The following is a 72,089-nucleotide window of genomic DNA, read 5'->3' on the forward strand; positions in this document are numbered from 1 at the left end:
TGAGAGAATTCTGATTGTATTGGTCCCTTGGCTAAAGAACTGCCCCACCTCCTTTATTTTCCTGATGACCCACATTCCTCCTTTATGGTACTCTAAAATATCATTTTTTCTAAAGTCAAGTAGGCTAGGATTTGTTTCATGTATATGAATCTTCACTCCAGTTGTGTGCCAATTAATCCTCTTTGATTTCTCCTCCTAAGGTGGGTAATTATAACACTTACCTCTCACAGTACCTGGGTGTATGGAAAACTCTTCACTCAGTGCCAGGCACATCAGGTTAGTTCAATAAACAACCACTACTAGCTATTATTCAGCCCCCAGAAAAGTCCGTTGGGAGAGTCTCCTTCTGTAGTATTTCCTCCCATCCTTCCATTATAGCCATCAGAGCATTATACTTATTTTTGTTTGTCTGTTTCTTTCAGTGGATAACAAGCATCCTGATAATAGAGATTGCCTCATTCATTTCTATACTCCATCCCCCTAGCATTCTAGTTCAACACCTGCTTAAACAGAAGAATGACTGCAAGGTGAGCATATACAAGTAGTTGGACATTGTAGCCAGAGCCGTATATACATCCTTTCATTTCCCTTAATACAACCCAGCAAGATTGGGTTATACTCCCATTCTGGAGATAGAGAAGCATAGACTCTAGAAGGTTCAATGGTATGCTAATGGTCTTGAATCCTGTGATTGGCAAGGCTGATATTTGAACTGGTGTCGGAGTTCCTAGGAAGGGAAGCTTTTCCCCTTTGCTATGCTGCTGCTCACAGCATAGGCATACGGAAAATGTTCCTTAGATGAGTCAGTAGGTAAAAAGTACTTTGATATGAAGCACCAGTCAGATATAAAGCACCACTCAGTTATAAGGGGGTATTCTGTCTGTTGTTGCAAATAATTGATGTCATGAGTGTAGGTACTTCCCATTTTACCACCCTCCTCCTTGTCCAAATATAAACTATGAACCATACAGGACAAGGGTGGAATCTAAATATTTCTCAGGCCTGCAGGCAGATCAATTAACTGATTATTTAACATAATTTTTCCCCCAAAAGTCAGTGAAATATGTGAACTGAGGCTAAAACAGCCATTTTGCTGCAGCTCCTGAGATGGCAGCCATCCCTCTGTCAGCCTTGGGGATAATAAGGAAGTTGGGGAGTGGCCCTGTCCAGCAATAGAAATGGCTTCAGAATGTGTATGAAGAGAGATATGCGCCTCCACTGTCATTGATAAAGTTTTTGTAGTTTATGACATGCATGATACTTTGAATGCATGCATGATACTTTGAATGCACTGCCACATGTCTGCTTACTGATGCCTTTGAGAATCACATTCTGTGTGTGTGTGTGTGTGTGTGTGTGTGTGTGTGTGTGTGTGTGTGTGTGTTTGGTATATACAGAAAGTCTCTGCTCCCTCCTCCACTCCAGCTAGTGTACCACAATCAAACCTTTGTGCTGTCCACCTAAACATCCAGAAATGAACTTCTGGGGCTGACTCTTAGTGTTGTGTTTGCCTCCCTAGGAAGGGATGGTGAAGTTGGCAGAACTTGTGGGTGGTGGCTTCCCTGTTACTGGAGAGAACCTCCCATCTCGCCACCCTTGATGATCTCCTTAGAGCTTAATGATCACACACACAGTGGCATCATGTCCTTAGACCCCTTTGAAAGTCTTCATCCAATAGTTTCCAGCACATTGGCCTCTTGACAAATTGATTAGCTGTGAAATGTCTTTGTGCGAATTGATTTGGGGCACATTAGTCTAACTCTGAAGCCTCCCATGGTCTTCAGGCAATGCTGTGAACAGGGTGGGGCCTCTGCACACACATGCGGGCTCCGTGGCTAAGCACACACTGATGGGCCCAGAAAGGACTGTCTACTTACTGTTTCTGACTGTCCGTAGACCTGGTAGAGCAGAAGGCCCGTGCGTCTTCTCCACTCCTCTTGTTCCTCTGGCAGCAGAGCCTCCCCACCAGTAGCGCAGTGCTCCAGGGCAGGAAACCTGAGACTAGGGGAAGGCAACGTATCAACAGAGCTTGCAGTCAGGTCTCGGATGCTCTACCCCAGGCCCAGAGTGTTAAGAGCTCACTCATAGCCTTGTCATCTGGATCATTTATCCTTTTGCTTTCTCGTGTTCTTATTTGCCTTTAGGGCAATTTACTGGAGGTCAAAGACAAGGGGAAGTCACTCATTTCCTGTTGGTTCATGTCAACTCTTCTGGCAAGGGGTGGGTGGTGCTGGTGAGGCTAATGGATTTGATTAAAGGTTTGAATCAAATGTGGAAGTTGATGTAAAGAGATGCCAAACACATATTTATCAGACACTGCCTTAACATCCTAGGTGGATGGACATTTTATAAAGGATAATGAGTGGGTGATAAGACCCCCAGAAGCATGTGAGGATAAACTCCCTTCTATGAAGAGTGGGGACACGTGAACTGAAGGAGTTTTGTATTTCTGAGCAGAAAATCCAAGTGAAGGGGTGGAAATGAATTGCTCAGGACCTCAAGGAAGACCAGGATGAATGTAGGAAAAGAGAGAAGGGGTGTAGGTAACAGCCCTGAGAGAAGGAATTTCAGACAGAGCAGAAACATTGGCTGTGAATGTTTCTAGTAGGTCCATTCGTGACATAAGTCCTCTTTCATTTTCCTCATAAAATTTTCCATAAATAAGACAAAACAGCCACAAAGTAATGATGGATTCCCTGAAAGGCATGGGGAGAAGCGATTGAGATCTGAGTACCAGCTGGCCAGGGGCTGAGCCAGGTTAGCTCTTGAGGATCAGAGAGGCAGCAGCCATCTAGTCCACCTTTTCATCCTCTTCATCCCGCCCTGGGTACATACAGAGTTGGGGGAGATGGACAAGAAGGTGGTTTTACTGAAGTGTCTTCTTCATTCTTCTGCAACTTTATTCCAAATAGATCACATGGGCAGAGTCTGATACAGTCATTAGTTATGACTTGGGGGAGTTATTGGATTTGGACAAAGATACTCATCTGAGGAATACTTCAAAAAGTTGCTTCTTCTGAACTGTGAAACACAAATGGAGTCCAACTAGCATGAGGCTTCATGAAAAAAATCAAGTTGTGTTTCAAACTTAGATTCATAAAGATAGTCATTAAATACCTTAATATTTTAAGTCTATATTTAAAACATCTTACTCTGAATTTTGGAGGAATCATCTTAATTTCAGAGTCTTTAAAAGATTAGTAAATGTCCATATGTTTCAAAGAGCAGATTCCAGTTGAGCTAAGATGAGCTCACAAACATGGGAAAATGCAAAAACAAAACTATAGTAAGAGAACACTATATATCCATCAGATGGACAGAAATTAAAAACTCTGACCAAAAAAATACTCCCAATGTTATGGAATAATGGGAATTCTACCTTGCTAGTGGGAGCATAGATTGGTTCAGCATTTTGGAAAACCGGGTGGTAGAATGTAGTGTTAGAGTGAACTAGCAATTCCTCTTCCAGGAAAATGGTACAGAAATGCATGCTTATATGCACCAGGGTACATGTAAAAGTAGTCAACCTAGCATTAGTCATCAATAACCCCAAAATAAAAACTACATAAGTGTCCATTAATGGTAGAACTGATAAAAAATATGCAATATTTTAATACAATGGGGTATTACACAGCAATGAAAATGGACTATAGCAATATATAGCAACATAGACACATCCAAAAAACAGAAGTTGAAAAAGCAAGCCAGATATTATGGAATAATGTATGATTATATGCAAAGTTCAAAGGTAAGTAAAATATAATAATTTGCTGAGAGTTACTTAGGAGGGTTTCTATAAGGGAAAATAAGGATATTAACCCCATAAAAGTCAAATATGAGTTCCTTTTGGGAAGATAGAGAGCCATGCAGGTATTTCTGGGTGGTTGGCAATGTTCTATTTTTGTAACTCATGTGAGTGGTGACATAGGTGTTTTATTTTCAACAATTTATTAGTCTATACATTTATGTGTTATGTCTTTTTCTGTATCTCTGTCCTTTCCTAAGAAAAATATTCACAAAATAATAAACCTACAATAATGCATGGCCCACTGAGCATTTCATTTGGATCTCTGAGTCCCACTTTAATTAATTAATTAGGCTGATTAATGATAGTTATCACCACCAACACTTAATTTACCACTACCACACCCACACACCCCTCAAAGAACCACAGTTAAAAAGTCAGACCAGGGGCGCCTGGGTGGCTTAGTCGGTTAAGCGTCCGACTTTCACTTAGGTCATGATCTCGCGGTTTGTGGGTTCGAGCCCCGCGTCGGGCTCTGTGCTGACTGCCAGCTCAGAGCCTGGAGCCTGTTTCAGAGTCTGTATCTCCCTCTCTCTCTGACCCTTCCCTGCTCACGCTGTCTCTCTCTCTCTCTCTCTCTCCTAGAAATAAATAAAAATATTAAAAAAAATAAATTTATAAAAAAAAAAAAAGTCAGACCACAGTACACTGGATTCCTTACATTCCTACCCAAAGATTGTTATGACCAGCTCCCACCACTTCTACCATACCTGGTAGAAATCTGCTGTAGAACCATTCGATACACAGCTGGAGCAGCAAGGCACTGGGTGATGGGGTATTTGCACAATGTCTAGAAAGTGAGGAAAGAAGAATTTTATTCTTGTAGTAAAGATTTAAAATATCAATTATTACCATTTTAATTCTGATCCCCCTTGTAGGAGAGCCCTATTCATTTGTTAGTTCTTTCAATATGCCTATATCGAGCATGGATTTTCTGTGTGACATGGATCAGGCACTGATGGGGGAAATGCAAGAAGAGTTAGACAACATCGCAACTGGGAGTGTGTATTAATACAGGAGATAAAACAGGACTCAACTGGTAAGGCAGGAACTGGGAGATTTCTCTCACAGAGTCTCATAGGAGAGACCGGAAGAAGAACTTAGCAGAGGGAAATACTCCTTCTGATTGGATGATCCAGAGGCCTCATGGAACAGGTGGCATTTATCTAGCTGGGGTATTTAACAAATGGATCTGGTCTCCACAGGCAGAGGAATAGAGGAGGTTCTTGCAGATAGAAGGGGTAAGAGGAGCAAAGTCTCCGGAGTTGAAGAAACATTGAAGTATAGTCAAAATATGGTTTATTTAGGCAGGAGAGGAACAAGAAGTAACTTTAGGAAGACTGAGGTTAGATTTAGACAGGAGAAGTTAAGAAGTAAATTCAGAAAGATTGAGGTCAGTTGGAAATCAGATAGTTTAAAATGTCTGGTATTCACCCTTGTTTTGCTAGAGGTGGGAGTCTTTCAGCTTAGGATCAGGCTGGAGATACCCTGGGAGAGCAAGGAACACTCAAGAGGGGAGAATGTGGGTTTGGGGTCTGCCTGCCTGACTTCAATCCTGTTATTTGATTCCTCTGCAATTCTGTTCCCTCGTCTGTAGAATGGGAGTATCTATAGCTTCCATACAGAACCACAGGGAGGAGTAATGGGCATATGGGGAAATCTGCCTCCTCTCTCAGTCTCTCTTTTTAAATTTTTATTTGAGAGAGAAAGAGAGAGAGAGAGAGCCTCAAGCAGCTTCTATGCTAAATTTGGAGACTCACATAGGGCTTGATCCAAGAACCCTGGGATGACCTGAGCCAAAATCAAGAGCCGGTCACTCAAGTGACTGAACCACCTAGATGTCCCTGTCCCTGTCTTTCTGAGTCGAATCAATTTCCTTCCTTCCTTCCTTCCTTCCTTCCTTCCTTCCTTCCTTCCTTCCTTCCTCCCTTTCTTTCCACTGTAATTTATATACAGTGTTATATTAGTTTCGGATTTACAATATGGTGATTCAACAATTCTACGTATGACTCATTGCTCATCGTGTTAAGTGTATTCTTAATCCCCTTCACCTATTCCACCCATCCCCCCACGTCCCCTGTGGTAACCATCAGTTTGTCTATACAGTTAAGAGTCTCCTTTGGGGTTTCTCTCTTGCTTTTTTTTGTTTCTTTTGTTTCCTAAATTCCGTATGAGCAAAATCATATGGTATTTGTCTTTCTCTGACTGATTTAGCATTATACCTTGTAGATCCATCCAAGTTGTTGAAAATGGCAAGATTTCATTATTTTTTATGGCTGAGTAATATTCCATTACACATATATGTCTATATGTATAGGTATATGCATATATGTATGCATATACCACATCTTTATCCATTCATCTGTGGACAAACACTTGATCTGCTTCCATAATTTGGCTATTGCAAATAATGCTGAAATAAAAATAGCAGTGTATATATCTTTTGGAAATAGTATTTTTGTATTATTTGTGTAGATACTCAGTAGTACAATTACTGAGTCATGTGGTAATTCTATTTTTAATTTTTTGAGGAATCTCATACTGTTTTCCATCGTGGCTGCACCAGCTTGCACTCCTGCGAAACAGCGCATTATGTTTGCTTTTTTCCCACATCGTCACCAAAGTTGTTTGTTGTCTTCTTTATTTTAGCATACTGACAGATGTGGGGTTATATCTCGTTGTGGTTTCATTTCTATTTCCCTGATGAGGAGTGATATTGAGCATCTTTTCACGTGTCTGTTGGCCATCTGGATTTCTTCTTTAGAGAAATGTCTGCTCATGTCTTGTGCTAATTTTTTTTAAGTATGTTTCACTCCCAGTACGGAGCCCAATGTGGGGCTTGAACTCACAACCCTGAGATCAAGACCTGAGCTGAGATTAAGTGTAGGACTCTGAACTGATTGAGCCACCCAGGCACCCCACAAGTAAAAAATAAATAAAAATATTTAAACTTTCAAATGCTGATCTGTGTGTATTTGTGTATGTGTGTAAATTTGTATAATTAGTAATTTAAAATAATTTAGCTTAAAATATACTGACACTTTGGAGACACCCATGTACTTAGTGGAGGGGGGAGGGGAAAGATGGATTTGGCGTTCTTTGTGCAGCTTTAAGCCTCAGGGACTGGCATGATGTGAGCAGTGAACAATGATATTGACATGAGGTGGGGAATGAGAAATGGGAAATGTCTGATGTGCTGAAGGCATCATCAGACGGACTTGGGGTAGATAAACAAAGGGGAATTTGCATTGAGGGAGACTAGACCGAAGGTACACTTTTGAGAATCTTTGACTGGATGCCCATGCTGGTGAAATGGAAGTAGAGGAGACTGTTTACAAGGAAGAAGAACGGTGAGGACAGACTGTTGGAGGACTACAGTGTTCAGCGGTAAGGAGGGTGAAGAGGATGTGTCTGCAGCAAGTGGAGAATGTTCTATAGAGAAATTTGATATTAAGGGAGGAAAGACTCGGTTGGTTCGGTGTGTACCAGGGTAAGGTGAAGGTATTTTTTAGGATGAGGAACGTTGAATATGTTAATGGACTAAGGGGGAATACAGTTAATGAAGTGGAAGAGGTTGAAAACACAGGAGAAAACATTTAAAGGATAAAAGATTAATGGAGAGGGAGAAAGTGAAAGGTTGAAAATACAGAAGAAACGTTTTAATTGATGGAAGAAAATGAGAAGGGCTCTTAACTGAAGGACAGAGTAAAGAACAGAACTTGCAGGGGCTGAGGTAGGGGAGTGGGGACTGGACTTTGAGAGGTGGAGGGGCAGGTGTACCTGTGAGATGGAAAGCAAAGGTGTGTGTGGAGATGCAAAGAGCATTTTCAGATGAATGGAAGTATAGCGAGAGGGTTCACATGGGTGCCTTGAGTTATTACCATGAGATACCTAACAATACCAGCTTCCACCACTGCTTCCTGGGTGCCTCCCTTGTGCCAACTCAGGGATAAGCACTTCACCCACTTCTCCTGTACTAACCTATTTATATTTCAACAATTTTGTGACATAGGAATTATTAAAACTTCCATTTCACAGGGGAGGACACTGAGGCTCAGAGTACAAGTAAACCACAAATAAATGTGAAACATGGAATAAGAAGCCCTATTTGTCATTTTCTAAGGGCACTGTTTTAAACAGTTTATTGAAATGAGCAACAATAATAAGAACAACACACACACACACACACACACACACACACACACACACACCAGCCACCTGGCTCTGGCAGATCCAGGATCCAGAATCCAGGAGACCTGGCTTGCTCTCATTGGTTTAATCTCTTAAAATGTTTATTCAGGGTCCCAAGCCCAGGAAGTCTGTTTCATAGGGCTGAAGGAGGGCTTGGAATATGCATTTTCTTCAAGGTTTCATCTAACGTGATTCTCATACAGTAACTAACTCAGTGCTCCACACTTTGAGAAACCCTGAACCAGGGTTATATTATGCTAATAAGACTTTTTGCTAAATAAAATATTTCTCAGCAGGTCCAGTTTTTGAGTTTGAAACATGAGTGTCTTCTAGGAGTTTGTTGGTACTGGAAGGTTTATCTTCTTACCTGTAGAATGACCTTAGGGTCAAACTGAGACAGATGATGGATGAAGAGTGTAGACCCTGCTGTCCATGGTTCAAACAGGCACCCCACGGAAGCCATAATCCAGCCTGGGTCCGAAAAGCACCAGAGGACATCAGATGTCTTCAGTTGCATTAATTGCCTGCTAACTCCAAAACAAAGTGGCCTCAGCTAGGTGATCATGAGAGGATATGATCGATTGAGGGCTAGGGACTCTGACTTTCAGGGCAGACCCACCTCTCATTCTCAGTGCATGTGGTTTGAGTGGGATCCAGACACACTCCCACCCCAGGTCCCTAAAACATGCCAAATCCTATTTTCTGGTCATGTGTGATTTCAACTGGTTTAGTTATAATGATCCTTAAGGCTGGGAATTGACTCTGTTACTTATACATTCCTAGGAAATGCTGGCAGCCATTTGGGGTTAACAAGGGATAAGCCTTTCTGAGAAGTGCATCAAAACACAGCAGATGGAGAGTTGAAAACCTGACCCAGAGACTCTAGCTATGTCTGAAGCCAAACCCTGGATGCCTCCCTCATGATCAAAAAATTCCTTTTTTCACTCTTAGGCCTAAAGAGGGTTAGATTTGGCTTTCTGTCATTTGTGATGGAGAAAGATAAAGAGAAAGAGAGAGAGGGATGGAGGGAGAGAGAGAGAGAACACTAGTTAATATCACATTTGGTAAAGGACTGGAAACAATTATCCACTAGGGCATTAAACGAAAAGCAGGGTGGGAAAGGTTTCTCATTTCTCTATCCTATCTAACTGTTCCTGGGGGACGTCTGTGTGTAACTCCTTGAGAAAACACAATCCTCCTATTAGCAGACTAAGGCTCTGAGGAGTTTTTCTATTAGCAGGGAAGGGCTTGGATAAACAATTCACCCTCCCTCACCTTAGGATTGTGGCTCACCCACAGAATATTACTAGCTAGGAAGACCTGTCTTCTCAGCTTCACACCCAACTACCCACTGAACATCTCTTCTGCAGTGTCCCTCAGGCACCTCGAACCGATCCTAATCTCTCCTGACTCCCTTCATCTTGCAGCCACAGTAATCTTCTAAAAACACAAATCTGATTAGGGCTTTCCCTAGCTGAAATACATCCCTTTGCTCCAAAATCTCCTCGTCATTTTCTAAGACTCTAAACTGTATACCAAGGCCACTAGATCCTGGGCCCTGCTCACTGGTTCCCAACTCCTTCCATATGCCCCTTATCACATAGGCTGAGCACGAGATATCCCAAAGTCTCTGTAGTTTATAATGCCAATTTTAATATCTTTGTGCCTCTGCTCTTGTCATTCAGACTGCACAGAAAGCCCTTGCCTTCTTTCCACCCCCATTCTTCCAGGGTTTTGCTAGTCAACTGCTATCATTGCATAACGCTGCATCTGCACATAATGCTGCACTGTCAACAAAAAAAAAAGTCTTCTCTGACCTCTGGTCTGGTTAATAAGTTAGAAAATATATGGAACTTCTTCTGGTCTGAATATTTTTATCTGGAGTATGGACAGAGAGAAGAAGAGGCTCGGTTTAAAATGGATTAAATGATTAACCCAAGGCTACAGCTTAAGCCTCTATGACTGATTTTCTAGATTAGGGGCAGTGGCATGTTGTTGCTTGGTTCCATTACCCTTTTTCCCAAGAGCTCATGACTAAGTAACTCCACGTTTCATTTGTTCATAATTGGGAAATGGAAAGGACCGGTCACTTCAGGTGACATTGTTAAAACATTCTGTCTTTTGCCACCAAACCCTGAGTCAATTGACAGGGACACAATGGCTTGTCATTTTTGTGGTTTGCTGAATGCTTGCGGTCTCCACCCACACTTCTTACACACCTCTTATAAAGGTGCTCAGGCAGGACCTAAATGGGCCTCCTTGGTCTCCAGAGGCCTCTGTTAGCAAACCATTAGGATTCCCAGTGTCTACCTGTCAAGACTCTCAGGAGTCTGAACCAATGAGCCCAGACAGAAGAAACAGGGTGAGTCAATTCTACGTACAGCTCTTTTCCCAACCCACATGTGTGCTCACACACATGCACACACACATGCACATACCACCCCAGGCGTGTGGCCCAGCATCTAAGTCAATGCCTTCTTTCCTACCATGAAAGCAAAGAGGATCGCAAGGCAAGTCCATGACTATGTTTTGCCATCTTGGGAAGGCCTGTTGTCCCACTGGTGAAGAAGATGGCCATTGGGTCCAGCGTCTTTGACTTAATACAGGTGTGATCTGGGGATGCTGATCTGCAAAGGGATTCAGTACAAAAGGAGAGAAGTCATATTTCCTTCTTTTGGATCCCTGGGGATCCAGTGTGAGGGGCTGGAGTCAGAAAAATAGAGCTTTACAACACTGGAGGAAAAAACAGTTCTTCTAATATTAGAAATCAAAAGGAATTTGTGAGAGACTTGGATAAGTAGACTAACATTTCCTCATTTAAAGCAGGGGGAAAATGCAGTACTTGGGAATGAATGGGCTTCTCCTGCCCTTCCTTAGAAAACACATTCATCAGATCAGAAACTCACTTAATCAGGGATCGGAAGTCCAGCCACCCTTGACGGCTATGGTCAGACACCAGGAGCTTTGTTTTCAGAGCAGGACACTCTGAAACTAGAGAGTCCACCTCTGCGGCAAAGGTATCTATGGTCACAATGCCTTTGGCTTTAGACATTTGTAACCGGTAGAGAATGTCCTTGGCCTTCATCTGAGTGGTTCCTGGGATGAAGATTATACCTGGGGATAAAAAAGGAACTTTTGGGTTTCAGGCCTGGCTTATCTGCATAGAAATCTGCTAGCTTCTCACTGTACAAAGTATGATCCATGGGCCAGTACCATCAGCACCACCCAGGACACAAAAATCTCATACCCCATCCCAATCCTACTGAACCAGAATTTGCACTTTAAGAAGCTCTCCAAGGGTTTCCTATGCACACTAAAATTTCAAAAGCCTGGCCTAACCTCTTCTATGCTAGATGGATCAAAGCAGTAGACAGGTGTATCCTGCTTTACATGAGATCTGGAACTATGAACGTAAGTAGGACAGTATTTTTGACACTAGGATTACCTGTATCCCTGCCTCCATTTTTCTCCTCTCACTTCCTCCACTTTCAGACAGTTGTGTCAACTTGAATCTCCTCTCTTTTCTTCACTCTTCACATCCAAATTTAAGTACATTATCTTCTTAACTTTTCTACATTCCCTTCCATCTTCCATCTCCAAGAGTTCAAGTATTTGTGTGCCCCTATTGGGTTCTAATCTCTCCACCAGATGCCTTGTCCTGAACCTTGCTACTACCCATCTTCCATACTTTACTTGTTCAGGTTCCACAGAACACTGACTTTCCCCCCTCCACTTTTCTACTCTTCACCAGCACCTGTGCCCTCTCTCCAGGAAAGCATCATACTATCCACCAAACACTGAAGGCACTGTCCACCTTCCACCTTTTATTCTTACAAATCTATTCCCTATTTCAATATGGCTATTCTCCACACAGGCTTCTCCTGACTCTAAGTCTTTGCATGTGCTATGCCCATTGTTGGAATTCCCTTCCTTTGCTTCTATTTTTCTTTTATTCTACCTATCCCAGAGGGCTCAGTTCATATCTTGGATTTCCCATGTGCCATCTCTTAGCTCTACAGATGACATGGCTTCTCTATACTCTCTCTGTTGTTGCTGCTAATTCCTGATTCCACATGACCTTGATGGATTAATGTAGTATTTTATTTGTGTGGAAATATATGCATTATAAAGCAATTAAAAAAAGAATTCAGGAGTCCCACACCAATTCTAAATTATATAGATAAATAGATAGGAAATTAAAAGGGGAATGGAAGTCTCTACAGAAGAATACTAATTAATAAGTGTAGAGGGAATAACATAATTAGAAAATTCTCATATAAAACCACCATAATAATATCCAATTCAATCAAGAATCATCAATGGATTTTCAAGACATAGGGAGAAAGACAGTTGGGGGACAGAATATTCACACAGTCTCATAAGTATTACAGCACAGGTTACTTACTAATTACAAAGGGAAACAGTGCCTTCTCAGGCAAAGTATTTGTCAATAATATCACCAATGATAGGAGAAACCAACTTCACGTATCTCCTGATGTAGAGCACTGAGATAGGCACGTTGTCCTTCTAGAGCTCCTACTAAAAATGGTTATCGGATTATAATCCTGAAGAATGAGTCAGCAATACAAATTTTGTAGGACCTTCTGCAAAACAACTGGCTTAGACGTTTCCAAGATGTTGTCATGCAGAAAAGCCTAGATTAACGGAGACTGACGAGACCTGACAACACAATGCAATGCATGATCCTCTATCGGATTTTGGATTTTAACAACAACAACAAAAAATGCTACAAAAGACACTGTTGGGACAATTAAAGAATTTTGGCTATTGCTATGGATGTATATTATACCAAAGTTAGACTTCTTGTGTGATAACTCTGTTCTGGTTATGTGAGGAGAATGTCATGGATCATAGCAGATGCATGCTCCAGGGTTTATGGGTGTTTATCTGGTGTTTATGGATGTCACAATGTCTGCAACTGATAGTTAAATGAGTCAGTGTGGGACGGGGGCATAATGTTAGCAATAGATGGATTTTTAAAAACAAAAAATGAGTTTGCAAGAGAAAGTGTGTGTGTGTGTGTGTGTGTGTGTGTGTGTGAATTAGAGAGTTATGACATTGTGTTTAAGGGTATATAAGTATGAAGGAGAGAGTATGAAGGAGAGAATATGAAGGAGTAAAAGAATATTGAAAGGGGTCTGTGAAAGAGAAAGGATATGAAGGATAAGAAAAAAAGTTCGGGAAATATTAATATTTCAGGACCCAGAGACTCTAGGCCAGACCTAAAGTATGTTGAGATCTCTTTGAGTTACCTGCTCGGATGCAGCCTATGACCACCAGCCACCACTCAGGCACTCGAGGCAGGATCAAGGCTAGACGGTCTCCGTGTTGCAAACCACAGGTCTGGGTGAAGACATTGGCAGCACGTTGGGATAAGTCTGTCATCTCTCCGAAGCTCCACTTCACTTCGTCCCCTTGGTTATTCACCCACCACAGAGCTGGGTTTGAACCTCTCTTTCCCTCCTGGTCAAGATCAAACACCATGTGTTACTTCCTAGGTTAGAAGAAAAGGGTACTTACTTGCCCAATCACTACCATAGTGACATGAAAATGTAGCTTAAGAACTGAGACCCATTTTTAAGGCATTTATAGAACCAAAAGAAATGGATAGGGTATGATCCAGCCAATTTCTTCTGGTCTACTGTAGCCACCTCCCTTAAAGTCACATCAAACCATGAATAGCTCCATGTCACCTGTTAAAGCCTTAATATTTCATCCCCCCATGTGTCTCTCTTAGTTTCATATGGACACTATGTTCCCCTCTGTGCCACATGTTTATCATGTATAAAATGGGTACATTTCTCATCTATGAAATGGGTACAATACTACCTAGAAAGTAGTAACGTTTAAATTAGTTATTAAAAGAGATAAAGTGTATATGATAGTGCCTGGACACATGGTAGGTAGTCAATGAAATTAGTACCATTATTGGGGCACCTGGGTGGCTCAGTCTGTTGAGTGCTCGACTTCAGCACAGGTCGTGATCTCATGGTTCATAAGTTCGAGCCCTGCATTGGGCTCACTGCTGTCAGCATAGAAGGATGGCTGCTATAGATCCTCTGCTTCCCTCTCTCTGTGCCCCTCACCCACTTGATCTCTCTGTCTCTGTCTCTGTCTGTCTCTCTCACTGTTGTCTCTCGATCTCTCTCACAAATGAACATTAAAATAAATTACTATCCTTATTATTCTCGTTACAACAAAACAAAAGACTAATTTAATTCCTGAATATTTGGGGAATTTATTTTTAAAATTAAGGTACATCTGGAGGCAAAATAAGCAAGAAGGCAGACCTGGAAGCTCCAAGGTAATCAGCGTTTCCTCACAGAAACATCAAGTCATCAACAGACTAAAAAAGTTGTGTAGGAACTGTAGAAACAGTCAAGGAACTGCAGCAACCAATGAACGCCCAAACAATAAAAAACTCATACTCTAAATAGTAAGCAATTTTATGTTGTTTTTGCTACTTACCTTTGTCCCATCCCTTCTCTGGTGTTATGTAGTATGGTCAGAAGGAAGCCACCCAATTCTCAGCCCCTCCCTTGGAATTTGTTTCAGTATTCTGGCTTGTCTGGAGGCAGCCTGAGGGAATGATTTCTGCCTCATCTCACTCAGAGCTCAGATAGGAATGGTGACATAGTTTGAATATCAGACTGGAGGTGGCTGAAAGCAGTGGCAGATGCCACATTGAGTGGAAACTGTAGAACTGTGGCCACCGTGAAGGGAGACTACAGGCAGAGGAAGACACTAAAATATTAGAGCCCCAAGAAGAAGCAGATTTGAGACTTGTAATGAAATTAAAACATGTAAAAGCAGTATCACATACGGGAAATTTAAGGGGAAAAAAGCACATGCACAGGCCTAGGAAAGACACATGCCTGAGACCTGAAGACCTGAGAAGTCTTAAGTTTTCACAGTGGTCAGATTACTGGAGGCCTTTCTCTGCATGGAGTCAGGCTGTAATGACAGACAGAGATGGCTGCTTTTATCAAATGTCCAATGTTCAACAACAGATCACAAGGTCATGTTGCCCATTCAAAGGAATAAAACAAATCTCCATAAACTTAACCTAAAGAAACACAGGTTTCAGTTAGTAGACAGAGAAGTTAAAATGATTCTCTTAAGTATGGTGAAATTGCTAAGGAAAACAGACAAGGAGCCAAAGGAAATCAGAAAAACAGTATATGGACATACTGAGAATATCAACAAAGAGAAAGAAATTATAAAAGAGAACCAAAGAGATATTGTGGATCTGGAAAATACAATCACTGAATTGAAAACTTTACAAGAAGGACTACTTTCTTGTAGTTAGGCTGATTATGGAGTCTGAGAAGCAAAAAAAAAAAAAAAAAAAAAAACCAGTAAGGAAAGTATACAGAGCCCATGACACACAGTATAGAAAGAAGCAGACCAATATACATATTATGGGACTCCTGGAAGAAGAAGAGAGAGAAAGGAGCCATAAGCTTACTTGAAGAAATAATAGCTGAAAAAAAGCAAAACTATATTTGTACTGAATATAAACGTATATAGTAGCATTTATTTATTCATCCACTCATTCAATATATAGATGTTCAAATACAAGAGGCTCAATGAATTCCAAGTAAGAAAACCCAAAGAGAGAAGAATAAATATAGTTAAAATGTCATTACTACCAAAGCAATCTACACATTCAATGCAATCCCAATCAAAATTGCACCAGCATACTTCTCAAAACTAGAACAAATTATCCTCAAATTTGTATGGAACCACAAAAGACCCCGAATGTCCAAAGTAATATTGAAGAAGAAAACCAAAACGGGAGGTATCACCATCCCAGACATGAGCCTCTACTACAAAGCTGTCATCATCAAGACAGTATGATATTGGCACAAAAACAGACACATAGACCAATGGAATAGAATTGAGAACTCAGATTGGACCCAAAAGTATAAGGCCAACTAATCTTTGACAAAGCAGGGAAGAGTATCCAATGGAAAAAAGACAGCCTCTTTAACAGATGGTGCTGGGAGAACTGGACAGCAACGTGCAGAAGAATGAAATTAGATCATTTTCTCACACCATATAAAAAAATAAACTCAAAATGGATGAAATACCTGAATGTGAGACAGGAAACCACAAAGCCGTAGAGGACAAAGCCAGAAACAATCTCCTTGGCCTCAACCACAGCAATTTCTTACTTGACACATCCCCAAAAGCAAGGGAATCAAGAGCAAAAATGAACCATTGGGATCTTATCAAGATTAAAAGTTTCTGCACGGCAAAGGGAACAATCCATAAAAGTAATAGGCAACTGACAGAATGGGAAAAGATAGTTGCAAATGACATATCAGATAAAGGGTTAATATCCAAAATCCATAAAAAGCTCACCAAATTCCACACCTGAGAAACAAACAACCCACTGAAGAAATAGGCAGAAGGTATGAACAGACACTTCTCCAAAGAGGACGTCCAGATGGCCAACAGACACATGAAACGATGCTCAGCATCCCTCCTCATCAGGGAAATACAAATCAAAACCACACTGAGATACAACCTCAAACCAGTCAGAGTGGCTAAAATGAGCAAATCAGAGGACTCTAGATGCTGGCGTGGATGTGGAGAAATGGGCACCCCCCTACACTGTTGATGGGAATGTAAACTGATGCAGCCTCTCTAGAAAACAGTGTGGAGGTTCCTCAAAAAATTAACACTAGAACTCCCCTATGACCCAGCAATAGCACTCTTAGGAATTTACCCAAGGGAATCAGGAGTGTTGATGCATAGGAGCACATGTACCCCAATGTTCATAGCAGCACTCTCAACAATAGCCAAAAGATAGAAAGAGCTTAAGTGTCCATTAATGGACGAATGGATCAAGAAGATATGGTTTATCTGTACCATGGAATATTACATGGCAATGAGAAAAAATGAAATCTGGCCATGTGTAGCAAACGAACCTTGAGGGTGTTATGCTGAGTGAAATAAGTCAGACAGAGAAGGACAGCTACCATATGTTTGCATGTATAGGAGAGTTAGGAGGAATTTAACGGAAAATCGTGGGGGAGAATAAGGGGGGAAATGTTGGGGGAGAAGCAGGGAGGCAAACCATGAAAGACTCTTGAGTGCTGAGAACAAACTGAGGACTGATGGGTGTATGGGGAGAGGTAAAGGGGGGAGATGGGCATGGAGGAGGGCACTTGTAGGAATGAGCACTGGGTGTTATATGGAAACCAACTTGACAATAAACTATTCAAAAAATATTAAAATAAAAAAAAATTACAAAAGAAAGAAAACCCAAAGAGATCCACACAGAATCACACAATCAAACGAAGAAGCCAAGGACAAAAACTTGAAAGCAGCAAAAGAAAAGTGACTCATCATACATAAGGAGTACTTACTAATATTATTAGTGGTTGGTAGGCCAGGAGACAGTAGGATTTCATATTTGAATTGATGGGTAAAAAGCTGTCAATCAAGAATTTCTACATTTCTCATTCGCTATCAAAATAGCACCAGCATTCTTCACAGAGCTACAACAAACAATTCTAAACTTTGAATGGAACTAGAAAACACCCTGAATAGCCAAAGCAATATTGAAAAAGAAAACCAAAGCTGGAGATGTCACAATCCCAGATTTAAAGATGTATTACAAAGCTGTAATCATAAAGACAGTACGGTACTGGAACAAAAACAGATACTCAGACCAAAGAAACAGAATAGAAAACCCATAAATGGACCCACAAGCATATGGTCATTAGTCTTTGACAAAGCAGGAAAGAATATTCAATGGAATAAAGACAGTCTCTTCAGCAAATGGTGCTGGGAAGACTGGGCAGTGACATGCAGAAAAATGAACTTGGACTACACTCTTTTTTTAAAAATTTAATTTAATTTAATTTTTTTTACAAATAGTTTATTGTCAAATTAGTTTCCACATAACACTCAGTGCTCATCCCCACAAGTGTCCTCCTCCATACCCATCCCCCCCTCCCCCCCACATCCATCAGTCCTCAGTTTTTGTCAGCATTCAAGAGTCTCTCATGGTTTGCCTCTCTCCCTTTCCCCCACCATTTCCCCCCTTCTTCTCCCCCTTGTTCCTCCGTCAAGTTCCTCCTAACACCATACACAAAACTAAACTCAAAATTAATGAAAGACCTAAATGTAAGACAGGAAGCCATCAAAATCCTTGAGGAGGCAAGAACCTCTTTGACCTCGGCTGCAGCAGCTTCTTACTCAACATGTCTCCAGAGGCAAGGGAAAGAAAAACAAAAATGAACTATTTGGACCTCACCAAAATAAAAAGCTTCTGCACAGCGAAGGAAACAATTAGCAAAACTAAAAGGCACCAGATAGAATGGGAGAAGACATATGCAAACGACATATCAAATAAAGGGGTAGTATCCAAAATCTATAGAGAACTTATCAAACTCAATCCCAAAATACGAATAATCCACTGAAGAAATGGAAAAAGGACATGTATAGACACTTCTCCAAAGAAGACATCCAGATGGCCAACTGACACATGAAAAAGTGTTCAACATCACTCACCATCAGGGAAATACAAATAAAAACCACAATGAGATACCACCTCACACCTGTCAGAATAGATAGGCAAACATTAACAACTCAGGCAACTACAGATGTGGGTGGGGATGTAGAGAAAGATCTCTTTTGTACTGCTGGTGGGAATGCAAACTGGTGTAACCACTCTGGAAAATAGTATAGAAGTTCCACAAAAAATCAAATATAGAAGTACACTATGACCCAGGAGTTGCACTATTAGGTATTTAACAAAGAGAGACAGGTATGCTGTTTCAGAGGGGCACATGCACCCCAATGTTTATAGCAGTGCTATCAACAATAGCCAAAGTATGGAAAGAGCCCAAATGTCCATCGATGGATGAATGGATAAAGAAATGTGGTGTATATATACAACGGGGTATTACTCAGCATTCAAAAAGAATGAAATTGTGCCATTTGCAACTACATGGATAGAACTAGAGGGTATTATGCTAAGTGAAATTAGTCAGTCAGACAAAGACAAATATCATATGAATTCACTCATATGAGGACTTTAAGGTACAAAGGAACATAAGGGAAAGGAAGCAAAATAATATAATAACAGGGAAGGGGACAAAACATAAGAGACTTAAACATACAGAACAAACAAAGAGTTGTTGGAGGGGTTGTGGGAGGGTGCTAAATAGGTAAGGGGAATTAAGGAGTCTGTTCCTGAAATCATTGTTGCACTCTATGCTAACTTAGATGTACATTAAAAAATAATTTAATTAATTACTTGAAAAAAAGAAATTCTATAGTTGGCAAAATTGTCATTTGAAATGAGGGAGAAATTAGGTTATTCTCAGATAAACAAAAATTGAGGGAAGTCGTTACAGTTAAACTTTCTCTATAAGAAATATTAAGAAAGGGCTGCCTGGGTCGCTCAAGTGGTTAAGCATCTGATTTCAGCTCCAGTCATGGAACTTACATTCTAGTGACACAGACCCTACATGTGTATTAGAATTATAAAAAATATACCCTTTTTGTGAATATCAAGAAGGATTCCTTTATGGGATGCTGGGACAAAAGTCTAATAGTTTGAAAGGAACTTAAAGACCCTTTTGAACTGCACAGGTCCTTAGACTGTTATTAATTTCTTACATTAAATTACAGAATTAAACCAGGAGCCACAAAAGACAAAGTCTCTGACTCAGAGAAATCTCAGCAGATCTGACTGTTTAATGTTAAGGAACTTGGAAATTTTGGCGGCACATAAACTAATCTATTTGGGCAAATATGGGACAAAGAGCCAGGGAATGTGGGGAAATGGCATCCATTGGTGGTTGTTTTTTTAAGCTTTGTGATTAATTGTGGGGAATAAGCTTGGGAATTCCCTGAGCCTGTGCTGACGGGGTAACAAAGCATAAAGAATTAGAAGGCTATAGGATGTACACATCCAAGTTTGGGTAAACAGGATTAGGAAAATAAGATTAGGTAAATTGGGGGGAAAAGGCCCCAGAATAGGTAAAGTGGGACAAAGGCCCCAGGATAGCACAAAGGTATAGCAATAGGGACTCTCAGGATGAAAACATCCATGATGAGTTAACAAGATTAGGTATTCAGGGCGTAAGCGCCTCCCAACTTAATACTATATCAGAAAGCTGCTTTCATAGGGAGGAAGGAACAAAGTGGTAAATGAGTAAATAGGGCTATAGACTGCTCTGGGATGAAGTTGCCCAAAGTGGAGTCAATTAACAAAAGAAAGGTGCCTTGTTGACTCTGAGGTAGCATGCTCTGTCTTTCTTGTCCCCTAGACCAGTTTAGGTAAACAGAGGTGGGGCCTCACGTCTGCCTTCAAAACCCCCTTTCCCTCATTCCCATGAGTTAATGTTCACGATTTCATTGTCTCTTTTTGCACACCCATCACCACATTTGTCAGCCTTCTGATTCTAATAAAAATGGAACAAGGACCCTTATTCGGGACTCTTGTCTTCTCCTGGACATTAGCCTCTCTTGCATTTTTAATCCTGCAACCTACTCTCTTGCTGGACAAGAAAGAACTCCAGACCCAGAGTCAACGACAATTAATATCTATTTGACTATGTTTATTGAGCAATGTTTAATATAAAATTGGATCAAGGGTTGGTAGGAAGAAATTGTTTGTCATGATTTTTGCCAAAACAAATAAAATGTAAGGTCTCTGACACTGTACTCACCTATCCTAGGACATGAAATGGGGAATCACACAATCTATAGAGGAAAAATGAAGTGTTGCACATTTTGGTTACTTTCCTATCTCCATTATCTAGAATAGTAATTGGCACATGTTAGGGGCTCACTAAGCTTTAGATGAATGAAAGAATGGATGGATGGATATAGTATCAGAGAGACAGAATGAATGAATTTGGACAGAATGCAACCTCTCATGAACAGATTTGGGAGGAGCTCTAGGAATCAATTGAAGCTGTGTATACTATGTTAGGAGCCTAGAGTCACAAAGGGTTTAATTTCTAAGAAAAGTCAGGGGTTACTAACCGGTGGCCTCTATTACACCTGTGGACATAAGTTGTCGGCTTACCAACTACTTTCTTTTGTTTTATAACCAATTCTTTGCTGGGGCACTGGGTGGCTCAGTTGTTTGAGCGTCCAACTTTGACTCAGGTCATGATCTCACTGTTCATGAGTTCAAGGCCTACGTTGGGCTTGCTGTTTTCAGTAGAGACCCCACTTGGGATCTTCTGCCACCCCACCCGCCCTTCCCCTGTCCATGCTTTCTCAAAAATAAACATAAAAATCTAAATATGATTGTTTTATAACCAATTATTTGCCACCACCACACACACTCATGCATACACACATAAACACACATACACACTGTCAGAAGATTTCACATAAAAGTATTAGCTTTCTAACTTATATTTTATTAAAAAATGTATTAAAATGTGAGTTAAAATAAATTCTATCACTCTATTATGGTTTGGGCGGCATTGCTGCTCAGGCCATGCATCAGTTCTTGGATGGTACTTGTTAAGTTGTACAGGGAGGTCCAGGAAGCCAGAGTGGACTACAGTGGACCCTCTAGAGGGTCTTTCATAGGAACAATGTCAAACCCTGTGGGGCTTGTAAGGCAGGTTTCAACATTTTATTCCATCAGTGTTTACTGAGCATCAGCTAGGTGACAGGCCCCATGTATCACCAGAGAGACACTGATCATGATCAAGGCAATTAGCAAAGTGGAAACATACAGGTGAGAAGTGTTGGGAGAATAAATATATTGGCATGACGATGCTAGGGGTGGGGAGAATTTGGAGATATGAAGAAATGGGAAAGGATCAACAATGATGATATAAAACACAACAAAGATCGGCACCCCTGGGGTCATACTTACTTGGGGGTTGTCTCCACGGGTTGATGTTTGAACTAACTATGAGGGTTATAAATTGGGGGAAAGTGATGGCATCACTTCTTGCTCTCTACCTCTTCCCTCTCCAGCCCATCTTATGATTTAAAAGTTCTTTAACTAGATTACTGGTCAGGGCAGTGATGAAAGTCAGTTTAGAGTCTGAAGGAAGAGATGTTTGGTATCATCAAATTGTGAGGCCACGTGAAATAATGTATTGCAGAATCAGATAGTCTGGACCCAAATCCTGTCCTTTCCCTTCTGAGGTATGTGCTGGTTTCTGTGTGTTATTTAAACCCTTGGCACCTCAGTTCCATCTTCTAGAAAGTGGGGATAATGGAAATGTTCATCTAATCATAGTAATAAATGCAAAGTGTATTTTAAAAAGTGCATATTAAAAAATGCCCTCCCTTGGCATTATTATGGAAATTCAGAGAAAGGACAAAGAAGGTGATGGAGAGAAGCCCCCACTTTAGTTAAATACTAACATATAAATGCAGGCTCATGGGAAATTTAAAAACTATATTAACTCTCTGGCTGTGTCGCAGGTAAATTCTGTCCACAGACAGTGTTGGGTGAGTTTTCCCCACTGTGGACATCACCAGCTGGGACTTAGTAGCTGGGGCACCATGAACTGTCTACTCAACTCCTAATGTCCCTGTTGCACCTTTCTTGATCTGTCTCTTGAAGAGAAATAAACTGAGCACTTGGGTAGACACGTGTAACCTCTAGAGGCCATGGGGGCAATTTTCTCTGGACATACCCTAAAGCTACACTCAAGTACGTAGTTGAATGGAAGGAACCCAGCTGCACATTCCATCCTCACAGAATGACAGATGACATGACCTAGCTATGTGTCAGATGCTCATGTGTACAATCAAGTGATCTGTCCCTTCCCTCTGAGTGTAGCCTGAAGTTAAGCCCAAGCGTAATGATACAAATTCCAGTTAGGCTCATGGTCTCATGAGTTAAAGGTAAGAAATCCAACAAAGGTTGGGGCACCTGGGTGGCTCTGTTGGTTGAGCGCATGACTTCGGCTCAGGTCATGATCTCACAGTTTGTGGGTTCGAGCCCCGTGTCAGGCTCTGTGCTGACAGCTAGCTCAGAGTCTGGAGCCTGTTTGAGATTCTGTATGTCCCTCTCTCTCTCTGACCATCCCCTGTTCATGCTGGCTCTTTCTCTCTCAGAAATAAATTTAAAAAAACATTTAAAAAATTAAAAAAAAGTATTCCAACTAAGGTCAACTTGTCGAACTTGTCATTAGAAACTTTGGTCACAATTATATGACTGTGTACCAGATATTTTCACCTGCTATCTTGTCTCTGAGATTATCACCATTTCATAGATAAAACCACTGAGGCTCAGAGGACTGAGAAAGTGACTAGGCTGAGAATTGAACCCCCAGATGTAAGGTTTTCCTGCAACACTGCTAAGCTGAGCCAGAAGCCATTATTGTCTCTCTGCCCTTCAGTCTACTAAGATCATGATAAGGTCAGTAAGGCCAATCCTGTTCTCACCTCCCATCATGAGTGCGTCCTTACCTGCTCCCTTTGAGTCCAATAGTCCAGGACATCACTTGCAAAGTTAAATTCCTCAGGTCTATCATGGTCATTCCATCTTGGGGCTCCTGCTCTTGATAAAGACCGGCAGCAAAGGTACCAAGGGGCAGGGTGAACGCCATTGTAGGATTGGCGGATGCCCCAGAGGACTTGGAGCCTCATCAGCCTCTGCATGGTGGTGCAGGTGTCAAGAAGCAGGCACAGAATTCTCAGGTCACCACCTGCCTTGGGAAGAGATGGTCACTAGATTGGTCATGGAATAGTAATTTCCTCCATAAAATGAAGGCGATAGCTTTGTTAGAGTAATAGCTTTGTTTTAGTTCACCAGAATATGGAAGACAAAAGACCCATCAGCATCTCCATTCCCCCTCTTGTTAATACCTTCTCTTGGATTCCATGAGCCAATAATTTTTCCTGCCTGAGATTGGTTTCCTGTCACTTGAGACTATAAGGATATTGACAAATATACAGCACCATACTCAGGACCGATGAGGGTAATATCACAACACCTGCACTAGCCGACTGAGCTCTGGCCAGGCAGGGCAGGAATCTTTCCCAGGACAACATTCCAGGCAGCTATCACCAACCCATCAGAGATGACCCATGAAATGAAACTGTTTGCCACTCCAAATCCCAACAAAGACCCCTTACATGGGAGCAGAAAGTTCACTTGTTATTATTGATGATTGTGAAAATTGGCTTAAGCTAGAACTATCTATCCATGAGAATGCTGACTGAAGGAAACCATTTCACAAACAGCTTTGCTATCTAAGCACTTTGTGTCTATAAACAATAGTCTCTTCCCCCTTGGTTTCAGCAATCAGATAATACCTGCATGATGAAAGTCCACAGAATATATCAATAAAACCCAGCTCAATTTACTTTCAGGCACTTTAGACAAATAATAATCTAACTCCAATTTTGATGCTGCCCCTAGAACCCTAGTAGGGGAGGCATGGCTAAATGCACGATTGAATCACTGTCTTCAGAAAAGAGGATACTGAAAAAGTTCATCCCCTAAAGTTTGCTTGTCTGCATGGATCCTTGGGCCACATGAACTAAATAAAGTATGTCCCATTTGTTTTTAGCTCCTGTCAATCAACAGTACCATCTTTTGTTTTATCAGAGCACTTTTGGGCTAGAAAGACCCTAAGGGAATGGCTGGCCCAGACTGGCCCTTAGACATACTCCTGTTGTCTCTCGGTTTTGTAGGAAAATATTAAAAGTTTTTTTTTTAACTTTATTCATTCATTCATTCATTCGTTCATTCATTCAAGAGAGTGTGGGGAAGAGAATGAATTAGCTTGAGTGGGGAAGGAGCAGAGAGAGAGAGAGAGAGAGTGGGAGAATTCCAAGCAGGCTCCTCACTATCAGCACAGAACCCGACCCCAACGTGGGGCTTGAACTCACAAGCTGTGAGATCATGTCCAGAGCTGAAAACAAGAGCTAGCTGCTTAAAGTGACAAAGCTTCCCTGGAGGGAAACTTTAAATGCTCAACATTTAAACCTTGGGAGGTTTCATTTAAAAGTCTTGAAGGTTTCTCTTGAAAATTTAGGAGGTCTGGCAATACTGGGTCTTTATTTCAAACTGGCACCACCTGACTGAAGCTGAAAATTGTATTCTTCACTTAAATGGAATGCTCTCCAATTTGACACGGTTTCCACTATGCCTTATTTTATTACACCTGCTTACTTCTCCACTTACTGTACCTGTCAAGCCTCTGTGCATTTGGGGCTTAAAATTGTTCATTTACGGGGTTTTGAGGCAAGATGGTGGTGAAGTAAGGGGCTCCATACATTTTGCTCGCCCCCATCTCTCAAACAGAGAAGGCCTGAATCCATAGGACACTGAACCACAGGAGTCTGGGAGGAAAAGAGACAGTGTCCACTAAGAAGACAGGCTCATAGGTGCATGATTGAGAACTGGGGAAGATAAAAACGGGCTGGGACCTGAAGAGAAGGAGGGGAGGGAACCCCCTTAGCAGGGAGCCTCGGTGAGTCGAGGGGAAGAGAAAGAGCCACTGAAACTTCTCATAGAACTGTCCCTAGAGAAGAGAAAAACCTCAGCTTGGGATGGAGAGGGTCTTAACATCCCATCCCTAACTGCAGGGTGTTCTCAGAGTGACCCTATTGCTAGCTGTGGAGCTGACTTTGGGCTAGGTGCCCCAGTCCCAGATGGCACCAGGAGAAACTACTCTGCTGCTTTACTGGCTGGATCCCCAGCTAGGAGGCAGCCCAGCCTGCAGGATTACATTTCAGGTAGTATCAATAAAGCACGCAGACTAAGAACTGAAAACAAGGTAGAGTTGGGACATAGAACATGGCCCACACTGGTTATGCCCGTGATACAGGGAGATCAGACCCAAAAGAGTGATTTGCAACAGCTGGTTCGAGCAGAAACTGGATGTCACCATATTTCTCCCTACAACCACCAAGGCAGGACCTTAGGGAGTGGCCCATGGGAACGCAGTGGAGTCCAGACCTGCCTACACCAAACCATGCCTATCCCTGCTAGAGAGCTGGCTTTTTTCCCCCCTGGAGCCCAGGACAAGACCAACATGGATGCACTGCCATGATTAATTCTAGATCAATTCTTTCTATTCAGATATATTTTCCCTTGTCTCATTCTTATCACTCCCCTCTGCTGGGCTGGGCACTCTGGTCATTGGTTTGCTTAAACTGCCACATTTAATCCTATCTCTAGATGTATATTTTACACCTCCACAATTACCTTCCTATTTTTCTCTCTCTGGAGTAATCAGGACTATATAGTTTCTTTGGGTAAGATTATCTTAGTTTCTTTCTCCTTGCTTCCTACCATATTCTCCTCTTTCTCTTTCTGAATTAAGAACCTTAGTCCTCTGCCTGGTCATAGTCATAATTCCCTTTCTCCCCTACGCTGTCATTTCTCTCTTTGTATATGCTCTTTCGTTAACACTGGGTACACCCTGCTCTTTATTTGTAGCTGGGAATTCTGGTTTTATGCTTTTAGACTGTCCTTTGGGTTTTGGGTTTTTCTGTTTCATTTTCTTTTTCCTTTTCGGTTTGCTTGTTTGTTGGATTTGCCTGTGCCTTTGCATGCTTTTGTCCCCTGTGTGTTTGTCTGTCTGTTTTCCTTTCCAGGACTACCGCAAAAAATAAGCCAAAGTACACATAGTGGAGAGTCCCAAGTACCGCTGTGAGTAAGGAAACAAAATAACCAAAGTTTCAACAAAAGAGACCAAGAGACACCATTCAGAGAACACTTCCTGAAGAGACAGGCCCTGGACAGTCGATGAACCTTCTTTAATATAGCTGTACTCACAGGTGCAGAAACATAACAAACTTTTAAAATTAACAGGAGACAGAAAGCTTGCCAAAAAGACGAAATGGAAGAACTCTCCTCTAAAGAAATTCCAGGAAGAAGTGAAGCTAAAGAACTGCTCAAAACAGATATAAGCAACATAACTGAACAAGAATTTAGAACAATAGTCATAAAGTTAATCGCTGGGCTTGAAAAAGGCATGGAAGACATCAGAGAAGCTACTGCTACAAAGACTATGGAGTGTAACAATAGTTGTGATGAATTAAAATATGCTATAAATGAGGTGCATAATAAAATGGAGGCGTCCAATGCACGGATTCAAGAGGCAGGGAGGAGAATCGGTAAATGAGAAGACACAATTATAGAAAAAGAGGAAGCTAGGGGCGCCTGGGTGGCTTAGTCGGTTAAGCGTCCGACTTTCGCTTAGGTCATGATCTTGCTGTTCGTGGGTTCAAGCCCCGCTTTGGGCTCTGTGCTGACTGCCAGATCAGAGCCTGGAGCCTGTTTCAGTCTGTGACTCCCTCTCTCTGGCCCTCCCCTGCTCACGCTGTCTCTCTCTCTCTCTCTCCTAGAAATAAATAAAACATTAAAAAATTAAAAAAAAAAAAGAAAAAAGAAAAAGGAAGCTGAAAAAAAGAGAGATAAACTGATCCAGGAACATGAAAGGAGAATCCAAGAAGTGAATGATGCAATCAAATGAAACAATATTCCTGTCATAGAATTTCCAGAAGAGGAAGAGAGAGGGAAAGGCACTGAAGGAGTACTTGAACAAATCATAGCAGCAAACTTCCCCAATCTGGGGAAGGAAACAGACATTGAAATTCAAGAGGCACAGAGAACTCCCCTCAGACGTAACTTGAATCGATCTTCTGCAGGACATATCATAGTGAAACTGGAAAAATGTAAGGACAAAGAGAGAATTTTGAAAGCAGCCAGAGATAAAAGGGCCCTAACATACAAAGGGAGAGCTATCAGAGTGGTGACAGACCTATCTACTGAAACCTGGCAGGCCAGAAGGAATGGCAGGAAATCTTCAATGTGATGAACAGAGAAAATATGCAGTCAAGAATCCTCTATCCAGCAAGCCTGTCATTCAGAATAGAAGGAGAGATAGAAGTCTTCCCAAATGAACAAAAATTGAAACAATTCGTCACCACTAAACCAGCCCTACAAGAAATCCTAGGGGGCTCTATGAGGGAAATGTTGCATGGAACACAAAGTACCAGAGACATCACTATAAGCATGAATCCTACAAAGAACAAAATGACTCTAAACCCGTATTTTTCAATAATAACACTGAATGTGAATGGACTGAATGTTCCAAAGAAAAGACATAGGATAGCAGAATGGATTTAAAAAAACCCAAAATGATCTATTTGCTGTCTACAAGAGATCGTTTTAGACCTGAGGACACCTTCAGATTGAAAGTAAGGAGATGGAGAAATATCTGTCATGCTACTGGAAGTCAAAAGAAAGCTGGAGTAGCCATACTCATATATCAGACAAACCAGACTTTAAAGTAAAGGCAGTAACAAGGGATGAGGAAGGGCATTATATATTAATTCTAGGGTCTATCCATCAGAAAGAGCTCACAATTAAAAATGTCTACGCACTGAATTCAGCAGCACTCAAATACATAAAACAATCACAAACACAAACAATCTTAAGGATAAGAATGTGCTAATAGCAGGAGACTTTAATACTCCACTTACAGCAATGGATAGATCAACTAGACAGAAAACCACTAAAGAAACAATGGACCTGAATAACACATTGGACCAGATGGTTTGAAGGATGTATTTAGAACTATACATCCTGAGGAGATGGAACTCATGGATCAATTTGTGGTTTAGCTATACAATGGAATACTACATGGCATTGAGAAAGAATAAAATCTGGCCATTTGTAGCAACGTGGATGGAAGTCAAGGGTGTTATGCTGAGTGAAATAAGTCAGACAGAGAAGGACAGATACCATATGTTTTCACTTAAAAGTGGATCAGGAGAAACTTAACAGACCACCATGGGGGAGGAGAAGGGGGAAAATAGTTGGGGAAAGGGAGGAAGGCAAATAATGACAGACTCTTGAATACAGAGAACAAACAGGGCTGATGGGGGTGGGGGAGAGGGGAAGGAGAGTGATGGGCATGTAATAGGGCGCTTGTGGGGATGAGCACTGGGTGTTATATGGAAACCAACTTGACAATAAACAATGAAAGAAAAAAAATGATAAAGGTTTAGCATCAAAAATCTATAAAGAACTTATCAAACTCAACACAGAAGAAACAAATAATCTAGTGAAAAAATGGGCTAAATATGAATAGGCACTTCTCCAAAGAAGACATCCAGACGGCCAACTGACTCATGAAAAAATGTGCAACATCACTCATCATCAAGGAAATAGAAATCAAAATCACCATGAGATACCACCTCACACCTGTCAGAATGGCTCACATTAACCACTCAGGCAACAGCAGATGTTGGCATGGATGCAGAGAAAGAGAATCTCTTTTGCACTGCTGGTGGCCATGCAAACTGGTACAGCCACTCTTGAAAACAAATGGAGGTCCCTCAAAAAATTAAAAATAGAACTACCGTATGACCAAGTAATTGCACTACTAGGTATTTATCCAAGGGATACAAATGTGCTGTTTCGAGGCGCTATACACATGTACCCTAATGTGTATAGCAGCACTATCAACAATAGCCAAAGTGTGGAAAAAGCCCAAATGTGTATCAATGGATGAATGGATAAAGAAGATTTGGTATATATATATGTACATATACATACATAGGTACATATATACACACATATATACAACATATATATGTATACAATACAATGTAGTATTATACATTAAATATATACACAATGGAGTATGTATATATACACACTATATATAAATATTATATATGTATAATATATATATACACACATACAATGGAGTATTATTCGACAGTCAAAAAGATTGAAATCTTGCCATTTGCAACTATGTGGATGGAACTAGGGGGTTTATATCCTAAGCGAAATTAGTCAGAGGAAAAAAAAATATCATATGACCTCACTTATATGATGACTTTAAGATATAAAACAGATGAACATAAGAGAAGAGAAGCAAAAATAATATAAAAACAGGGAGAAGGAAAAATATAAGACCTAAATATAGAGAAGAAATAGAGCGTTCCTGGAGGGGTTGTGAGAGAGGTGATGGACTAAATGGGTAAAGGGTATTAAGGAATCTATTACTGAAACCATTGTTGTACTATATACTAACTTGGATGTGAATCTAAAAAATGAATTATAAAAATGTTGATTTAGGCCCACATCTACAAGTGGACAGGGATTTCTCCAAGGGTGCAACACAAGTGTAGTGGCAGAGATGGTTCTAGAAGCCTGCCATCCCTGTTCTTTCATCCAACACATACCTGCCTCCACAAACATGAACTGATTCAGACCAGAATACCAGACTCATTTGTGGTTTTTATGCACAGGTATATAAATGGCCTCAAGAACTTCCTTAAAATACTCCAGGTCAGCGCAAACAACCCCTGAATAAGTGGCTGAAGACAAAAACACAAGGGAGAGAAATGATGAGGAAATTAGTTAAGCCTTTATTAGGGGCTGGATTGCATCCCCTCAAAATTCATATTTTGAAGTTCTAAACCGCCAGTACCTCAGAATGTGACTCTGTTTGGAGATAGAATCTTTACAGAGGTGATTAAGTTAAAATGAGGCCATTAGATGGACCCAAATCCAATATGACTGGTGTCCTTACAAGAAGAGGAGGTTAGGACACAGACCCGAGTAGGGGGGAAATGACATGCACATGTGATAAAAGGTATCCACAAGCCAAGGACTGAGGCCTCAGAAGAAACCAACACTGCTGACAGCTTCATCTCATGCTTCTCACCTCCAGAACTATGAGAAAAGACATTTCTGTGTTGGAGCCCCTACAGTCTGTGGTACTTTGTTGTGGTATTTCGTAGCAAACGGATACACCTCTTGTAATCAAATAAGAAATGACTTTGGCATCACCATAGAAATAAGGGGGGGAGAGGGGACAGGCAAGGAGAGGGGCACTTGTGGGGATGAACACTGGGTGTTATATGGAAACCAACTTGACAATAAACTATTTGAAAAAAAAAAAAGAAATGTGTTTGCAATTCTAATTAATCTCCACATGGGAAGACCAAACACAGTGCCCAGCTGAGGACTGTGGTAGCTGAGAGTGTGTCCTTAAGAGTCAAACATCATAACTTCACATTCCAGCACGTTCACTCATCACCTAGGTAACTGGGCAATTTTCTTAACCTCTGTCTAAAGTATGGAAATACTGGCAGCACCTGTTTCCTACAGGTGTGGGGATAAATGATGACATCCCACCGAAAGCAGTTAGGCAGGACTCAGTGCAGATGAGAGCTCCAGAAACAGGAGCTTATTATTAGCTGTCACTCTCTCTGGGGGAAACTCACTTGCTTAATCTTTGGAATTAGAGTCTAAAGAGAAGGAACACGAATAAATTAATGAAACACCTTTTGAAGTGCTTTCAAGTATATTTTGAAGTCACTATGCAGTTGTGGCTTTGAGACGTGGCTAAGCTCACCATATTTGCCCACGTACACAGTGCCTTGAAGAGTTCAAACAACAGAACTGATTTCACAAGGCTGTGGACTAAAAAAGCTATTTTATAAGGCAACACAGTGTGGCACTAGGGACTTGGGGTTACAGAGCCAAGTTTAATTATAACTCATACCAGCTGAGTACCCTTGGCCACTGTTTTTATGTCTCTGGAAATAAGAGCACACTAGTGGGGCACCTGGGAGCCTCAGTCAGTTGAGGGCTGGACTTCAGCTCACGTCAGAACTTCAAGGTTCATGAGTTTGAGACTCACATCGGGTTCTGCTGTCAGACCGCTTCACATCCTCTGTCCCTCTCTCTCTCTGCCCCTCCCCCACTTACACTCTCTCAAAAATAAACATTAAAAAATAATAAAAATAAACTTTTAAGAGCACACTAGTAGTATCTACCATGGGGCTTCCTGCAAGGATTGGTGAGATAATCTGTATAAATTATGTTGCCAGCATTGTGTCTAATATACAATAAGGGCTTGATAAATATTGACGTGCTCTCTAAATCCCAGCAAATTCTGAAGTCAACTCCCTCAATTAGCTACTAAAAATATTTTTTAATGAAAAACATTCCCTTTATATAATATGAACTAACTTCTGCAGAGTGGAGTTTTCTTTCAAGGGTTCGCTTTCTGGGTCATTATTACTTCCCTCTGTACCCTCCTCCACAGCGCATCACATTCAGAGCTGCCTAAGATGAAACAGATCACCCTCTATGCTGGCTACTGCACTTGGCATATCACATGTAAATTCCCCTTTCTCCTTTTCATTCCATATCACCATTCATCTCTTGCAATTAAGGTAATGAAGTGCCAAAAGAGTTAAGAGCCTTGCCCAAAGTCAGCCAACCTATAAGTGACACAGTCAGAACTTGAAATTGGGTGGATACACACACACACACACACACACACACACACACCCTCACAAAGAAGCTGTCACTCACCTGTCTTACCTGGTATACTCTAGGCAAGAACTGGGCTTGGTCTTGGTTGGGTAGAGAAATGGGAACTTGGCATATTCAGTTCTCTCTGATCAGAAAAGTCCCCAGAACTATATACACAAAAGAACTTCCCACCCCTTGGGGCGGAGAATTTGGCAAGAGTTGGATGGTTTAGAAGTAGGAGGAGGTGATCAGAAAGAAAAGGGCAAAACACAGTCACAGACCTTTATGGAGAGATAATCAGTTGGATAAACAAACTATACAACATCATCCCAGTTCTTGTGGGATGATGACCTGTGGTGTAATAAATAAATAAAGTCAAATGGAGAACTCTCACTAGTTCTCTGTGGCTAACCTGCTCTCTTTCCCAGAACGTGTACCTCCAACGTTCACATTTAAGTGACAGCAAAGTGGCAGTGTAGGCTCAGAATTAAAGCCTGTGCTCTGGAAGCAGAAAGGTCTGAGTTAAAGTCTCCAATCTGCCACCTACCATCTACCTCTTTGACTTTCACTGACCTCCTTTATCTACCCTTGTTTCCTTATGTGCAAAATGGGAATGATAATAAGGACACCTGTCTCTTCTGGTTGTCTTGCCTTTGTTCCCATTGTTAGGATTAGATGGAATAATTTATGAAGAGCATGTAGCACAGGGCTTGGCATAATCAATGGTGGCTGCTCTTATTAATTTGGGATTTGGAGAGAAATAGTTTGGCGTACTAGCAAAATGCAGGGACTTTAGAATCCCAAGGCCTTGAGCTTAAATGCTGGCTCAATCACTTACAAAATGGAGAAGTCATTTGTGTCTTCTAACCCTTGATGTTCTCATCTGGAAAACAGGCGTGGGGTTGTTGACCACATTTGTCCTTCGAAAGGACTGCACCTGGAAAAGTTTGTACAGCGATTGGCTCAGGCATGTAGATGCCTGGGTTGATGTTGATGCTGCACTGAATAAACCCAGACTGCTGCATAACGTGGCTTGTACTGTTAGTTTTCAACTAGAGACATTTTTGTGGTGTTGTAGGGGGATGGGGGTCTCCAGGACACTGACCCAACACTCCCAGACCTTTTTCCCTCCCACTCTCCTATGAACCAAGGACAAAAGTACCTCTGCTTGAAATCACCACAAAGATTGCTGGAGACGCCCAGAATATCCCTGCCAGGGCTGACGGGCAAGCCTGGCTTCTGAAAGGTGAGTTGTCCTCCTGGCCGATTCACTCATGATGAATTTTCAGCTCCAGACAGGCTCTTTTAGGGACAAGAGTGAATGAGGAGGCTGTGATAGTTGACTGGGAAGAGATTAATGATTAAACAGCCAAAGGATCAAAGCATAAAAGACCTTGATATTCAAGTAGAAGATGCAGTCACTTTTGGGAAGATGGTGGGGACACGAGGAAAAGTCCACAATACACACTGTGGCTGTCAGTGGATCTCCTGTATGGAACTGCAACACTGGCGTTGTGGTCAAGAAGACCGACTCTGGGGCCAGGCAGCCTGGGGTTTGGTCCTGCTTTTACCCGTTACCGGCTCTGTGACATTGAGCAGCTTTCCTATCCCCTTGTGCCTTAGTTTGCTCATCTGTAACAATGGGTCTAAGGTACAGAGAGTGGATTTCTCTGAAGATTCCATGCACACTTCTCTTCTCATTTTGAAGCCTCTCTTACAGTCAGAATAAGGCCACTGAATTCCAGGTCTTGGACAATGAACACTAGGCAGACACTAGTCACGTCTGGTCTAGGGAGTTCTCTATATTCTTTCCCCCTGACTCAGGAGTCCTGGAAACTCTGTGTGGAGACAGTAACATCAAAATATGGCTGAGACGCTATCAGCCTCTCTGATAACAACCATGACTGCATCAAAAAGCTGGATCTTCGTTTCTATAAATACCCTTGCTTTTCTGAGCAAACCCCACCTTCCTGCTCAGTCCTCTCCTCTATCCCTCCTTCTGTGGCTGAGTGGCTCTGGTGGCCGCCTGCAGGGTAATTGAAGGTAACTAAAATTAAGGAAGAGGTTACTTCTGATCTGAGTTCTCAGAGCCAGTTTGTGGTGCCCAGGCTGAGAGCGCCTTTGATTGCTGAGATAGCATTTATTCTCTTGGCGCCCACTCTGCCCCTCACACTGCAAGTCTTCTGTTGGTTTGCATGAATGCCTCCAGGGGCCTCCAGGGGCCTCCAGGGGCCTCATCTCCACAGGTCTCTACTGCACCCGTGTGGAGATATTGGAGTACAACCGGTTCTCGATGAGTCCTCTGCAGTCAGGAAACCAAACTCGCACCGGTACCTTCAACTCTGAAGGTTGGCTCCTTTCTGGTAACCATCAGTTAGTTCTCGATAGTTAAAGAGTCCCTTTCTTGTTGGGGGGGGGGTAATGGGTGAAATAGATGATGGAGATTAAGGAGGTCCCTTGTTGTGAGGAGAACCTGTTGTAAATAAATGATGAATTGCTTTATCATACATCTGCAACTAATATTACAATGCATATTAACTAACTGGAATATTAATTTAAAAACTCAAGAACATTCTTTTCTTGTTGCCATGTGGTATTCCATTGTATAGATGAACCACATCTTCTTGATCCATTCGTCTGTTGATGGACACTTAGAGTCTTTCCATGTTTTGGCTATTGTTGAGAGTGCTGCTATGAACATTGGGCCATGTGTAGCAACATGGATGGAACTTGAGGGTGTTATGCTGAGCGAAATAAGTCAGGCAGAGAAGGACAGCTACCATATATTTGCACGTATAGGAGGATTAGGAGGAACATAATGGAGGACCATGGGGGAGAAGAAGGGGGTAAATAATAGGGGAGAGGGAGGGAGGCAAACCATGAGAGACTTGAATGCTGAGAACTGAGGACTGATAGGTGTGGGGGGGAGGGGAAGGGGTGATTGGCATGGAGGACTGCACTTATGGGGATGAGTAATGGGTGTTATATGGAAACCAACTTGACAGTAAACTACTGAAAAGAAAAGAAAAACTTAAGAACATATTCTTTAACCAGAAAAAAAAAATTGGCTCCTTTCTCAACCGATCCTTGGCAAGCTACTTCCTTTTAGGTAGGTGACACTACTTGCCTTTTCTTTTAAGTTTTCATTTTGGTCTCATCCCTGTCTTCTTCCCTGTGATCCTGCCCCATTCTTACGGTTTCTCAGTCTTAATCAGCCGTATATTGCCTTCCTTTCTTCTTTCTTTACTTCTTTGTTTTTTTCCTTCCTTCCTTCCATTTTATTTATTCCTTCTTGTTTACTATAAACCATGCACTATTACCTCTATTCTTATTTATTCAACATTCTTCTTTACATCAATTCCCTTTAAAAATTAAATAAAGAGAGGCGCCTAGGTGGCTCAGTTGGTTAAGCGTCCCACTTCGGCTCGGGTCATGATCTCACGGTTCATTGGTTCGAGCCCCATGTCGGGCCCTGTGCTGCCAGCTCAGAGACTGGAGCCTGTTTTGGATCCTGTGTCTCCATCTCTCTCTGACCCTCCCCTGTTCACGCTGCCTCTCTCTCAGAAATAAATAAAACATTTAAAAAATTAAATGGGAACCAAAAAAACCCCATAGTAATCCATATGAAACTCTGTATCACTACTATAATTAAGGGATTATTTAGTTGTCACAAGCAGGAAAGTAAAAATGAATTCAATGCAGGAAAAACTTGTTACTGTTATTAAACCCCATTTCCGACACAGTTCCCTGCCAAATATTTGAGACCAGTCTTGTTCTGTTTTTGTCAATAAAGGGAAATTATGATCAGTTATTTATTGCTATGATAATATTACATAATAAACAGTGGAGCACATTTATTTAACACACTTTTATTGCTCTCTCTAGTCTCACACCATTGGATAGCAAAAGCACCCAAAAATCAAGCCAAACCGTGTAAACACTTTTAAAATTACTGTTTGTGTCTTTTCTTTTAATGTTCTATTGGCCAAGGCAAGCCACAGGAACAATCTCAACCTAATTACACAGAGAACTATGTCCTTCCTGAATAGGGCATGTGGCGGTAGGGGGTGAATATACAGTGAATATTTGCTGAATAATAAATCTACCGTACTACAAAGTAGTAGACAACAGAGAAGTAGCAACCTGGGGTTTTCTCTTTTTTAAATTAATTAATTAATTAATTAATTAATTAATCAATCTTCCTATGTCTTTTATTTTTTCATTTTTATTTTTTTTTTATTCTCAAGGTAGTTAATCTACAGTGTACTCTTGGCTTTAGGAGTAGAACCCAATGCTTCGTCACTTACATATAACACCCAGTGCTCATCCCAACAAGTGCCCTTCTTAAATCCCATTACCCACTGCCCCCACCCCATCAACCCTCAGGTTGTTCTCTGTATTTAAAAGTCTCTGGAATTAGCCTCCCTCTCTGTTTTTCTTATTTTTCCTTCTCTTCCCCTATCATTATCTGTTAAGTTTCTCAAATTCCACATATGAGTGAAATTATATGATGTCTTCTTCTGACTGACTTGCTTTACTTAGCATAAAACCCTCCAGTTCCATCCACGTTATTGCAAATAGCAAGAGTTCATTCTTTTTCATCACCAAGTAGTGTTCCATTGTATATGTACCCCACATCTTCTTTATCCATTTATTAGCTGATGGACATTTGAGCTCTTTCCATAATTTGGCTATTGCGGATAGTGCTGCTATAAACATTGGGGTGCATGTGCCGCTTCAAATCAGCATTTTTGCATCCTTTGGATAAATTCCTAGTAGCAGAATTGCCGGGTCATAGAGCAGGTTGATTTTTAGTTTTTTGAGGAACCTCCACAGGTTTCCAGAGCAGCTGCACCTGTTTGGCAACAGGGTTCACTTTTCTCCACATCCTCACCAGCATCTGTTGCTTCCTGAGTTGTTAATTTTAGCCATTTTGACTAGCATAAGGTGGTATCTCATTGTGGTTTTATTTATATTTCCCTGATGATGAGCGATGTTGACCATCTTTTCGTGTGTCTCAGAAACTGAGACCCTCGAATTGACTTAGTTGAAGATAAACGGAAAGTGAGCTGACTCTGGTTCTGGCCAAAAACAGGATTCCTTTAGTAAGGAACAAGGTGGTGTAGAGGTGATTTTGTGGAAGGCCACTGAGTGGGTGTATTGGTCCCCTGCTAAACAAAACACGATACACTGGGTCGTTTAGACAACACACATTTATATTCTCACAATTCTGGAGGCTGAAGTCCAGATCATAGTGCTGGAAGGATTGGCTTCCTCTTGGCTTGCAGATGGCCACTCTCTTGCTATCTTTTCACATGGTCGTCTGTCTATGTGTGCACCTCTGGTATCTTTCTGTGTGTTCTTCTCTGCTCTTCTTTTGAAGATACCAAACGTTAGATGAAGGCCCTCTCTAATGTCTTCCTTTTAACTTAATTGCATCTTTAATTTTTTTTTATTAAAATGGGAGATATAAGGAGTAAGAGAGAGACAGAGACAGAGAGAATGAGCCAGGGAGAAGGGCAGATGGAGAGAAAGAGAATCTTAAGTAGGCTCCATGCTCAGCACAGAGTTTCATGCATGGCTCAATCCCAAGGGCCTGGGATTGTCACCTGAGCTGAAATCAGGAGTCAGACGTAACTAACTGAGCCGACTAGGCACCCCTTAATTGTCCCTTTAAATGCCTTATCTCCAAATACACTCACATCCTGAAATACTGGGGTTTAGGGCTTCAGCATACCAAATTTGGGGGACAGAATTCAGCCCATAACAGTGGAGAAAAGTGATGTTGGCCACACCTGTTCAAGTCCCTCTCTCATCCAAAAGTTACTTCCTGGATTCTGTATATTTTCTTCTGTTCCTTCATTTTCCAATTGTTTATTGAATAGAGTGACTACATTAGCTGTTTCCATCTTTTCTGTCACTGATAACCTAAAGCTCATTTTTTCTCCCCTTAATCACTCATGGAAACTGTTTCGGTTTTGTTTGTTTGTTTTCCGGAAACATGTTTTCTAATGTTCTTGCTTCCAAATGCAACAGGTTCTTTTCAGTTCTGACGCATGGCCATTCTCGGTGATGTCAATAAACTCTTCAATTGCTCTTTTCTTTATGTTATCACATCCTGTCTTTTCTGAGGCTTCTTTCTCAATATTTTCCACAGGATCCCTTTTCTATTTCTTCTCCTTAGATATTCTTGTCCTCCAAGAACCCATCCTTAGCAAATAGCTCTTCTCATTCCTTATGAACTTTCCATCTCACTCTTTCTTTCTCTGTCTGGAAAATTTCCTAAAACGCATTTAAAATCATGACTTTCCCCCTGAGTTAAAACTTAGTTATTCACTTGATTACCCAATATATACCAACCTCAGTATGACCTATATTAACATGACCACAACTGAATTCAATGTCCCCACCTCCAAACCTGTTCCTCTCAGAAAGTGTTAACAATCAACGATCCAGTATAACTATTCAAACACCTAGACATCATCCTTAAATGCCTCTTCTCTTAACCTCACTTGCCTTATCTCATCACAAAGTCACCAAGTTCTAAGAAGAAATTCTTCTGAGAACTTCTCAAATTTGAGGTGGTGGGTTAGCTCGGTTGGAAGTGTGCAGCACTTGATTTTGGGGTTGGGAATTCAAGTCCCATATTGGGTATAGATATTATTTAATAAATATTAAAAAAATATCTTCTCAAATTTGTCTTTAATACATTCACCTCTCAGATACCAAGGTAATTATTTAGACTTGCATTGTTGACTGAATTCATTATCCTCCAAACCCTTTAACATGTGTTAAAATCACCACTCCTTCTATCATTTCAAAACTTGAAGCTGAAATAATATTGAGTGCACATTCTCCAGGCTCAATTCCTCCTTCTAAGTACAAATAATGGTATCAATCATGAGATATCTTATGTCACAATCATATACACAAATTGGTTAGTTTGGGAATCACCTATAGCTAATGATTGCCCAGGGAAATTATACACATCCCATTCTGGGCCACTGCGATGTGGCAATCATTACTTCTTCATTCTTGGGTTTACTGGGCTATTGTACAGGCTTTTACTAGATAAGGACACGAAGGATGAGGTTATCTAGCTTTATCTCATCTTGAAAAAGACCTTATTTTGTGATTTTATTCTAATCAGAGGAAGCCAATCTTTGTGAAAAGGCTTGGATAAATATTCTATATATATAAATATTATAAATATATAAATATTATATATATATTATGATTACTTTTGCAAGCAATTGTTGATTACAATAACAAAACAGAGAAAGGGGTGGAGTGAAGGGAGGAGAGGCAGGTTATTTAATTTGGGTAGGTCAGACACTTCCCCTAAATATAGGGATTCCCATCACCAAACATTCCTGAGCCTAGAGAAGGTAAGGAGATCCTGGGCTGGGCACTGAGGAAGGGGCTCTGAAAAAAAAAAAAAAAAAGACAAAGAGAGTAGTGAAAGTGTCAAAATCTGCCAGATTTTAAATTTTTGGAAGCTGTCAATTAAATGATACTCTCTTAAGGTGGATAAATCCAGATTATAAAAGACAAAGTTTGGCTATCTGATGAACAGACTGTGCTTCTCCACTGCTGTCTTTCACTGAAAGACACCATAAACTTTGATGTCTTTCAGTGGATTGCAGGATATCACAGTACGTACCCATAGGAGTGGGTATTTAAATATGACTGCAAGAGAAGTGCTTTGTCAGGGATTGGAAGAGAAGGCAACTGAAACAAAAGGGTACATAAGCGTTGTAGACACGTTTGAACCTGCTGCTGTCATTACCAGCTATGTGGCTTTGGGGAATGTCACTTCATCTCTCGAAGACTTTGTTTTGTCCTCTGTAAAATGGGAAAAATAATAGTACCTGAATCAGGGGTTCTTGGGTGGCTCAGTCCGATGAGCGTTTGACTCTTGGTTTCAGCTGAGATCACGATCTCACGGGTTCATGGGTTTGAGTCCTGCATCAGGTTCTGTGCTGGCATTGCGGACTCTGCTTGGAATTCTCTATCTGCCCCTTCCTCATTTGCGTTGTCTCTGTTCCTTCCAAAATAAATAAATAAATAATATTTAACAACAACAACAACAAAAATAGTACCTGAATCAAAGGTGACTATAAGCTTCAAGTGGGAAGTAATATATGTATTTGCTTGGTAGAGTGCCTGACACTTGGCAAGTGCTTGATAAGTGAGTGAATTTCTAACTACTGCTGTTGCTGTTATTACTAAGTGTTCTTAAGGAGAAGTATCTATACTCTTGAGATCCTTTGCTTTCTTCTCCAATTCACTTGAAACTGCTATGAACATTCATCCTGCAGCCCTGGGTTGGAAATAAAGCTACCCAGAAGCTCTAGGAACTGAGTCCGTAGTTCATCATTCAACAATGCCACTCTCCCCCTCCCTTACTATCTCTAAAGAGAGTCCCCATGGTCTTGATTTTAAAATGATTTTATTACTTGATGCTAGAAAGAGTTGATATTACCACAAACATAAGCCATGAGGAAAGGACACTTTTTTGAGGTACCTACACTGTTCTCATACCTTTGTTCTGAGGACTATATATGCCGCAGGGTATATAAAATGCCTAGGACAGTCTGGATAAATAAATCGAGTTTCCCTCCTTCTGGTGATGATTGCCCTGAGGTTTGGGTGACTTGGGGAGGCCTCCAATGTCCCAAACACGTGCACATGTCTCTCTGTATAAAGCCCTGTCCAGGGGTGAGACAGAGTGTCCTGGCCTTTCATTTTCTTGCTAAGATCCAGGATTCAGCTGGACTCTGCCGCTGCCTGTTTATCTGTCTATCTGTGAGAGTATTTCTAGTGTCTCTCCCTTGTCCCTTTCCTCTACTCTTCCAGTCTTCCATCATTTTTTTACCAGTCTCTCTTACTATTTTTATCAAGCTTTTTTATTTCCTTCCTCCCTTCCTTTTCAACTCACTTCCTTCCTCCCTTTGTCCTTTCCTTTTCTTTCTCTTTCTTTCCCTCCAATTCTTTTTCCTCCCTTCCACACTCCTCCCTCCCTCCCTTTATTTCTCAATTGCTTTATTTTGCTGATCTATTTCTCTTTTATATTTCTTTTTGTCTCTGTTCCCCCTCTCCTTTCCTCTCTTCCATTCCCTCACTTTATTCTTTCAATATCTAACATGAGATTTTATGCTAATAGCCAGGGAATGTCAAAAATCAGATGTCTTGTCATAAGGAATCTCATATCCCCAGAAGAAGGCAGAAAGCCCAATGAGAAATGGAAGTTAGAAGAAGGGCAGAGTCCAAAAGGGTGCCCTTGCTGGTCTCACTGGGTCCCATCTTGCCCAGACTTCTTCCATTTCTGTTCGTGGAGCTTCTTCTACTAGATTTTCCTGTGACAGTCCTGGGAAAGTCTGAGACAAAATCTCCCTCTTGGGAGATGGCAATCCAGCGTGGGCCATCTGTGACCCCAGTGGAGTTGGAATTTTCAGAAGGACTTCTCAGGGGAAGCTCTTGAGGCTGGAGGCTCTGAGTGAGTGAGGGCAGCCCCTAGAGAATAAGGAGCTTCAGAAAGTGATCTGGGACAAGGAGAAGAAGAGAATGACTGGAGCAGGACAGAAAGTCTACTCAATGGTGTCTGACATACTCTAGGACAGGGGAGAAGCGGCACAGCAAACACAACACTGCACAGTCCTCAGACACCTGAGCTTTGACCCCAGACTCTCGGGGCTGCAGTCTCTCCCCTAAAACCCACCGGGCTTTGGACAGGTCACTTGGCTTTTCTGAGACAGTTTCCCCAGGGAGTTACCTGGAGGATAGCAACAACTTTGTTAGGTTTTTGTGAGGAGAAAATAAAATTACACAGGCTAAGTTCTTGGCATGAGTAAACACTATAGATATCTTAGCTGTGGTTATTAACCTGGACTAGAGACTCCAGACATTTAAGAGTTAGGAAACCTGACTTTGAATTCCAGCTCAGCCATTTCTTGATGTGCCCTTGGAAGAACTATAAAATCTCTCCAATTCCATATTTCTTACCTGTAGGGGAAAAACTGTTTGCTGTGAAGGACCCTTCCATCTCTAATATTGCTGAATCCTACGATAGGGGTGGTGAAGACAGCTCACAGAGACTTTCTGTGACAAGGCTCCTTTTCTCTAGGAACTCCCTACTGTAGTCTTAATGCTAATGCTCTGCTGGAGGGAAAACAACCTTAGGTTGACTTTAGCTAGGACTCCAGTAGCCTGGGAGTCTTCTTTAGCCTATGAACTCCCAAGTGTATAACCAGTGTCTCCACAGGGTCAGGGGCAGCTCTTTCTGCTCATGGGTCCTGTCCTTACACATTAATAAAATCACCTTTTGGCACCAAATACATCTTCAATAAATATTTCCTGTCTGTCAGCTCCAAACCCCATGAACCCCACCATCACCCCAAAACCTCATTAGAAACTACAAGTGCTCATGAGGTGGGAGCTTGACTGTCATCTTGGAGGAGTAACAAGAAGGCCAGTGTGGCTGGGGCAGGGAATGGAGGAGAGGCTAGGAGGGGGGACTAGGGCCAGCTTTCTGCCCTCTGGGTCCCTTGCAGCTCGCTTTGCCCATGTCAGTTCCTTCAACCCTTCCAACAGCTCTGTGACTTCTATGACATTTTACACATGACAAAATTGAGCCTCAGAAAGGGTGAATGACATGTCCAAGGCCACACAGCTCTTTATGGACAGACATGGGATTCAAATTCCAATGTTGAGATACAGAGCTCAGTGTCCCCTCCCCCCCCCCACTACTCTTGGCCAGGGTGTGTTTTCTTTCTGGTGCTCCCTGTGACCCCCAGCCCCGCCCCTGTGCTTGGACAAGCTCCTCTCAGCAAGGGCAGGGCCTTCTTACCCAACAATGGCCATTCTTCTCCAGGGCCACCCTGGTCTCCAGAACCACAGAATGTGGAACACTGCTGCTCAGGCTGCTGTAGTCCCAGTGTGGCCAGGAAGGGGCTTCATTTCTGCCTCTGGATTTCTTTAGGACACTGGCAGCTTCCATGTCCTACTCTGTCACAAAGGGAAACCAGGAGTCTGTTCTTCAGGTCATGACTTCCGTTCTCCAAGTGCCCTGGGGTTTGCTGCCCCCACTTGGCCCCAGTGGGCCTGAGTGTAACCAGGCTTCCTGCAGGTATGGGCTTGAGTGAAATGGCAATTCTGAGGGATAGGCCCTGACCTGGCCACATTCCTTCTGCCAGGATGGTTATAATTTTAAGTGTGGTTTACTGCGGAGATGGCTACACATTAGTATCATCTAAGGGGCTTTATTTTTTTTTTAATGTTTTATTTATTTCTAGGAGAGAGAGAGAGAGACAGCGTGAGCAGGGGAGGGTCAGAGAGAGAGGGAGTCACAGACTGAAACAGGCTCCAGGCTCCGAGCTGGCAGTCAGCACAGAGCCCGACGCGGGGCTCGAACCCATGAACCGCAAGATCATGACCTAAGCGAAAGTCGGACGCTTAACCGACTAAGCCACCCAGGCACCCCTCAGGGGCTTTAAAAAAAAACTCACCTCACCCCATAGAGACCAATAAAATTAGGACCTAATATGCTTGGGTTCAAGCATCAGTAGTTTTTTGAGGTTCTCCAAGAGATTCTAATGGGCAGTCATGGTTGAGAATCACTGAAATGCACTGTGGGGTTTGTGTGAGAATTAAATTAGGTCATTTGTGGGGCACCTGGGTGGCTCAGTTCTTTGAGCGTCTGACCTCAGCTCAGTTCATGATCTCACAGAACGTGAGTCAAGCCCCACATTGGGCTCTGTGCTGACAACTCAGAACCTGGAGCCTGCTTTGGATTCTGTTTGTGTGTCTCTCTCTGCCCCTTTCCTGCTCTCTATCTCTCTCAAAGTAAATAAGCATTTAAAAAAAAACAGGTCATTTATTCATTCACTCACTAAAAACATTCACTGAATTCGAGGTCTGGACAAGGCGTTGTTCTAGGAGGTGGGGGAAACAGTGGTGAACAAAGGCACGTACAGGAAAAAGTTTAGAAACAGACATTGTGTACACTCAGTAATACTAATACAGGATTTGAAGTAAATGGGTCTGCTTAGGCCGAGAGGGCTGGAGGCAGAGGTAGGAGGGAGATAGAGTGGCCTGGGACGACACCCTCAGAGGAGCTGGTGTTTGGGACCTGAATGACCAAACGACGCTACAGATCAGATAAAGGGTGTTCCAGGCAGAGGCAAAGGTCCCAGGCCTCAGGAGAGGGAAGGAACCAGCCTGGCTGACATGCTAACATAGGAGCGGGAGAGAGCACAGAGCTGAGGTCACAGGGAACAGGATGATGGGGTTCTGAGCTGCCAGCATATTGTATGTGACGGCAGGGCCCTGGACTTTTCCATAAGACGGTGATGTGATCTAAGCTGTGTTTTAGAAGGAGATCTCTAAATTCTGTGTGAGGAATGGATGGGGAGGAAAGCAAAAAGGGTAAGTAGAGACGAGGCCACTTCTCCAGCCGGACCAGAGACAATGGTGGCTGGGACAGGGGGCTTCAGTGTCGGCACCAGTGACATTTAGTGCTCAGAGCAGAGGTGGCTGATAGCAAGGCCCTCTGCATTAGCTGTTCTTATTCTTATTTATTCCTATTCAGAAAAGTTTTCTATCATGGCACTCCTCCCTGTGTGGGGGTGGGAGGTAGAAGCTGGACCTAGGCTTGGAATTTGTGTGGCTGGGGCGGAGGGTTCCCCAGAGACACACAGAGGAGCCACCAGGATTGTCAGGCCAGAGCGGTGGGTGCAGGGAGAACCGGGGTTCCTGGGCAGGAGCAGGGGTCTGGTGGTGCTGAGGGCGCAGTGCCAGGGGTTGAGTCAGAATGCAGTCCAGAGTTTGAGGAGGAACTCTGTGATGAAGCAAGGCTGAGCTGTGGCTAGAGGGGCCATGGGAAACACAGCAAACGGTGTGGGTGGGGAAGGCGGGGGGGGGGGAGGGGAGAGAAAGAGACACAGAGAGAAGAGGAGAAAGAGAGATGGAGGGGAGAGAAAGAAAGAGACCAGACAACTTGCCCTCTCCAACTCTTTTCCTGGGAATGTATATAGTTGACTTCTTTGCTCCCTTCAGTCTGCTAAACAAAATTCAACTGAGTACATTTTAAAGATCTAATTGGGTTTATTCAATGATTCATGATTTGGTTTTGTGTGGCTCTGAGGACGGCCCTGCCGCTCTGAACTATCCCTGCACACTTTACACAGGGGCTGAGGTTAACTAACATTTTGCATCCCTTCCAGTGCCACTGCCATGTGTGGGTACTGCTACGGAGCCGGGGGCAATGCTCAAGCCATGTTCTCCATACAGAAACTGGCTGGGCAGGGAAGGAGAGGGGGAGGGAGTGATGACGTGGTGCCCTGCCACCTGTGTTGATAAGGGCTCCTGTTCCTCTCTGTGGCCCTGCGGGATAGCCATGGAGCTGCAATGGATCTCCCTGCTGCTGGTGGCCGCTTGCGTCTCCATTGTCCAGGGCTTCCCAGAGGAGGATGTCAAGGAAGCCAGCATCAACATATCCCAGCCCTTGCATATCGTGGAGGAAGGCAACCTGCTGGTGCTAACTCCTGCTGGCCTGACCCAGATGCTGAACCAGACTCGCTTCCTCATGGTGCTTTTCTGTGAGTGTCCCCTACTCCTGGGTGATGGGTGATGGGTGGGGTGAGATCTGCCTCTTTGCTCCTGGCAGCCAGAGAAGTTTTATATATTGCTAAATAGATGAGAATGCATATTATTAACATATATAAAACTAATATGGATATATTAGCATTCCCGACTTAGGATGAGAATGTTGAGGTCCAAGGATGTTAAGCAATTTGCAAGTTGCTATGTTACCACTTTAGTCGTGACTTGTATGTTGCTCCTCTGTCCCACTGAAGGTAAAAAGCTAACTTACTCTTCAGTGTCTTCATATTCTGAAATTCAACTTTCCCCTCTGTAACGTGGACAGGAGCATCCTGACCATACTGGATTTGTTGTAAAGATTAAATGAGATAATAGGTTAAGTGGCTGGAACACAACTAGAGAGCAATAAATGGTGGCAGCTATGGGCAAGTTCTTGAGCAAATATTTGCAGAACATCATCTTTATCTGCACTCTGCCTTGTCCACTTTTGTTCTTTGGACTGTTGTTCTTTACTTCAGTGCACATTTCTTCTTTTCCTTGGGGCACTGGGCACAGAATTGTGCCTTGGGAGAGGGTGGGAGGGGTGTTCATAGCAGCTTTCACATAGTACTAATGTGTGCTGGGCACTGTCCTTAGTGCCCCACTAAATGCTAAGTTAATCTTTATAACAGCGCAGCATGGTGGCATCATTTGTCTCCCTATTTTATAGCTGAGGAAACAGAAGCACAGAGAGGCCAAGCGATTTGCCCAAGGTCACACAGTTCACAAGCGGGTTGGGGTGTCTGGGTAGCTCAGTTGGTTAAGCGTCTGACTTTGGCTGAGGTCATGATATCATGGTTCGTTAGTCCGAGCCCGGTGTCAGGCTCTGTGCTGACAGCTCAGAGCCTGAAGCCTCCTTCAGGTTCTGTGTCTTTCTCTCTCTCCGTCCCTCTCCTGTTCACACTGTCTCTCTCTCTCAGAAATAATTAAAACATTAAATTTTTTTAATTAAAAAAAGCAAAACAACAACAACAACAACAACAAAACAAGCGGGGATTGCACTTGTGCTAGGCCACTTCCCACGTGCAAGGATTGGGAGGGTACAGAAAGTACATGGGAACACTGGATTCCAGAATCCTGCCTCCAGAGCCACTCCTGGGAAGTGTCCAAGGCCTGCTGCCAGGCTGTAACAGCAAAACTAGCACCCAGGGTCCCGGAGGCCAGGCAAAGCCTCGGGTTCCAGAGCTGGGCAGCGTGGTGCAGGTGCTTCCCCTTCTTGGTTTCTACCCCTTTCCATGCAGCCCCTCCCCCCTACGTTCTCTTCCCCTTCTCCTGGCTGCTGCTCTGGCATAGCCCTTTCTCCCTTCTGTCAGTTTGCCTTCTTCTGACCCTGACACCTCCCAGGCTTCCTTTTCTCTCCAGTCTGACCAGTGCATGTCTTGGGATGAAGTTCAATTTTTAGAGGTTCAAGGTCCTAGACTCAAATGCAGGGGCTCTGCCACTTTCTGGTCCGATGACCTTGAGCAGGTGACCTTGATCACTCTGAGAGCCTCTGTTTACTTGGCTGTGAAATGGGGAATTTGGCAACAGGACATAATTCCTAGGTGCTTAGCACAGTGCCTGCTGCACAATAAGAGCTTAAGAATGTTTGGGCGGCCACTTTCTATCATCATTATTAGCTTCCTCCTCTTCACAAACACGCTAATAATTTCTACCATGCACGTTGCTGTGGTGCTGAAAGAAGTCTGAAACATGCAGTCATTAGTGCCTAGTGAGCACTCACTGGGCAGAACTATTATTACTACATTCTGATTCACCCTACTTTTAGTCAACTCTGCTCAGTGCCAGGCCTTGGGTGGGCCTGATGGAACCCAGAGAAAAGAGGCCTTGGTTTCTGCTCTCAGAGACTCGGTAGTTGAAGCCAGAGATATGACAAAGCATGAGAAACTCTTTAGAATGATGTTCATGCCATTAGAATAGTCTGAAGTGTATACATTGGGTGCTCACAGAAGTGACCATTTGGACTTGTCCTCAGAAATGGTTCTTCAAGCTGCAAACCAGCTGAGCAGCCTCCTCTGGCTTAACTCCCACGTCCTTGCATCCTGGAACACACCAGGTTCTTCAGGCCAATGTAAATGCATTTTGAAGCTTAAAGGTTGGCTCGAGGTGAGAGACATCATCACTATTTCACCTCCAGTAATGGACAATCTTTAGCCAGAGCAGTGGAGTGAACACTTTGGCATCTATTGTTATTGACATCAGTATTTATCAAAGACCACATGCCAAGTACTGGTACATCCTAAAGTGGTTTTTGTTTTTTTTTTTTATAACTGACTCACCCACACTCTTTTGTCTATAAATGACAAGGTTTGGGGTGAAATACATGAATTTGGGAGCCAGGCCAGCCTGAGTGTAAAACTGAACACTGCCATCACCTTGATACGTGGCCTTAGGTACATTTCTTTGGGTCTCACCTTCTTCATCTGTGAAGGTGAAGGGACTGACTAAGTATCTCTGAAGGATCTGGCACATGGAAAATGCTCAGTAAATGAGTCCTCAGCCTCCCTTGGCCCCAAACAGACGATCGACTTTCTATCAGTTAGGACTGGGTACAGCGTCAAGGAATAAAAAAAACCTGCTAATGATGACTTAATTCCAAGATTTATCTCATATTCTCGTATGGAGACCAGGGATAGGCAGTCAATGGCTGTCCTAGCAGCCTCTCACCGTATGAAGGACACAGGCTCCTTCTGTCTTCTTGCTCCACCACCCCTGACATGTTGTAGCTTGTCACCACAAGATGGTGGTGGCACCTCTTGCGTTACATTGCACATTTTGCTAGGAAGAAAGACGACAGGCAAATAGCAAAAGGACAAAATACATGTCAGCCAAGTATGTTCCTTGGAGAAAAAACAAAACCTTTCCAGAAGCTCCTTCAATGACTTTTATTACATCTTATTGGCTGGAAGTGGGCCGTGGCTCCTCCCAGATAAGGAGTCTGAAAAGGTGAATGTTTCATGTTTCTGTCCTCAATGGTTCAGGAAGCAAAACTTGGGAATGGTTGATTCACAGTATTTGCCACAAGACCCAAGGTTGTAGGCTAATTTAAATGTGCCAAACATTTTAGTAGTTCTTTGCACATTGTGGCTCAAGTTTTAATACTAGATAAATGAAGTCCTTTAATGAAATGAATTCTAAAAACGATTGCCCACCTTTGTACCCAAACTCTTTCATTTCCTGATTTTGATTAGCTCTTTTAACCATCACTGGGTTAGGGAAAGCTAACTGCTATGACAACTCCCAAATCTAGTTTTGGAAAGGTTGCTTTCTTAAATCTTAGTCTCAGACAGGTCTGCAGAGAAGCTTTGCTCCATACAGTCATTCAAGTGCCCAGGGTCCTTCCATCTAGTGACTCATGCATTCCTCAGGGCCTAGAGTGCTCCAATGAATCCTCTACCTCCAGCAAGCAAATGGACTGAGGGACACAGGACATGCTTCTGGGCCAGGCCAACCCTGGAAATTGTTCACATTAGTGTTATTTAAAGTGTGGTCTGTGGACCAGCAATGCCAGCATCACTTAGGAGCTCATTAGAATTGCAAAGTACCAGGCCTTCCTCCAGACCTACTGAGTCAGAGTCCCAGGTGATTCACATACATATTACAGGGTGAGAAGCACGTTTAACACCACTTCTGCCTGCTTTCCAGGGGCTATTGCTCTGCAAGAGAGCCTGGGAAACAAAGGCCAGCAGTGTAAATGAAGACGAAAAGGAATCAGGGTTTGGGGAACACGTGGCATTATCTGCCTTAATCACATCATATAGAAGATTTGAAATGGCTTTTGATCAAATGCAACCTGAAACTGGGCTGGCTGAGAGGCAGTCTGGTGGTATAAGCTCTTTCAGACATTGAACCACTAGGAATAGTGGTTAGAATGCCCATCAGTGACACACCCATTCTAGATCAGAAATCATTACATATCATGTGTTGTATATGTTTTATTATCTTAACATACTATACAAACTATGTATTCCTGTTTCCATGAATCATATAATATGTGTATCATCAGTGTTCTATAACATAAACATTATTTAAATAAAACAAGAGTAAGAACTATAAGGGTAGGTAAGTGTTCACTACTACTCACTCAGTGTCGGAATAATTGTGCCATATTATGTGTTAAAAACATAAACCAATAGGGGCGCCTGGGTGGCTTAGTCGGTTAAGCATCCGACTTTCGCTTGGGTCATGATCTCGCGGTTCGTGGGTTCGAGCCCCGCGTCGGGCTCTGTGCTGACTGCCAGCTCAGAGCCTGGAGCCTGTTTCAGTCTGTGACTCCCTCTCTCTCTGACCCTCCCCTGCTCACGCTGTCTCTCTCTCTCTCCTAGAAATAAATAAAACATTAAAAAAAAACATAAACCAATGGTTACAAATAAACTTTTAATTTTATAATAGGTTTGATTTCCTGAAAAAAAAAAAAACTTCTGGAGGTAGAACTGAGAGTTTTTACATACTGAGGACCCAGTTTCTTGATTATTAATGTCATATCAGTCAGTACAGTATCACACTGTCAAAAATTGATATAACATTTTCAACTAAAGTCTAATTACTCAGATTTACAGAGGTTTTTTTAAAAATAGTTTATTGTCAGGTTGGTTTCCATATAACACCCAGTGCTTATCCCCACAAGTGTCCTCCTCCATGCCCATCACCCTCCTTCCCCTCTCCTCCACCCTATCTGCCCTCCGTTTGCTCTCGGCATTCAAGAGTCTCTGCAAGGTTTGCCTCTCTCCCCCTCCCCTACTATTTTCCCCCTTCTTCTCTCCCATGGTCCTCCATTAATTTCCTCCTAATCCTCCTATATGTGCAAACATATGGTATTTGTTCTTCTCTGCCTGACTTATTTCGCTCAGCATAACACCCTCAAGTTCCATCCATACTGCTACACGTGGCCAGATTTCATTCTTTCTCATTGCCATGTAGGATTCCAATGTATAGGTAAACCACATCTTCTTGATCCATTCGTCCGTTGATAGACACTTAGGCTCTTTCCATGATTTGGCTATTGTTGAGAGTGCTGCTATGAACATTGGGGTACATGTGCCCCTATGCAACAGCACTCCTGTATCCCTTGGGTAAATTCCTAGCAGTGCTATTGCTGGGTCATAGAGGAGTTCTGTTGTTAATTTTTTGAGGAACCTCCACACTGTTGTCCGGAGGGGCTGCACCAGTTTGCATTCCCACCAATATTGTAGGAGGGTGCCCATTTCTCCACATCCTCGCCAGCATCTAGAGTTTTCTGATTTGATTATTTTAGCCACTCTGGCTGGCTTGAGGTGGTATCTCTGTGTGGTTTTGATTAGTATTTCCCTGATGAGGAGGGATGCTGAGTATCGTTTCATGTGTCTGTTGGCCATCTGGACGTCCTCTTTGGAGAAGTGTCTGTTCATATCTGCTGCCCATTTCTTCACTGGATTGTTTGTTTTTCAGGTGTGGAGTTTGGTGAGTTCCTTATAGATTTTGGATACTAGCCCTTTATCTGATATGTCATTTGCAACTATCTTTTCCCATTACGTCAGTTGCCTGTTAGTTTTATGGATTGTTTCCTTTGCCGTGCAGAAGCTGTTAATCTTGATGAGGTCCCAATGGTTTATTTTTGCTCTTGTTTCCCTTGCTTTTGGGGATGTGTCAAGTAAGAAGTTGCTGCGGTGGAAGTCTACGAGGTTGTTTCCTGCTTTCTCCTGTAGGGTTTTGATGGTTTCTTGTCTCACGTTCAGGTCCTTTATCCGTTTTGAGTTTTTTTGTTGTATGGTGTGAGAAATTGATCTAGTTTCAATCTTCTGCGTGTTGCTGTCCAGTTCTCCCAACACCATCTCTTAAAGAGGCTGTCTTTTTTCCATTAGATGTTCTTTCCTGCTTTGTGAAAGATTAGTGGGTTGTATACCTTTGGGTCCAGCTCTGCATTCTCAATTCTGTTCCATTGGTCTATGTGTCTGTTTTTGTGCCAATACCATACTGTCTTGATGATGACAGCTTTGTAGTAGAGGCTAAAGTCTGGGATGGTGATAACTCCCGTTTTGGTTTTAATATTCAATATTACTTTGGCTATTCAAGGTCTTTTGTGGTTCCATACAAATTTTAGGATAGTTTGTTCTAGTTTTGAGAAGTATTATGGTGCAATTTTGATTGGAATTGCATTGAATGTGTAGATTGCTTTGGGTAGTAATGACCTTTTAACTATATTTATTCTTCCTATCCATGAGCATGAAATGTTTTTCCATTTCTTTGTGTCTTCAATTTCTTTCATAAGTTTTCATCATACAGATCTCTTGTATCCTTGGTTAGGTTTATTCCTAGGTATTGTATGGTTTTTTGTGCAATTGTAATGGGATCATCTTCTTGATTTCTCTTTCTGTTGCTTCATTATTGGTGTATAAGAATGCAACCCATTTCTATACGTTGATTTTTTACCCTGCAACTTGGTTGAATTCTTGGATGAGTTCTAGTAAGCTTCTGGTGGAGTCTGTCGGGCTTTCTATGTAGTCATGTCGTCTGCGAAAAGTGCAAGTTTGACTTCTTCTTTGCCAATTCTGATGCCTTTTATTTCCTTTTGTTGTCTGATGGCTGATGCTATGACTTCCAGCAGTATGTTAAACAACAGTGGTGAGAGTGGACATCGCTGTCGTGTTCCTGATTTCAGGGGGAAAGCTCTCAATTTTTCCCCATTGAGGATAATGTTCGCTGAGGGCTTCTCATAGATGGCTTTTATGATGTGTAAATTCCTTCTATCCTGACCTTCTCGAGGGTCTTTATTAAGAAGGGATGCTGTATTATGTCAAATGCCTTTTCTGCATCAATCAACAGGATCATATGGTTTCTTTTTCTTTTCTTTTGTGGATGTGATGTATCACATTGATTGACTTGTGAATTTTGAACCAGCCCTTGTAACTCAGGAATGAAACCCACTTCATTTTGGTGGATAATTCTTTTTATGTGCTGCTGGATTTGATTTGCAAGTATCTTGTTGAGGATTTTTGCATCTGTATTCACCAAGAATATTGGCCTATAGTTCTCTTTTTTTGCTGGATCTCTGTCTGGCTTGGGAATCAGAGGGTTGCTGGCCTCATAAAATGAGTCTGGAAGTTTTCCTTCGATTTTTATTTTTTGGAATAGTTTTAGAAGAATTGGTACTAATTCTGTTTGAAATGTCTGGTAGAATTCCCCAGGGAAGCCATCTGGCCTAGGGCTCTTATTTTTTGGGAGATTTTTGATAAATGATTCGGTTTCCTCACTTGTTATGGGTCTGTTCAGATTTTCTATGTCTTCCCGTGTGAATTTTGGTAGTGAGTGTGTGTTTAGGAATGTGTCCATTTCTTCTATGTTGTCCAATGTGTTGGCATATAATTTTTCATATTCCCTGATAATTGCTTGTATTTCTGAGGGGTTGGTTGTAATCAGTCCATTTTCATTCATGATTTTGTCTATTTGAATGCTCTCTCTTTTCTTTTTGAGAAGCCTGGCTAGAAGTTTGTCAATTTTGTTTATTTCTTCAAAAAACCACGTCTTGGTTTCATTGATCTCTTTACCTGTTTCTTTGTTTCTATGTTATTTCTGCTTTGATTTTTACTATTTCTCTTCTCCTTCTGGGTTAGGGGTGCTCTTGTTGCTCTCTCTGTAGTTCCTTTAGGTGAGCTGTTAGATTTTGTACTTGAGCTTTTTCTAATTTCTTGCAATAGGCCTGGAGTGCAATGTAGTTTCCTCATAGGACTGTCTTTGCCGCATCCCATAGAGTTTGAATTGGTGTATATTAATTTTCATATTTTTCCATGTATTTTTAAATTTCTTCTCTGCCTGATTGGCCCATTCGTTCTTTAGTAGGGTGTTCTTTAACCTCCATGTTTTTGGAGGTATTCCAGACATCTTCCCGTGATTGATTTTGAGTTTCATAGCATTGTGATCTGAAAGTGTGCATGGTATGATCTCAGTTTCTTTATATTCATTGAGGCCTGCTTTCTGTCCCAGTATGTGATCTACCTTGGAGAATGTGCCATGTGCTCTTGAGATAAAAGTGAATTCCTTGGCCTCAGGATGTAGACTTCTAAATATATCTGTCAAAATCATTTGGTCCAATGTGTTATCAAGTCCATTCAAGTCCATTGTTTCTTTAGTGATTTTCTGTGAGGCTGATCTATCCATTGTTGTACGTGGAGTAGTAAAGTCCTCTGTTAATAGCACATTCTTATCTATCAGTTTGTTTCTGTTTTGTTTAATTGTTTTAAATATTTAGGTGCTCCCATATTCAGTGTGTAGACATTTATAATTGTTAGTTCTTCCTGATGGATAGACCCTGTAATTATTATATAATGCCCTCTTCATCCCTTATTACTGTCTTTAATTTAAAGTCCAGTTTGTCTGATATAAGTTTGTCAGCCATCTTTTGACTTCCAGTAGCATGATATATATTTCTCCATCCCCTTACTTTTAATCTGAAGGTGTCTTACAGTCTAAAATGGATTTCTTGTAGACAGCAAATAGATGGATTTTGTTTTTTTGGTTCTTTTTTATCCATTCTGCTACCCTATCTCCTTTGATTAGAGCATTCAGCCCATTTACACTCACTGTTACTATTGAAATATGTAGGTTTAGAGTCACGGTGTCATTTGTGGGATTCATGCTTGTGGTGGTGTCTCTAGCATCTGTGTTCCTTGCACCATTTCCCTCAGAGAATCTCCTTCAGGATTTCTTGTAAGGCTGGTTTAGTGGTGACAAATTCTTTCAATTTTTGTTTATTTGGAAAGACTTTTATCTCTCCTTCTATTTTGAATGTCAGGCTTGCTGGAAGAGGATTCTTGGCTGTATATTTTTTCTGTTCATCACATTGAAGATCTCCTGCCATTCCTTTCTGGCCTGTCACCTTTCAGTAGATAGGTCTGTCACCACTCTGATAGGTTTCTCTTTGTATGTTAGGGCCCTTTTCTCCCTATCTGCTTTCAAAATTCTCTCTTTGTCCTTATATTTTGCCATTTTCACTAAGATATGTCATCACCTCTTAGGACTGGGTATCTACATTATGCGAATGATTTCAGCACTGAAAATACTCATTTATGTAGTGTCATATGGACTCTCTTTTAATGAAATCTAAAACTGTAATAATATTAAAAGTATATGAATAATCATTGTTTTATTTTAACATGTTACTGCATAGTGAGTTCTGTTATTTGCCTACAGTTGACACTTAGTCATTTTCATGTTCTTACTGTCGTTGTTTTTTAATAATAGCAGGTATGTTATAAAAAATGAGTACACAATAAAATATCACTGACAAAAGTAGCCATTTTACATTTTTTACACTAAGATGATAACATATGTCACATTGTATTCAATAGTGGGAATTACGTGGTTTTCTGATTTTGAAGGAGCGTGTCAGTGATTGGCTTGCTATAAAGTTGGTGATCCTACAGAACGGACATATTTAGTTTTTGGAGGATGTTTTCATAATATGGCTGAACATTTTCAAAAACTGTAGAAATGGCTACGTGTTTCATTGTGACTAGCTCACTTATTCTAAAGAATTCTTGTTTTTGTCTCCATGCATACTTTTTAGCCACAATAGAACAGAATCAAATAATTCCAATTCAGGAAACATTCAGAGTTTGGAAGAATGTACTGTGAGTTCGAGTTTTCACGCTGAAAGAGAAACATGTGACCATGAGGTGGCAGCAGCAGCAGGTAGCATTATTTGGGCCACTTTGACAGACCTGCATGAGGGGAGGTCCTTCACAACATCTGCCTTTTCAGTGGCAATCACCCTGAAGCAGAAGAGGGCAAGGCAATGTCCTAGGAAGAGGTAAAGTGGAGGGGTGCTTATGTGCTTATGTGTTGTCTCTCCTCAGCCTGGCTGAGGGGCTCTGTATCAGACAGTTCAGAAATCACCAGGAACTTAGGGTCTTTGAGAGCCATAGAGGTGATGTTGATTTATGAATAGCAGATGTTTGTCATAATTTCACAGCCATGAAGATCAGGCAGACAGCAAAATGGTAAAACAAAACAAAACAAAAAAACCCAAAATGCAAAACCCTACTTATGGTACTTAAAACAATTTTTTTAATGTTTATTTATTTTTAAGAGTGAGAAAGAGAGCTCGAGGAGAGGAAGGGCAGAGAAAAGGGAGACACAGAATCCAAACAGGCTCCAGGCCCTGAGCTGTCAGCAGAGAGCCCAACATAGTGCTCAAACCCACAACTCGCAAGATGATGACCTGAGCTGAAGTTGGATGATTAACCGACTTAGCCACCCAGGTGCCCCAAAACTTCCTTTTAAAGCAAATTAAATGCATAAACATTAGAGTTTGGCACTGGCAGGATATTACGCAAATGGGAACCAGCCTGCCCCATTTGTACAATAGTCATTTCAATTCATTTATATTACAGAATGCAAACAGAATTGGTGAGCATGAAGATATGATGCTTCATCATTCTGTTTTTAAAACAGGATTTAAAAAATCACTTATCATAGTTTACTACATGATGGTTGCAAGTGAAAAGATCATTTTTAAAATGGAAGAATGTTTTTGGAGCGGTTTTGATGTTATGTTTTGTGCAAAAATAACTGAAAGCTTAGAAGTTCACATATTGGAAGAACATATTAGAAGAACATACTGGAAGCCCAAATACTAGGATGTTTCCAAATTTAGAGTAATTAGAGATTGTTGCAATGAAGACCGATCTAATCATACAGCTACTGATGGGTGAGATTTGATCTTATTTCGTCATTAAATTCAAAGGATTTATAATGCTACTAGGAAATTATGTTACACCTGAAACACTAGGGAGAATATAAGAAGAAAAATGCTTCCCCTAGATATTGATTTTAAAGCAGATGCAACCAATCATGAGGAAATGCTTCCATTACAAGAGGATGTCATAATAAGAACACTGTCACACTGATAAATGGATAAAGAAGATGCGGGGTATATATTCAGTGGAATACTACTCAGTGATCAAAAAGAATGAAATCTTGCCATTTGCAATGGGGATGGAACTAGAGTGTATCATGCTAAGCAAAATAAGTAAGTCTGAGAATGATAAACATCAAATGACTTCATTCATAGGTGGAATTTAAAGAACAGAACAGATGAACATAAGGGAAGGGAAGCAAAAGTAATATAAAAACATAGAGGAGACAAACCACAAGAGACTCTTAAATACAGAGAAGAAACTGAGGGTTCCTAGTGGGGAGTCGTGTGGGTGGAAGGGCTAAAAGTGTGAGGGGCATTAAGGAGGACACTGGTTGGGATGAGCAGTGGGTGTTAAATGTCAGTGATGAATCACTACATTCTATTCCTGAAAAATAATATATACATGTTTTTCAGATGTTCTTCTTATTCATATACAACAAAAATAAACTAAACAATTAATAAATAAAAATAGGCAATGTTTATTTGGAAAAAATAAAGAAAACTGTCATGAAAGATGCTGGGAAATGGTGGAATAGGAGGGTCCTAATTCACCTCATCTCATGGATACAGCTAGGAAACAGTCACATCAGGGAAACTAACCCAGAACACCTCCCCAAGACTCACGGAAGAGACTGTCGACACTTAATTGTTCAGAGGAGCTACACTGAAAAGGGTAGGGGAGTGGAAAAGCAGTCTGGTAACAAACTCACACCAAGCACAAGAGACCAAACACAAATGGGAGGGAGACCACAAAGGCAGAGACGGGAGCGGTACAGACCCCACAGCAGCCATCCCAGACAGACATGGGGAACCTGCATTGAGAAAATGAACCTCCAAATATTTGGCTTTGGATATCATGGGGCTTAAATTCACGAATTTATACAATCAGCGGGCCTTAAGTCCATGTACTTTAAAAATCAGAGGACTTAGCTCTGGGAGAGCTGTTGAGCCCTAGGAAACCAGGTGCCCTCCCTTAAGGAGTTAGCATAGCAAAAATCTGGGCCCAGATACAGCACAGAGGCAGCACTTTGAAAGGCAGCAACACAGATGATTTATTTACTAATCTCAGAACATGCCCAGCAGGGGCAGGGGTCTCCAGCAGACTTCTCCAAGAACGAAAGACCAGGTGGGAGCCATTTCCTGACGCTGCCCAAGCCTAGGTACACAGACACTTTCTGGAACCAGTGTGAATACTCTTCCCTACCTTGCTACACCCGGAGCCCTGTCCTGCATTCTCCCGAGGACTGTGCCTCCAGTCCTACCCAACTAAGAAAGAGTCCCTTCAAAGCTGCTCCTGGCATGTCTCTTTCTACAAGCATCTCTGACAGCCTGTCCTGACGTGCAGAGAGGGGAAGGTACCCATATATACCACCAGTGCACTGCAGCCCCGCAGTGGGCCTGGGGCAGACACCTGATGTGAATGGTGGCCCTGACCACCAATAAAAACCTCATAGGGGCTGCACAAAGAGAAAGCCTTGTATTTTGGGGTCACTACAGCTCCAACAGACAGACTGGTGGCAGACATCTGGGCTGATTGAAGGCTCTACTGAAAAATGAGAGCCTCTCAGGGGCCGGAAAAAGCACCTTGCAGTTAGGGGACACCATAGCCCCAGCAAATGGATGCATCTGGTCAGACCCAACTACAAGCCCAAGGCAGAAGCACACTGGAACCTTACCAGCGCAGGGACCAAACTATGCCTGGAACAGGCAAAGTGACCAATTGCAGCTGACTGGGTTGAAAGCAAACACCACTCAGCCACGACCATAGGTTACATGTAACACGCGTATGAAACACCCAGGAAGTGCATGGTTCTGGTGAAAAGTGGACTGTCTGAACACATTAATAACCTGACCAAAAAGAGTGCAATAACAACAACGTTGATCCCACAGAGTGGAGGTCTGGAAGGAGTCAGCCAGGCCAGGAGACTTGAGTGTGGAGTGTGGGGTCATCCTCCTCGTGTTATTTACAGAAACACACGAGAAAAGCTCTAAGGTCTTCAGCCTGTAAGTTCTTCAGGATTCTAAACATACCACAAAAAGACGATAAGCTGAATGAAAACAGAGAAGTCTATAGGCTTACCATCTGGGTTAAGAGGGAGCATTTGGAAAAAAAATAACCAGCAGACACATCACACAACACACAAACCGAGACAAGGCCAGGAGAGCACCCTATACAGAAAGATGAGGTTTTCCCAAAAGAGGTACAAATGAGAATGGCCACGGCATTTACCTTGTCCTTGTCAACATTCTTGGTACAGTCAGAGCTGCCATAACTCACAGAGGTCACACCAGTTTCTGGACCTGCTAAAGGCTCTAGAAGGGATAGAGTTTTATTCTGCTTTTAGTGCACTGTGTGGAATTAGAAGAAGCCCTCACCTCAATACTCAAATATCTTAAACTTTTTCCTACACTAAGGTCCCTGACCAGAAGAAGAGGGTATCCCACATGCCTCGGGTGACCCCCAAGGATAAGGAAGAGAACCATTCCCTCACCTTGATAAAGACCTCAAGGTGTTCTAGCTCATATTTTTCATAATTAATCAAATAACTGTGGTCAGGTCAGGCTCAACTAGCAATTTAGAAGTCATCACTAAAACAGGTTTCTCAGTATACATGAGGGGAAATCACCATTTCATTACAGCTTCAGATTCTTCTACTCCTTCTCTCTGCCTCTCCTCAACTCGCACTCTCTCTCTCTCAAAAGGAAATAAATATTTTAAAAATTTTTAAAAAGATTTAAAAAAGAATGAAAGTGAGAGTACCAATTGGTGGATTACATCCAAGAACCCTCAACAGATTATTTCTTCTGGCTCCAGGCAGATTGTTCAACCTTTCAGCATATCTATAAGCTGCCTTCCATGTGTGTGTTGGTATTATATAACTATGACTGAATAGAAATTTACTTAGACTGATACTAGTGAGAAGAGCAAACTATGGAAATTTAGCAATAAAACTGCAGTATTGCACTGATACCTCCGAGGGTTAAGCCATATGGAACTTGAACTTAAGAATGTAGAGCTACGGTTCACAAAAAAACAAAACAAAAATTTCAGAACATTGAAAATAGTAATGAAACGAGCTTCTCCTTAAATAAAACTAAATAAAGTCTTCATGTTGAGTCAAGGTGGGACAGAAGCTGAAGCCCAGACCCAGTCATCCCCTCCAGGCTCGTCTCCTAGTTAAGGGGTTGGGGAAGAGGGGGTGGGAAGGTCCACATTCGGGGGGGGCATGAGTTCTACCAATCACAGGGACAGAGGCCCAGCTCCTTGGGGCAGTAGAGGAGGACACTCTTCTGTCACCCCTTCAGACCACCTTCTTTCTTTAGTGCCTGTGACTCTTTCCAGGCCAAAGGATGATCACCCACACAACACGCCGCACAGGAGTAATTAGGCTGCTGCATGTCACCATGTGCCCCTTACCTCTCCTTGGAGGGTTCTGCATCTCTGTTCTTCCAGTCACTGGTTTCTGCCTCATGTATCCCTCATCAGCCTCTTTCCTTCCATCACGTCCAATCTTGGATAAAGAAAAAGTATGGAATTCCATAAGAGTTGCAACACCACATATCTACTAGACACTAAACAGCACAGCTGCCATCCCTCGAAACATCCATAAAAACACATATCAAGCTCCCACACTGTATATCAAGTAGGCGACCTCCTGGCTCTACTCTGCCATCTCCCTCTCCCATATTTGAATCTTGATCTGGGAGAAAAAAAACATATCCACCTTCAGTCATGCCAGACTATGCACCAAAGAGAGAGAGGAAGAAAAAAGAAAACACTTACTCAGTTGTCCTGAGCTTTTTTCTCTTGAACCGTGATCTGAAAAAGCCAACGTGGAAAAACACGTGTTTAGGGATTCTGAGGACCACTATACTCACACACATGAAGTGCTAAGGACAGTTCTCCAGAGGTAAATTAGAAACGTACTAACAAGGGGGAGAAGATGGGGGAAATGGTGGGGGAAAGGGAGAGAGGCAAACCATGATAGACTCTTGAATGCTGACAAAAACTGAGGACTGATGGATGTGGGGGGGAGGGGGAATGGGCATGGAGGAGGGCACTTGTGGGGATGAGCACTGGGTGTTATGTGGAAACTAATTTGACAATAAACTATTTGAAAAAAAAAAAAGAAAAGAAAAGAAACGTACTAATTCCCAAGGAGGTCATTATAATGTCATGTTTCCACAGAATTACAGATACATCAGAGCCAGGACAGAAATGGTCAGGCAAAATATGGAGAAACTGAAATAATATTGGAGATAAAGAGGAATCTCAAATACATATATAATATACCTGCCACAAAGAATCATCTTTACAAACCCTAAACCAGTTTCCAGGAGGTAAGCACACCTCCCAAGTGATTCTTCATAGGGAAGGAAGACAGAAGGCCTACAAAGGATCAGGGACAATCTTTTGGGAGTGATGAGTATCTTGACTCTCTTACTGTGGTGATGGTTTCATCATTGCTTACGTATGTCACATATCAACAAATTGTATTCTATAAAAAGGTGCTGTTTTATATAAAAATTATACCACACTTACACTTTAGGAAAACTCTAATAGGCCACTCTTAGAGATTTTATTTTGCTGACAAACACATTGCAACCATGTGTTAACAGAACTTAACAGAACTTAAGTATTTATAAGCCAACTAAAAATAGGAAATGTAAGGAAATGCAAACTTATAGTAGATAAGAAGCCAAGGACTTCTATTGTACATTCATGAAGAACCCGGAAAAAATCCTTTGGTAATCTCTAAAAACATCAAAAATTTATAGCAGAAAGGGAGAAAGTAACAATAAAAATTGTACTAAAGATACAAATGAGAATGTTCTATAGGCAGGTGGTTATAGATATAGACATAAATGGGAGATGGACAGCTGCTATTATAAGAATATAAGATAATTAGCCCATCCGAAATAAATTATAAAATTGTTTAGTTTATAAGATATTGAGGTTTTCTTTCAATGTTCACTTTGATTCTGAACCACAGCCCAAAATGTCAGATTTCTGAGGTACATAAATATTTGCTTGAACAAGTGATCTTGTATATCGTGATCATATCTATGAGATCTTAAGTTCCTTGAACACACATCTTGAAATACACAATAACAGGAAATCATATTCCTATTTCCCAGGATTGTACCGACATGAATCAACAGCAACTCTGAAAATAAACTTCTAAAAGAATACAAAATTTTTGGATATGGTCACTAAAGCAAAAGAACACATATCATTTTACAAAAAATAGACTTACCAGTATTTTAGGAGCAAATACACTCACAATGACATTCACACTAATTCACATACCTCGCTGAATTTTGTGCAAATGAACTTCTTTAGAAAGGAGCCTCAAAAATCCATAACATTTTCATCTTCAGCTCTCAGAGATGAGGTCACCAAAATGTGTGCCGGAGGGAAATATACCCTGTCTTTGAGTTGCCACTGCTCTGAAAGAGAGAAGTTGCTGTATGTAGTACAATTGTTAGACTTGGGGATCAAAGTCACAGAAGACAGAGGTACTCTTCTCACGAAAGTAAAACATCCCCAGTCGTGGGCCCTCTTGGTGCATCTGGCAGTTAAATGAATGCTGGTATCAGTAGGTTAGATCCAATGGGGCCAGTAACACTAGGTTCTCACCGACAATGGCCATGATCAGGTGGAGGTGGGAAATGCAAGACAAGTTAGGGTACACAGGAATTGAGAGATGAGGTAGGGAAAGAGAGAGAGATGAACTGATCTACTAGATGTAGCCCATGTAGAGGGGAAAAATTCCAAAAAAGACGACCAAGAAATTTCCACCTTTGTAGACTCAAAAGAAACAGAATAGATTTTATTTAGACTGGAGGTATTCATGTGGGATGATTCTGCCTCAATGCAAGGGTTATTCTTGACTACTGGGGCTTTCAGATCCCACTCCAAGAATCTGGTGCGCGCCCATCTAAAGAAGTCTGCTATCTCTATGGGCATTCCATGTCTGTCTGTCTATCGGTATCTCCCAGGGGTACAGGTTTTTCATTTTAATGATAGAGTGAAAATTTCACACTGGGAACAAGATATTTATTTATGTCTGGACAATTCTAAAGACACTCAGGACTTTTTGCTTTCGGCAAATCAATATTGTACACATACTTGGCTAAAGAAAGGACAATAATTCACTCATTTCCTGACCACATCATGCCTAGTGATTTTCCTATTGTAAATGTCCAAGCAGGATGTGGCCACTTAGTTTCTGCTGGGCTTATGAGGCTCCCATCAACACAGTTGGACAGAGTCCATGGGGGCAGCCTCCAAACCAGAAGCAAAGGGCTGATGCAACATTTGCTAAAAGTCAACAAACCAGGAAGCACAGAGTACAGAGGACATTTCACTTTCTAACACTCTAGTACCAACACCAGTGCTCCAGATACCACAGTTCTGAGGCTACCAAACTTCACAAATAGGACCAATGTGCTGATAGGAAAGCAAACTACACGTAAGACGGACCCTGAACTAACAAAGCTTGAAGCAGGATCTGGACAGGGCTTCCGGGAGCCAGTCTAATACCCACAGTTCCTATGAAATAAGACTTCCTGACATTTTAAAATACAACTTTAATGAAACAATTCCCAGGTCACAGAAACACCTATTAGAACAATCAGCTCAGTAGCTTTTGGTATCCTCACAAATCCTTCCTTCTCGACACTATAAATCTACTTAGTTCAGGTTTCCATCCTGCCAACGCTGCTCTTATGCCAAAGTAGCACAGTCAGGACCCAGAACTTGATGTGGACAGCTGTCGCCATAACCACTTCAGGCTGGTTGAGAAACCTTCCCTGTGGTCCTCGGTCTTCAGGAAGAAATGAAGTTCTTCTGAAGTTCCCATCACAACCCACATGGGAGAGCTGTTGTTTAGCCCCAGAGTGGAAGAACACAGTATGAAGGAAGAGTCCACCAATGTCCCATGCTTACTCACATTTGTGTTTAGGTAACTAGGACACCCGAGCACAAGGAACCAGAAGAGTAGCCTTTGCACCTCCGTGTCCTGGTCCTTTCAGGGAGCACTAGGGTCCAGGGTCGACCTGGAGACAAAGAAGGGGTAGGAGGAGTGAGGAGGGAGTGGGAAAGTGGAGGTGTTAATTAGGGATGGGGGCAGGGTTTAATAGGGATGGGACTGAGGAGGGGGTGAAACAGGAGAAGAAGGGAGTCAGGGACCGTACCAGGATCCGATCAAGTACTAGAGGGGAAAAAGGGGGTGAGGTTCAGTCAGGTTAGTTGGTCAGCAGGTCAATCAACCACTAGGTGAGCAGGGCAAAGTAGCAGGTAGAGCAGAGGAGGATCCATTTACCTTCAAGCCTTCAACTATCTGAGCATTTCCTTAACAGCGTGGAACCTTTATTTTCTCTCTCAACCAATCAGCCACCTTTGCCTCTGGTAGAGCAATATGGACACCTCACATGACCTCATTTTTAAAAGCCTCTTCCTGCCTGGTGCACCACCTTATGTCATCTCAACAGCAGTTCTTCACTGGAACCTTGAGAGACCTTCTGGTTTCTGGTCCATCCCAACCCAGATTCCTGTCACCTCTTCTGGGCGCTCTCTCCTTCCTTTCTGAACTCCCATTCCCATGGGCAATGGCTGAACAACAGAGAAGGCAAAGGAGGGCAGAACAGCAAGAACAATCAAATACACAAGCAGAGAGGAAGGTTTAACCCTCTCTCAGTAAGTCCAAGCAGATAGAACATCCGGATCTTGAACACAAACCATCTGAATCCCACAGCTATATCCATATATGTGTCCACATGTACAGCAATGGATAGATCAACTAGACAGAAAATCAATAAAGACACAATGGACTTAAATGACACATCGGACCAGATGGATTTGACAGATATATTTAGAACTCTACATCTTGATCCTATTGAACTCACGTTCTTCTAAAGTTTGCATGGCACATTCTCCAAGATAGATCACATACTGGGACATAAGGCAGCCCTCAATAAATATAAAAGAACTGAGATCATACCATGCACACTTTCAGATCACAACGCTATGAAACTCGAAATCAATCACAGGAAGAAGTTGGGAAAACCTCCAAAAACATGGAGGTTAAAGAACACCCTACTAAAGAACGAATGGGCCAATCAGGCAAACAGAGAAGAAATTAGAAAATATATGGAAACAAATGAAAATGAAACCACAATAATCCAAACTCTATGTGATTTGGCGAAGGCAGTCCTAAGAGGAAAGTATAGTGCACTCCAGGCCGATTTCAAGAAATTAGAAAAAGCAGAAGTGCAAAATCTAACAGCGCACCAAAATCAACTAGAAGGAGAGCAACAGGAGCACCCCAAACATAGTAGAAGAAGAGAAATAATAAAAATCAGGACAGAAATAAACCATTTAGAAACCAAAGAAACAGGTGAAGAGACAAATGAAACCAAGACGTGGTTTTTTGAAAACCTAAACAAAATTGACAACCTATAGCCAGGCTTCTCAAACAGAAAAGAGACAGCACTCAAATAGACAAAATCATGAATGAAAATGGACTTATTACAACCAACCCCTCAGAAATGCAATTATCAGGGAATACTATGAAAAATTATATGCCAACACATTGGACAACTTAGAAGAAATGGACAAATTCCTAAACACACACTCACTACCAAAATTCACACAGGATCAGATATAAAATCTGAACAGACCCATAACTAGTGAAGAAATCAAATGAGTTATCAAAAATCTCCCAACAAATAAGAGCCTTGGGCAAGATGGCTTCCCTGGGGAATTCTACCAGACACTTAAAACAGAATTAATACCCATTCGTCTCAAACTATTCAAAAAAATAGAAATCGAAGGAAAACTACCAGACTCATTTTATGAAGCCAGCATCACTCTGATTCCCAAGCCAGACAGAATCCAGTAAAAAAAAAAAGAGAACTACCGGCCAATATCCTTGTTGAATACAGATGCAAAAATCCTCAACAAGATACTTGCAAATCGAATTCAAAAGCACATAAAAATAATTATCCACCAAAATCAAGTGGGTTTCATTCCTGGGTTACAGGGTTGGTTCAATATTCACAAATCAATCAATGTGTGATACATCACATCCACAAAAGAAAAGAAAAAAATCATATGATCCTGTCGATTGATGCAGAAAAGGCATTTGATAAAATACAGCATCCCTTCTTAATAAAGACCCTCGAGAAAGTCGGGATAGAAGGAACTTACTTACACATCATAAAGCCATCTATGAGAAGCCTTCAGCTAACATCATCCTCAACGAGGAAAAATTGAGAGCTTTCCCCCTGAGATCAGGAACACAACAGAGATGTCCACTCTCACCACTGTTGTTCAACATAGTGCTAAAATTCCTAGCATCAGCCATCAAACAACAAAAGGAAATAAAAGGCATCAGAATTGGCAAAGAAGAAGTCAGACTCTCACTTTTCACAGACGACATGATAGTCTACATAGAAAACCCGACAGACTCCACCAGAAGCCTACTAGAATTGGTACATAACACTGTAGAGGACACATTAACTTTAGGCACAGAGGATACAGTTATAAAAATTTACCCTATTTATTGTGGTCAAAAGGGAAATTTCAAAGGAGGGAAATGAATTCAGAAGAATGAAATTACAGAGAGCAATTTTTGGTAAAGAATGTGCTAGAAATCACTCATAAAAGGGTAACAGAAATTCCCATATGTTTAGAAATTGAGAAGTTCCTTACTGAGTAGAATATGAGTCAAGAAATCCCAAAGAAAAAGGGTCATGTTTGAACTCAATGATATGAGCATGATAAAATTGTAAAAAACATGTCTCCTGGCCTGGAATATCCTGGTATATTGGTGTGAGAAGACTGTCTGGACCCCACACCATCCCTAATTGATGTAGACATTTTAACACCACAAACATTGGTACATCTGTCACTTATCTGTGTGACCCTTCTACCTGTTAGCATGGGATGTACATTAAGTCCCTTAAAGGGGGGAAATCCAGCTAACTCACATGGGATCTCCAGGAATGAGAGCATTTTAAGAGAAATACTTCACCAGCTTCTCTCCTAGGGGACAAAGGACAACACCGAGATTATTGGCAGCACCAGGTGTGCTGGGTGGGGAGGGCCAAGCAGGTGGGCAGGGGCCAGCGACCCAGGTGACTAGACAAACCCACTGTGATCTCCTCTCCTGGGCTCTGTCCTCAGCTGAGCTTCCTAAATAGTTTCTCTACATGATTGACACAATGTTTCCCCAACTTCTTCAGGCCCAAGGCAGCTGAAGATCATTGCTCTGGATCCCCTCATTTTTATTTGTATGTAAATTGATTGTAACAGAGGGAACCATTCTGACACTGCTAACACAGCAAAGCAAGGCCTCCAACCTAAATGCAAAGAAGCCATAAAAAGCAAGCAAAACCAAAACAAAACAGGAGTGAAATATCAATAGTGTTACATTCCCTTTAGATGCTGCTGTCTGCCTAAAGAGCCCAGTTTTGGGCTGTCCTGGTTATACAAGGAGAGACCAGCTACAGAAAGGATGGAGTCAGACTGGCCCAAAAGTGAATGGGAGACAGGCTCTGATTTTAATGGGGTCTAGGGAATTTCATGAAGGGTGGCCAGGGCCACCCCAATTATAACTGCAGCAGGGACCAGGGAAAGAAGAAGGAATGAACCGAGTTTGGGAGGCCTTGAACAAGTGAGATCATTCATGGAGGTGAGGAAGTGGCCCCAAAGTCAATGTCAGCCTCCCATCTGGGGAGCCCTTCGTGGCCCCTGGGGGCAGGGACTGGAGCCTAGAGTTTGAGATCCAGCTGTGCTGCTTACCAGCTGTGTGACTCTGGGCCGGCTTCCTTCAGTAAAATGGGAGTGTCCATACCTATGTCCAGATCTGTGATCAGGAGAAGAGGAAGTCATGTGCTGAGCACTAGTGGATATCCCCGTCATCACCCACATGGGACATGTGTCTTCCCAGTCTGCTGCCTTAAAAGGTGCACAGCTGTTAAAGGCAACAAAGTGAAAACCACGCTCCCTCCTGGTTCAGGCCTGTGCTAACTAAGCCTTTTCTTTTGCAGACATCATCTCCCAGGACTCAGAGGTCCGTAGCATCTCTAACTCCTTGCACAGATGGGGAGCCACATTCAAAGCCCTCAAGGGGAAGGCTAGACCCAGGCTGAGAAAAGGCTCACTGCTGACTTGGGTCTGGAAGGGGATGTTGGGAGAGGGGGAGGCTGGGGCCTGGAGACTCCAGAGGGAACAAGGGCCACAGACATGCTTGGCCCCACAGCCCAGCTTAACTCCAGGTCATTAATCACTGTGGTGACAAGAATGCTGTCATATACTAGTCTGATGATGCCATTTGTGCTATTGTTGTGGGAGAGGGTACTGTCCACTCTACACATCCCACCTCTTAGAGAGACTCCCGTGACTCCCTCTCTTGAACAGGCTTCATTCAAACTCCCACCTAAGTGTACCCTGTCTCTACCCTGTGCCCCTGTCACTATGGCCACCCTACCCTGGCCACTCTCTGGAATCCAGGCCTGGGCACAACCCTCCATAAGGCACTGACAGGGGCAGATGCCCAGCAGTGGGTTGGATCCATGAAAACACCCCCTTCTATGACAACTTAGATGGGCAGGTCATGCCAGGGCCTGTGCACCCCTTCTTGTCGTGGTCGCCACTGGACTGTCAAAGCTGTCCTGGAGTGTGTGTGTGTGTGTGTGTGTGTGTGTGTGTGTGTGTGTTTGTGTGTAATCTGCAATATGCACCATGAGTCCGAGTTCTGTGTCTGTGGGTATTTTGACTCTGGTAATGAGTTTTCTCCCATTTTCTAACCATGTGTCTTTCTCCATGTTTGTGTGTGTGCATGTGTGTCTGTGTCTCTGAATGAGTATGTTTGTCGTGTAAATCTTTGTCTGTGGCTATACTATGTTGTTGGGTGACCTATATCCCTGAGCTAGTGACTGGATGTATATATGTTTCATGTCTGTGTGTATTGGTTGTGTGTGAATTTGCTCCCCTTTTGGTGTTCCTGATCATACCTGTATGTAAGTGTGTGTATGTTGTCTGTGTGTGTGCATCCAGTGTATGTAGAGCTTGTTTCATGGGGCTATTTCACATGACCCTGAGTGTATGTATCCTTTTGTGTGTGTGTTCCCATCAGAGTGTCTATGTCTGCTGTGTGGGAGTGTGTGTGAGTCTGTCCATGAGCCCGATAACTGAGTCCCCAGATGAACCTGTGGGTGGCTCCATGCCTGTGTGTCCCTGTGGTTGTGGTGCCCATTTCCTTCTCTGCCCGTGTGTGTCTGTGCACCTCAGAAGTAAGCAGCTGCAAAGGGGGCCCTTCGAGGGTGACTCCTGGGGTGGGTGAGTAAGAGACACTATGTGCTTCCCCACCTTCAGGCTCAGCTCTCTCTGCCCATTTTTCACCCGACCTCCAGTGTCCTCCCTTGTGGTGCCACCTCGGTCCCCAAGGATGGATGGAGTGAAGGGGCAGCTCACAGGACCACAGGCCAGCAGCTGGCAGGGCTGCAGATGGCAGCAGGAGGTGATAACGTGTGGGGAGGGCTCTGGGCCCCTGGCGAGGCCGAGGGATTCCTGGGCCCTGGGAGGGGTGATGAGTGGGGGCCCCTTGAGAGGGCTGAGGAACAGAGCTCCTGGGCACCCTGGAAGGAATGCGGGATTGAGCACCTCAGGAAAGAGCTGGAGGAGTCCTGAGGGACTCACGGGTCCCCAAAGGGCAGATCCCTCACTCACCTGTGCTGGTGCAGGTTGGGGGCCTGGGGCAGCAGCAGCAGTCAGAGGCAGCAGACGCAGCAGATCCATGGGATGGTGGATGGAGCAGTGAGCCATGGTCGTGCAAGCAAGTGGAATCACCACTCTGGGCTGCCCTCAGCCCCTGACCCCTTCCCCAGCCACCTCAATAGATCTGACCCAGGCCTCACCCTCCAGCAGGGCATGGGCAAGCCAGGCAGAGGTGGTCACCTGGGGCCCCAGGAGTGTCCCCCCTGACCTCTGTGTCCTAGCTGTGGAAACAAACAATGGAACAGCCCAGAAAATGCAAGGGGCCTGTGCGGCTCGCTGACCATCTGGCACTTTAGGGTAAGCACTTGGTTGCCCTCCTTAGTACTTGGCCCACCACTGAGGAATGCCAAGTTGCTGCAAAGCCTCCAGGGTCTCATCCAGGCCAGGGATGGAACCTGCTGGAAAAGCAACTCCTGCTGTTTGCCCACACTCAGAGGCACTGGGTCGTTGGAAGCAAAGAAAACCATTCCTGCTCTGAGGCGCCCTGGATCAGAAAAGGCTAAAGGCCATCACTGCGTACGCAAAGGAACCGCCCCTCCTTGTTCGACGTGCGTGCGCGCCCTCTGCTGGCCGCGTGGGAATACCTGCAATGCTCAAGGCCATGGCTGTTCAGCAGGAGGTATTTGAAGGTCCTCAGGTCCAGCTAAAGCCTGTTCTCCAGACTGGGAACGGTCTTAGTAACATAAGCTGGGACATAAAGAAATGTTTTCCTCCTCCTTTCTTGTCAGTAAAGAATGAAACCGAATTTATTAATGTAATGATATAATTTGTAATGCTTTAAGCAGCATTCCCAGAAATATAGACTGCAAATTTACACATGCTGAACTACAGGCAGTGATGTTAACCACGAAAATACTTGGGTTCAATAAAAACTTGACACCTTTGAGAAACAGATACAGGCTTCCAGCGATGGAATGAATAAGTCATTGGGATACAAGGCACAGCCTATGGAATTTAGTCAATCCTGTAATAAAGTGTTGCATGCTTTCACATGATAGCTACACTTGTATAGATATATGGATTGCTAAATGCATACATACAAAACCACTATGATGTATGCCTGAAGCTAATATAACATGGTGTGTCTACTATATTTCAATAGAAAACTGACAATATTTTAAATTTCTGCTTCACCATTAAAAATTATTTCTACTTGAGAACATATGAAATTCCATTTATGCCACATTTTCTGTAGTCACCATCTTGATGTCAAGAGCTTATTTGTCACGTTTTCAATGTGGCTGATTACACAAATGTGACAAGGTCAGAATGCATACCTGGAGGGAGCTACACATCTGTTATGAATTTCCTGCCTGTATACGGGTAATATTTTCAATGAAAAGTGCTTTAGGGATGTGCATGGATGAAGTAATTTCCATCAGACTCATAGGTGGATGGTTTTATTCTTCAAATAATAATTGCCATCACTTCACAATCAGAGGAAGGCTGGTGGATGAAATAGGTTTCCTCTTTGATATAAGGCTGTGGTATTTTAAACAGCTCACTTACCATCCAAAAATCCAGAGATCAGAAGCAGATGTAGGAATAGCAGCCCATTATCATGTTGCATATTCCAGAAGGAGAATATGGATCTTATTCTCAAATACTTTTGGTTGAGATCAATAATCCATCTTTGCAAATTCCAGGCTGTAGGCTCTGGAGACCACACATTGCCTAATGCCTGGTGTTGGAAGGTAAGGAAGTGCTGGAGCAGGGGGAATGGAGCAAGGACTAGGGGCAGTGGGGGGACAGGTTATGGTTACCTCCCCATAGGGCACACTCAGGAGTTTGCTTCTAATGAGCTGCATACTGTCTCTCAAGCCATCTCTCTCCATGACCGATCCTGAGACAGGGCCATAACACTCCAGGCAAACTGAGGGGGCCCCCTCTTCCCAGGGGCTATGGCCTCTACAAAGCTTGCCCCAGTGAGGTTAGAGCCTTACACTCAGGGAACTGTAATTCCCGGGTTTCCTAGCCTTTCTGCTCCCAACACTAAGCATCTTCACAGAGCCCCTCTTGTGTGACCCATCACCCTCTCTACACATTGTGATGAGCTCCATCCTTTCCTCCTTGCTTCCTCTTTGTCTCTGCTTCTCTCTAGCCCTGTCTCCATCTGTTTCTCCCTCTCACTCCCTAGGACTTGCCAAATTCCCTCATCACTTACTCAGTGTCTCTCTCCCTGCCTGTCTCTCTCTCTGCCTCTCTCCAGGCCTTGGGCCTTCTGTTCTATGCAGCCCTGTCTAGGAAACAGGACCCACATCTCCTGTGTCCCCCCTCTCCTGTCATGTTTTAGCCCAGCCCCTAATCACAGTGGATGAGAACCCGTTTACAGAAGCTGCTCATGGTGACCTTTACTGCAGCATTGCTCTTCCCAGCCACTCCTGGGAAGTGTGTGGACAGCCAGACCTTGACCCCTTGTGGAACCAGCCATGATCCAAAAGTTGCTTGAAAGCTGGTTGCCTTCACAACCTGGGAGGAAAGATGGTTCTGCAGGCAT

General features: G+C 42.4%; 1 protein-coding gene across 1 annotated transcript; it reads right to left on the reverse strand.

Annotated features, from left to right (window-relative positions):
• Nucleotides 1-1,877: 1,877 nt before the first annotated feature.
• On the reverse strand, nucleotides 1,878-23,629 carry LOC120227306 (acyl-coenzyme A synthetase ACSM1, mitochondrial-like; the record flags this gene model as incomplete). The annotated part of the gene is made up of 7 exons (XM_039225449.1): nucleotides 23,438-23,629; nucleotides 13,270-13,480; nucleotides 10,903-11,110; nucleotides 10,483-10,623; nucleotides 8,364-8,523; nucleotides 4,516-4,595; nucleotides 1,878-2,001 (listed from the first exon to the last, which is right to left on the reverse strand). Coding segments are annotated over exons 1-7 (1,116 nt in total), but the record flags the coding sequence as incomplete, so codon positions are not given.
• Nucleotides 23,630-72,089: the final 48,460 nt, after the last annotated feature.

This window comes from Hyaena hyaena, unplaced genomic scaffold (assembly GCF_003009895.1).
Source record: "Hyaena hyaena isolate Hyena2069 unplaced genomic scaffold, ASM300989v1 scaffold_2162, whole genome shotgun sequence".
In the NCBI taxonomy this organism is placed as follows: Eukaryota; Metazoa; Chordata; class Mammalia; order Carnivora; family Hyaenidae; genus Hyaena; species Hyaena hyaena.